We start from the raw sequence: 72,089 nt of genomic DNA, 5'->3' as shown, positions 1-72,089 counted from the left end.
AACTGGAGCCTCTGGACAATAGGAAGCCAGTGAAGGGCTTGGCAGAGAGGAGAGGCTGGGGAAAAACAGGGAGAAAGGTGGATTATTCAGACAGCAGAGTGTAGGATGGATTGGAGTGGTGTCAGAGTGCTAGAGGGGAGGCCAGAGAGTAGGAGGTTGCAGTAATCGAGGCGGGAGATGATAAGGGCATGCACTAGCGTTTTTGTGGTTTTATGGTCAAGGAATGCACGGATCCAGTAAATATTTTAGAGTTTGAGTCAGCAGGAGGAGGCAAGGGCTTGGATATGAGGCTTGAAAGAGATGGCAGAGTCAAGGATCACACTGAGGCACCGAGCATGAGGGACTGGGGAAAGTGAGCAGCCATTGACATTGATGGATAGGTCTCATGAGATGGGAGAAAAATGATGAATTCTGTTTTATTCCATGTTCAGTTTTAGAAAGCGAGCAGAAAAGAAAGCTGAAATAGCAGACAGACATTGTTCGATTTTGGTCAGTAAGGACTTGAGGTCGAGTTCAGATAGGTAGATCTGCGTGTCATCGGTGTAGAGATGATACTGCAAACTATGGAATTCTATGAGCTGTCCCAGGCTGAAGGTGTAGATGGAGAAGAGCAGGGGCCCTAGGACTGAGCCTTGGGGAACACCGACAGACAGGGGGCGAGGTGAGGAGGTGGTGTGGGAGAGGGAGGCACTGAATGTTCTGTCTGTTAGATATGATGAGATCCAGGATAGGGCCAAGTCTGTGATGCCAAGAGATGCGAGAATCTGTAGCAGGAGGGAATGGTCGACAATGTCGAAGGTAGAAGACAGGTCCAGGAGAAGGATGACAGAGTAGTGTCGCTTGCTCTTGATGGTTAGTAGGTCATTGGTGACTTTAGTTAGGGCAGTTTCAGTTCAGTGATGTGGTCAGAAGCCAGATTGTAAGCGGTCAAAGAGGGAGCAGGAGGAAAGGTAGGAGGACAGTTCAAGATGGACATGCTGTTCCAGTAGTTTTGAGGCATGAGGGAGAAGAGATATTTAGTGATAGCTAGACACAAAGGCTGGGTCGAGGGAGGGCTTTGATCTGAGGATTGGTTTGATCTTGGCATGCTTTAAGGATGAGGGGAAGACACCATTTGTGAGTGAAAGGTTGAAGAGGTGTACTAAGGTTGGGATGAAGACTGTGGTGAGGTTAGGGATGAGGTGGGATGGGAGCGGGTCAAGCGTGCAAGTGGTGAGATGTGATCTTGACAGGAGGGTGAAGAGCTGATCTTCTGTCATGGTGGAGAAGTTGGTTTTGGAGGAACAGGGTGGAGCAGCTAAGAGGGGCATTGGCGGCTGCGGGCCAAAGCTTTCTCTGATCGTATCAATTTTCTGCTTAAAGAAAGAAGCAAAGTCTTCAGCAAAAATGAGAGGAGAGTGGGGAGGTGCTGGGGGACGGAGTAGAGAATTGAAAGTGTTGAAAAGCTGTTTAGGGTTGTGAGACAGGGAGGATATGAGAGATGAGAAGTAAGTTTATTTTGCAGCAGTGAGTGTGGAATTGAAGCTGGTGAGGGACTGCTTGTATGCGATGAAGTGCTCAGTTGAGCGGGATCGCTTCCATCTCCGCTCAGCGAACCTGGAAGCCCGTCTCAGTTCTTTGGTCAGGCTTGTCAGCCAGGGCTGCCTGTTGATTGTATGAGTTTTGATATACGTCAGGGGGGAGGCCGAGTCAAGTGTTACTGTTATTGTGGTGTTATAAAAAGTGGCAGCAGAATCTGTGTGATGAAGGTTAGCTATGTCTGTAAGAGGGAGAAGGGACTCAGAGAGAGATTGTAAATTTTCAAACATTTTTGCCAAATTTGTTTTTTCTATAAATAAATGCAAGTTATATCAAAGAAATTTCACCACATGCAGTACAATATGTCATGAAAAAAACAATCTCAGAATCAGTAGGATACGTTGAAGCGATCCAGAGCTATAACTTCATAAAGTGACAGTGGTCAGAATTGTAAAAATTGGCTTGGTCATTAACGGGAACCTGTCAGCAGGATTGTGCTCAGTAACCTACACACAGTGTCAGATCAGTGCCGTTATTCTGATTAAAATGATACATTGTTGAGGTTGATGAAATTGTCTTATTGTTGTTCTTTAATCTTTATTTTCAGTTTTGTGTTAATGAGATTCTCATGCCCTAAGGTGGGGCTGGTGTATGTGGTGCTCTGATTAGATATTCATAATGCAGACAGCTGACAGGTCACTGATCCGTCAGTGACCCACCCACTATTTTGCATAATGAATATCTAACATACTGAAGAAAGAGACAAAAAACACTTTTACATGAAGGTGTCAGCCATGGCACATGCTCTGCAGCATAATCGCATGTTTAGTGTGGCAATAATACATTTTCTTGATGCTATCCAGCTACGGAAATTTAAAAAGAAAAACTATTTGAAAATGGTGCCCACCGCACCTGCGCAGTAGCAGCTATAAGAGTCTATAGCTATGATCTGATAGCTGTTACAGCGCATGCGCTGGTGGCGCCATCTTACTGGAGAAGAAAAAAATAATTCCTCCTCCAAGATAGTGCCGTCTGTGCCTGTGCAGTAGCAGAAATAGGTGTCTAGCTGTGATCCGATAGAGGAACAACTTAGAAGAACCCATGGTGCTGTTTTTTGACACAGTGTTAGAGGAGGCTGAGTTTTTATAAACTTGGACATTTGCATCAACTGGCATTTCCTAACGCTGATGGTGAACAAGCCATAGCCTTAACGGGTTAATTAAGGTCTGAAACCTTGGTCAAATTTATTTGAGAACACAAATCTCCAAAGGTGCTCAAACTTTTGCATCAGAACATTTTCTTTTTGTAATTTTTAAAATGTAAAAAATTACAATATATACAAATATATAATTTTTGTGGGGTCTAAAATACAAAGGAAACGTGTCATCTTTATTTTAGGTCTTTTAGAGATCACTTCATCTTCAACTTGCTTAACTGTTCACAATAACAATAATTTTGACCAGGGGTGCCCAAAATTTTACATACCACTGTAGCTCCTTAAAGTTTGATGAACCTACTATATGATCTCTTGTCCAAACCCCTTGGACTATTATTTGCTTTAGATAAGACCCCCTATCCCATGGGGGTCACATCCATGGCCACCACATGAGTAATCCTTTTTACACAAGGCTCTCCCTGACTAACTTCTTTAATTTTAGCCACCAACAGAAGAATGTGTGCTCTCTGGAGATAGTGTCATCTTACCTTCTAGATGACCTACCAGAGAGATCTCATTCCTCAGGACGTCCCGGTGATATATGACATGACCTTTTTTGTTTTGTCTTCCGGAAGACCACACTCATTAGTTTTTTGAGTCCAACATGAGCCCTAGAATCTCCTGTATATTTTTTAGCTCTAGCTTTGATTTCTTTAGATTTAAAAACCAGCCTAAGTCTCTTAAGGAAGTCATGACCCCTCCCAACTGAATCCTGCAGTGTTGGGATGAGTTGCCCACAGTCAAAAAAATCATCTAGATAAGGAACAATTAGTACACCTCTTTCCAGCAGGTGCACCATTATTTCTGTGTTCAGTTTGGTAAAAACTCAGGGGGCCATTGCTCGGCGGAGTGGAAAGACTCTATACTGAAAGTGCCTGACTACCCCTTTTATGTATATGGCTACAGTGAGGAACTTTTGGTGATCCTTGTGTATGGCAACATGATAACAGGCATCTATCAGGTCTAAGACTGGCATAAAACAATTTGTGAAGAGTATTTTATAGTTGAGTTTACTGACTCCATTTTGAAGGACTGAATCCTTAGGAATTTTTCAAGGTGAAAATAACGCTAAAAGTCCCATCCGGCTTCTCACCAAAAACAAAGGGGAATAGAATCTATCCCCTCTTTCCTGTATGGGGACCTCCAGGAGAACTGCCTTTCCCACTAAATCCAGAACTTCGGACTCTAAGGCCAGTTGTTCCTCTGGCAAGGACCGTAGGGGAGTCAGGGTGAATTTTGTTCAGGAACTGAGTTCAAGTTTTAAGCCTGTCTTTGTTAGGTTGAGCATGCAGTTGCTTCTGAAAATCTCTTCCCAGGCAGGAAAGAAGAGTGATAGTCTTTCCCCACCTGGGAATACACATCATTGGGAGGGTTTTTTACAGTCATGGGGGGAGCTTTAAACAGAAAGCCTCTACCCTCTTCTCCTCCTATTAAACCTTCTATTCTTAAAGGACTTTTTATAAGATGGGATAGACAGGTTGGGGAATCCTTTATTATTGTTGTCAGACTTCTTCAGCACATCATCCAAGGCAGGCCCTAATAAATATTCGCAATCATAAGGAATCGGGCTTAGTTTAGATTTCTTCTGAAGGTACCCCTGCCAGCATTTCAGCCAGAGAGCCCTAGAAAAAGAGAAAAAGGGAGTAGTCTCCAGCGTGAAATTGCATGTAGTTAAAATTCCAATTTTAATCACAACATTCTTAAAATAAAGTCTTATCTTGGTATATGATAGGAATGGGGTCCCTGGTTATTCAACCAACGCATTTTGACCATTTAGGTCTTAGTCATGGCATGACTAACCATTAGGGTTGAGCGAAACGGATCGGTCATTTTCATAAGTCGCCAACTTTTGGCAAAGTCGGGTTTCATGAAACCCGACCCGATCCCTGTGTGGGGTCGGCCACGCGGTCGGCGACTTTCACGCCAAAGTCGCGTTTCAATGACGTGAAAAGCACCATTTCTCAGCCAATGAAGGTGGACGCAGAGTGTGGGCAGCGTGATGACATAGGTCCTGGTCCCCACCATCTTAGAGAAGGGCATTGCAGTGATTGGCTTGCTTTCTGCGGCGTCACAGGGGCTATAAAGGGGTGTGCACGCCGACCGCCATCTTACTGCTGCCGATCTGAGTATAGGGAGAGGTTGCTGCCACTTCGTCAGAAGCAGGGATAGCGTTAGGCAGGGTACATTAACCCCCAAACCGCTTGTGCTGTAGCGATTTCCACTGTCCAACACCACCTTTTGTTTGCAGGGACAGTGGAGGCTACATTTTTTTCCTCAGCGCTGTAGCTCATTGGGCTGCCCTAGAAGGCTCCCTGATAGCTGCATTGCTGTTTGTACGCTGCTGTGCAAACCAACTGCTTTTTTCAAAGCACAAATCCTGTTGCTCCTCCCTTTCTGCACAGCTATTTTGTTTATTTGTCCGCACTTTTGACTTTTTTGTGCAGCAGTCCACTCCTTGTTATTGCTGCCTGCCATACTTTGCTGAGATTACTGCAGGGAGATAGTAATTGTAGTACAATCCCTTTTTTTTTTTCGTTATATCTCTTCAAGCCACTTTCTGCCACAGAAAATATACTCTAATACAGTGGCCCAGATTTATTCACTAGTCTCCCTGAAGAAAAAAAAAAAAAAAAAGGGTGCAGATTGAAATTGGCAAATCTGCATCAGTGGCAGTCCTGTGTGTGGCATCTGTGTCTCATTTTGTGCCACAGAAAATATACAGTCTAACAGTGGGCCTGATTTCTTGCCAATTCTCCCATAAATAAAAAAAAAATAGTGGGAGATTAAGATTGGCAATTCAGCCTCAGTGCCAGTGCTGTGTGTGGCATCTGTCTCTAATTTTGTGCCATAGAAAACCTAGTGTGTAATACTGGGCAAGATTTTTTTTAAATTCTCCCAGGAAAAAAAAATAGTGGGAGATTAAGATTGGCATTTCTGCCTCAGTGCCAGTCCTGTGTGTGCCAGCTGTCACTCATTTTGTGCCCCATAAAACCTAGTGTGTAACACTGGGCCAGATTTTTTGACAATTCTCCCAGAAAAAGAAAATAGTGGGAGATTAAGATTGGCCATTCTGCTTCTGTGCCAGTCCTGTGTGTGGCATCTGTCTCTCATTTTGTGCCACAGAAAACCTAGTGTGTAACACTGGGCCTGATTTCTTGGTAATTCTCCCACAATAAAGTTAAAAAAAGTGGGAGATTAAGATTGGCATTTCTGCCTCAGTGCCAGTCCTGTGTGTGGCATCTGTCTCTCATTTTGTGCCACAGAAAACATACAGTCTAACAGTGGGCCTGATTTCTTGCCAATTTCCCATAAATAAAAAAAAAATAGTGGGAGATTAAGATTTGCATTTCTGCCTCAGTGCCAGTCCTGTGTGTGCCATCTGTCTCTCATTTTGTGCCCCATTAAACCTAAACCTAGTGTGTAACACTGGGCCAGATTTTTTGACAATTCTCCCAGGAAAAAAAAATAGTGGGAGATTAAGATTGGCAATTCTGCCTCAGTGCCAGTCCTGTGTGTGCCATCTGTCTCTCATTTTGTTCCCCATAAAACCTAGTGTGTAACACTGGGCCAGATTTTTTGACAATTCTCCCAGGAAAAAAAAAATAGTGGGAGATTAAGATTGGCAATTCTGCCTCAGTGCCAGTCCTGTGTGTGGCATCTGTCTTTCATTTTATGCCACAGAACATATACTGTATAAGAGTGGGCCACATTTCTTCAATATTCTCCCAGAAAAAATAAAAAGGGGGAGATTTTTATTGGTAGTGTCTGCATCTGCGTCAGTCCTGTTAGTGGCATATCTGTCTGCCACAGAAGCTGTGTACTGCTATACATTGGGCCTGATTTTACCTGCAGTCTCACCCACCTATAAAGGGATATATAAATCCAACAGAAGTTTGAGTTCACCTTGCAACTGGTTTTACAGTAACAAATACCGTTAGTTTGGTTACGTTTTTCAAACAATGAGGAAGTCTGGTGGAAGAGGTCTTGGCCGTGGGTAGTGGTGGTGGAGCATCAGGTGGTCGTGAGAAAAGCAATATAGCACCTAAGTCTCGAGTTGTTGAGCCAGCTTCGTCGTCTGGCTACACAGGAAAACCTGTGTACCTAGGAAAATCGCTTTTAAAGCCGGAGCAGCAAGAACAAGTTTTGGCTTTCCTTGCTGACTCAGCCTCTAGCTCTTTCGCCTCCTTTTCTGAAACTGCTAAACGTAAGAGTAGTGCGTCGTTAGTGGATGTTCACGGTCAGGGACAATTCGCTTCCTTGTCTTCTTCACCAAGAACAACAGAGAAGGATGCGTCAGGCGACACAACGGGTTACTCCATGGAGCTCTTTACACATACCGTTCCTGGGTTAGAAAGTGAAATAGTTAACAGGCCATGCCCATTACAAGTTGAATCGGACATGGAGTGCACAGATGCACAGCCACAGCCAGATTACTATGCTGTTCCTTTGACTCAGACCAGAACATTGCCCTCGCAGTGTACTGATCCAGAATCAGACCCTGATAAGACTATGGTGCCCCGTCACGAACGCTATACCACCGGCTTACACGGTGACACAGACGAAGTTGCACACGAGATAGAAGAGGAGGTCATAGATGACCCAGTTGTTGACCCCGATTGGCAGCCATTGGGGGAACAGGGTGCAGGCGGCAGTAGCTCTAAAGCGGAGGAGGAGGAGCCGCAGCAGGCATCAACATCGCAACAGGTTCCATCTGCCAGGCCCGTATCTGGCCAAAAATGCGTGGCAAAACCAAAACCAGTTGTAGGACAGCGTGGCCATCCGGTTAAAGAAGCTCAGTCTGCAATGCCTGAAAAGGTATCCAATAGTAGAAAGAGTGCAGTCTGGCATTTTTTTAAACAACATCCAAATGATCAGCGCAAAGTCATCTGTCAAAAATGTTCAACTACCTTAAGCAGAGGTCAGAATCTTAAAAGTCTAAATACAAGTTGCATGCGTAGACATTTAACCACCATGCATTTGCAAGCCTGGACTAACTACCAAACGTCCCTTAAGGTTGTAGCACCCTCGGCCAATGAAGCTAATCAGCAACGCTACATCCCTTCCCTCACTGTAAGCCCACCATTTCCCACACCACCTGCAGTAAATGTGCAGGTTTCGTCGCCAGGCCAAAGCAGTCAGGGAATCACCAGGTTTGTAGTAGGAAACACTGCATGTAGGGCACCAGCAAGAATACCATCTCCAACCCTCTCTCAGTCTGCCATGTCCACCGGCACCCCCGCTAGTTCCACGATCTGCAGCTCTCCAGTCCAGCTCACCCTACATGAGACTCTCGTTAGGAAAAGGAAGTACTCATCCTCGCATCCGCGCACACAGGGTTTGAACGCCCACATTGCTAGACTAATCTCGTTAGAGATGATGCCCTACAGGTAAGTTGAAAGCGAAGCTTTCAAAACCATGATGGACTACGCTGTACCACACTACGAGCTACCCAGTCGACACTTCTTTTCGAGAAAAGCCATCCCAGCCCTCCACCAGCATGTAAAAGACCGCATCATCCATGCACTCAGGCAATCTGTGAGTACAAAGGTGCACCTGACAACAGATGCATGGACCAGTAGGCATGGCCAGGGACGTTACATGTCCATCACGGCACACTGGGTTAATGTGGTGGATGCAGGGTCCACAGGGAACAGCAATATTGGGACAGTTCTGCCTAGCCCACAGTCTAGGAAACAGTTGGCTGTAGGCGTTCGCCCCCCTCCTCCTCCTCCTCGTCCTCCTGCAGAAGCGAGAGATCGTCCACAGACCGCAGTCGCATGACCACTCCATCCGCAGCTGCCACTGTTGCACACGAGGTGTCCCATTATGGGACAGCTAGAGGCAAGTGTCAGCAGGCTGTATTGGCAATGAAATGTTTGGGCGACAACAGACACACCGCGGAAGTTCTGTCCGAGTTCTTGCAGAAAGAAACTCAGTCATGGCTGGGCACTGTACATCTTGAGGCAGGCAAGGTAGTGAGTGATAATGGAAGGAATTTTATGGCTGCCATAGCCCTTTCACAACTGAAACACATTCCTTGCCTGGCTCACACCTTAAACCTGGTGGTGCAGTGCTTCCTGAAAAGTTATCCGGGGTTACTCGACCTGCTCCTCAAAGTGCGCAGACTTTGCTCGCATATCCGCCGTTCGCCCGTACACTCCAGCCATATGCAGAACCATCAGCGGTCTTTGAACCTTCCCCAGCATCGCCTAATCATCGACGTTGCAACAAGGTGGAACTCCACACTGCACATGCTTCAGAGACTGTGCGAACAGAGGTGTGCTGTTATGTATTTGTGGGAGGATACACATACACGGGCAGGCAGTTGGATGGCAGACATGGAGTTGTCAGGTGTGCAGAGGTCGAAGGTACAAGACCTGTGTCAAGTCCTTCAGTGTTTTGAGGAATGCACACGGCTGGTTAGTGCAGACAACGCCATAATAAGCATGAGAATCCCCCTAATGCGTCTGCTGATGCAAAGTTTGACGCACATAAAGGAGCAGGCGTCTGCAGCCGAGGAAGAGGGAAGCCTTGATTACAGTCAGCCATTGTCTGGTCAGGGCAGTCTACAGGACGAGGTAGCGGGCGAAGAGGAGGAGGACGAGGAGGATGATGGGGATGAGTATTTTTTGAATGAGGAAGCTTCTCCGGGGCCAATAGAAACTGGTGGTGTTGCAAGGCAGGGTTCAGGCTTTTTGAGGGAGACAAGTGACGTAGATTTGCCTGAAACTACCCCTCAACCCAGCACAAGCACAGATTTGAGAACTGGAACTTTGGCCCACATGGCGGATTATGCCTTACGTACCCTCAAAAGGGACCCACGCATTATTAAAATGATGACCGATGACGATTACTGGTTGGCCTGCCTCCTAGATCCTCGCTATAAAGGCAAATTGCAAAATATCATGCCACATGAGAACCTCGAACAAATATTAGCAACCAAACAAGCAACTCTTGCAGACCGTTTGATTCAGCGCCGGTGATGGTTCTCACACGAGCTGCAAGGGGCAACAGGGCAGAGGTGTTAGAGGTGCACAAATCAGAAGTGGCGTTGGACAGAGGGGTTTTCTGACCAGGTTGTGGAGTGATTTCGCAATGACCGCAGACAGGACAGGTACTGCAGCATCAATTCAAAGTGACAGGAGACAACATTTGTCCAGTATGGTTACTAACTATTTTTCATCCCTTATCGATGTTCTCCCTCAACCGTCATTCCCATTTGATTACTGGGCAGCCAAAATAGACACCTGGCCTGAATTGGCAGAATATGCATTGCAGGAGCTTGCTTGCCCAGCAGCTAGTGTGCTATCAGAAAGAGTATTCAGTGCTGCTGGTTCAATATTGACCGAAAAAAGGACTCGTCTGGCTACCCAAAATGTTGATGATCTAACCTTCATTAAAATGAACCACTCATGGATTTCAAATTATTTTGCCCCACCTTTCCAGGCTGACACCTAGCTTTCCTATAAAAAGGTCTTGCTTGTGGACTGGTCTTACTGACTGTTCCAATCTCTTAATTTGCAGCAGCTGTTTGTCCAGCATATGACATGTTTACACCTCCCTAAATGGGCTAACTCCCCCCACGGGGCCGTGGTCTCGCCACTTGGCGCGTGAGAGTGCCGTTTTTCTGAAGAGGTGGGTGTGCCTGCTTTTGGTCGACGGCACTGCCACTGGGTCCCTCATAGTACAATAAAGTGTCTCTGGTGGTGGTGGCACGCACCCAACGTCAGACACACCGTTGTAACATGAGGGGCCCTGGGCCTGTACCGCCGGCCACAAGAGAGTTTCCCCCCCAGCTCAAACAGTGCTCTACCACTTGCAAAATTATCTCTCACAACTCCACCAATGTTTAGTCTATGCGCTGACATCCTTCAATGCCTGGCACTGACAATACCAATTTGTTGACATGTATGATGCTAGTTAAAATAGTCAGGGTCAGTGTCCTATATTGACACCAGTAAATACTTAGCGCAAAATTACTATGTCTGAAACTCAGCAGAGGAGCCCACCCCTGTGCCTAAGTATGCCACCCTTTGTTTTTTGGTTTTGTTGTTTTGCGAGACATTAACATCTATTTATTTTTTGGGAGTGCAAACTGTGTCAGACACTCCTTCCAATCGTCCTCCGCTGACCACACCAATGCTTCCTGTGTACCCCTGCCACATAATCGAAGGTGCTTTGAGCCTATTTTTTTTTTATTTTAGGCCTACTAAGTGTGTCTGCGGTCCCTCCTTCAAATTGTCCTCCGCTGACCGCACCAATGCTGCCTGTGTACCCCTGCAAGATAATTCAAACTGCATTGAGCCTAATTTTTTTTATTTTAGGCCTACTAAGTCTTTCTGCGGTCCCTCCTTCCATTTGTCCTCCGCTGAGCACACCAATGCCGACCGTGTACCCATGTACCTTTTTTTCAACCTGCAGTGAGCCAACTTTGTGGTGTAAGGCCTACTAGCAGTATCTGTCTGCGCCACTTAATATAGCTGTCCTCCTCTAAAAAAAAAAAAAAAAATTGTCTGGTTTTTAGCCTGTCAGAATTATAAAACTGCATTGGGGCCACAAGTTTCGTTGTGGTCTACAAACTGAGTCTTCCGCTCCAAGGTGTTCTCTATATTGCCTCTCCCTCACTTCTATCTTGAAGCTCTTGTTAAGTAGTTGTTGAAACAACACTGCATTAGGCCTACAAGTTGGGTCTGGGTTGTAGAGACGGTGTCTGCCGCTCCAAGGTGTTCTCCAGGTTGACTCTCCCTAGCTTCTATCTTCAAGCTCTCGTTAAATAGTTGTTGAAACAACACTGCATTAGGCCTACAAGTTGGGTCTGGGTTGTAGAGACGGTGTCTGCCACTCCAAGGTGTTCTCCAGGTTGCCTCTCCCTAGCTTCTATCTTCAAGCTCTCGTTAAGTAGTTGTTGAAACAACACTGCATTAAGCCTACAAGTTGTGTCTTGGTTGTAGAGACGGTATCTGCCGCTCCAAGGTGTTCTCCAGGATGCCTCTCCCTAGCTTCTATCTTCAAGTTCTCGTTAAGTAGTTGTTGAAACAACACTGCATTAGGCCTACAAGTTGGGTCTGGGTTGTAGAGACGGTGTCTGCTGCTCCAAGGTGTTCTCCAGGTTGCCTCTCCCTAGCTTCTATCTTCAAGCTCTCGTTAAATAGTTGTTGAAACAACACTGCATTAGGCCTACAAGTTGGGTCTGGGTTGTAGAGACGGTGTCTGCCACTCCAAGGTGTTCTCCAGGTTGCCTCTCCCTAGCTTCTATCTTCAAGCTCTCGTTAAGTAGTTGTTGAAACAACACTGCATTAGGCCTACAAGTTGTGTCTTGGTTGTAGTGACGGTGTCTGCCACTCCAAGGTGTTCTCCAGGTTGCCTCTCCCTAGCTTCTATCTTCAAGCTCTCGTTAAGTAGTTGTTGAAACAACACTGCATTAGGCCTACAAGTTGGGTCTGGGTTGTAGAGATGGTGTCTGCCGCTCCAAGGTGTTCTCCAGGTTGCCTCTCCCTAGCTTCTATCTTCAAGCTCTCGTTAAATAGTTGTTGAAACAACACTGTATTAGGCCTACAAGTTGGGTCTGGGTTGTAGAGACGGTGTCTGCTGCTCCAAAGTGTTCTCCAGGTTGCCTCTCCCTAGCTTCTATCTTCAAGTTCTCGTTAAGTAGTTGTTGAAACAACACTGCATTAGGCCTATAAGTTGGGTCTGGGTTGTAGAGACGGTGTCTGCCACTCCAAGGTGTTCTCCAGGTTGCCTCTCCCTAGCTTCTATCTTCAAGCTCTCGTTAAGTAGTTGTTGAAACAACACTGCATTAGGCCTACAAGTTGGGTCTTGGTTGTAGAGACGGTGTCTGCCGCTCCAAGGTGTTCTCCAGGTTGCCTCTCCCTAGCTTCTATCTTCAAGCTCTCGTTAAGTAGTTGTTGAAACAACACTGCATTAGGCCTACAAGTTGGGTCTGGGTTCTACAAACGGTGTCTTCCGCTCCAAGGTGTTCTCCAGGTTACCTTTCCCTAGCTTCTACCTTCAGGCTCTCGTTAAATTGTTTTTAATATAACACTGCATTTGGCCTACTTGTTTTGTTGGCCCAACTAACGGTGTCTGCCGCTCCTTGATGTTCTCCTACACTGAACAAACCAGTGCCGCCTGTTTACTTCTGTTACCAATTTTGAACTGCATTTAGCCTACTTACTGATTTGGGCCTACTCACTGTGTCAGCCTCTCATTACAGTTGTACTCCACTGAACAAAGCAATGCCCCCTGGTTATTCCTGTTACCAATTTTGAACTGCATTTAGCCCACTATATTATTTGGGCCTATATCTGTGTTTCCTCCTCATCCTCCTCATCCTGCCCATTGCCCAGCCAGTGATAGATGAGTCTGCTGATACATTGACCCAGAACGCTACATTCCCCATGCACGCTACAAAGCCAGAATGTGACCCTGCTGAAAGTCAGGTTCCCCTTCCCGCATACCATACCACCTTACACGGGGACAAAGAGGAAGGTGCAGATGAAAGTGCAGGTTCCTTCATCAGGTGGGGGGGGGGAATACTCGTTGGCGACATCACTGGCATAGGGCCCCTCATAGTACGCAAAAGTGTCGCTGCCGGTGGGAGGCGCCCCCACCGTGCAAATACACCGCTGTACTTTGAGGGGACCTGTGCCAGTGCCAATGCCAACGAGTGGGCCCCCCTGCTTGATCAGGATCACAGCACTTGCAAAGTTTAAATACTTACCTCTCCCTGCTCCACTGCCATGACGTGGTCCAGACTTCCTGGGCCCACTAAATACTTGAACCAGCCCTACCCCCCACAACTTTAGCCAAATCACCCCCAATTTCCAATGCCTTACTATTATTATAAGGTAAATTAAGATTGACAAGCTTCAGTAACAAGAATGGATGTTTTTGCCATTAAAATGGGCACTGTACGTGTTTTCCTGGCCTCCACTCACTGCCGACTATGCTTCCCCATTGACTTGCATTGGGTTTCGTGTTTCGGTCGATCCCCGACTTTTCGAGATAATCGGCCGACTTCACTCGACTCGACTTTTGAGATAGTCGGGTTTTGCGAAACCCGACTCGACCCTAAAAAACTAAAAGTCGCTCAACCCTACTAACCATGACTAACTATTGGAATTTTAACTGCATGCAGTTTCACTCGGAGGACACCCGAGCGTGCTCGGGAAATCTCGAGTAACGAGCATATTCGCTCATCACTAAGGCTGACATTTTCCTATTTCCCCTTTACCTTCCACATTTATCAAGGGAGTTTGGATCCATTTGCATTTTGGTCTTCAGTAATGGAAGCGTGGCCCGAGCTTGCAAGTCACGCCTTGGAGGTTTTGTCATGACCGGGCAGCCAGCGTTCTCTCAGAACGTGTCTTCAGCGCTGCTGGTGGTGTCCTGATGGATAAGCACATCCGGTTGTCCCCTGAAAGTGTATACTGCCTAACTTTCATCAAGATGAAAAAGTCATGGATTTCCAATGACTTTTGCACCCCAGTCGCCTACTGGGCAGGTATGTGATAGTGTAGTTTTCAGTGTGTGGCATTGATCTCGCGTTATTGCAGTCTGTCACACCTTTGTCATGGCTACTGTAGCTGCTTTTGCTACTGCTGCTGATGTTACTAACAAGTGCCTTGGTGGCGCAAGAATCAGAAAGTCTGTCCACCACTGTTACTTTTTGCTTACAGTTTGCCTTATTTTTTTAAAGCAGCTTGTATTCCTCCTATTCCTCCTCCTTTTGCTTCCACATGAGTGATGACAAGCCAAATTTTTGGTAAATAGAGACTCATATTCAGGTCTCCTTGTTGTGTGTTGCCTTTAGTGGCAGGGGTTTCAGAGCACCATTATACCATTTCTACTCTGGGGAAATTGATGCCACCTTAGTGTTGTGTGCCAATTATTTTTTTTGAAATGTGGAGACTCATCTCATGTCTCACACACCACATGGCCAGGTAAGGTAGCAAAATGTTAAAATTACCTTTCCTGGTGAATGTTTTCTTTCAACATTGAAAGCAATGCAAATGTGCAAAAATGCAGCAAAAACACTATGTATGAACACAGCCCAAAGTGTGAAGGAGCATGTGTTGACTTTGTCCTGCGTTTCTGTCCGGCTGACAAGGATATAAAGGCAGATGCACTTAGGTCTTTCTTACCCACTGACCAAGAGGAAGAAAACCAACTTATCTTCCAAGATGGTTACTGTGGCTCCGGTAAACTTTTGTTACATTCCTCCAGGGAAGACACTAGTGTCAGAATCTGATAAGAGACAGTTTCTGCTACAGTTTCTGCTACAGAGGCACTCCTCATGCTTGGCTGGGAATGTTTTCAGAAGCAAGTGCTGCCGTGTGTCCTAACTACACTCCCAGGAGACCTGAGTGATGAGCTCAGGTCCTGAGAGGAAACAGACTTCATGGGGACCGGAGCAGAGTTGGTGTGTGGGTGAGCATGTTGGCGTCTCTGCCGGAAGGAGGAAGAGGGATCGTTATTACAGTACCCCCCCTCTTATGCCCCCTCTTAAGTACATAAGGAATTTTTGTAGAAGTGGGGCATGAATGTTTTCATTTGGTTCCCAAGATATTTCTTCAGGACCAAATCCTTTCCAATCAATCATGAAAAAGGTCTTTCTTCTCACCTTCATAGCAAAGATACTTTTTACCTCAAAGGTATCCTCAGAGCTGATGAGAGAAGTTATAGCACTAGGATCCTTGAAGAAGGGGTTTAAGATGCCTGGCTTTAGGTGAGATATGTGGCAGGAATTGGGTACATGTAATGAGTCTTGCAGCTTTAATTTATAGGACAAAGCACCCTTCCCGACCTGTGACACAGCGTATGCGTCATGAAAGTGGGTGCCAATCCGACCTGTGATGCATATGCTGTCTCACAGAATGATCGCGTCCCTGCAGGTCGGGTGTTAACTGCAATTTCACCCAACCTACAGAAACAGGGGGAGTGGTACTTCAGCCCAGGGGGGCGGCATCGCCCCCCCGTGGCTACGATCGCTCTGATTGGCTGTTGAAAGTGACTGTTTCACTTTCACTTTCAATCAGAGCAATTGTAATATTTCACCAATGAAAATTGGTGAAATATTACAATCCAGCCATGGCTGATGCTGCTATATCATTGGCCATGGCTGGAGCCCACGATCTACCCCCGCCACCGCCACTGATCTCCTCCCCTTTGTCCTGTCCTGTGCTCTGCTCCCCTCCGTCCTCCTGTCCGCTCTCCCAGTGCTCCGATCCCACCCCCGTGCTCCAATCCCACCCCCCATACTTACCGAGCTCCGGTGTCCGTCCGTCTTCTCCATGGGCGCTGCTATCTTCCAAAATGGTGGGCGCATGTGCCTGCTGAATCTACCGGCCATTGCAGGTACATTTTGATCACTGTGATAAAAACTATCATAGTGATCAAAATAAAAAAAAAATCGTAAATGAACCCCCCCTTTATCACCCCCATAGGTAGGGACAATAATAAAATAGAAGAAAATATATTTATTTTTATTTTTCCACCAGGGTTAGGGTTAGGGTTAGAACTAGGGTTAGGGTTAGAACTAGGGCTAGCGTTGCAATTAGGGTTAGGGTTAGAACTAGGGTTAGGGTTAGAACTAGGGCTAGCGTTGCAATTAGGGTTAGGGTTAGAATTAGGGTTAGAGTTAGAATTAGGGTTAGGTTTAGAATTAGGGTTAGGGTTGCAATTAGGGTTTTAGGGCAATTAGGCTATGTGCACACGGTGCGGATTTGGCTGCGGATCCGCAGCGGATTGGCCGCTGCGGATTCGTAGCAGTTTTCCATCACGTTTACAGTACCATGTAAACCTATGGAAAACCAAATCCGCTGTGCCCATGGTGTGAAAATTACAGCATGGAAATGCTGCGTTGTATTTTCCGCAGCATGTCAATTCTTTGTGCGGATTCTGCTGCGTTTTACACCAGTTCCTCAATAGGAATCCGCAGGTGAAATCCGCTAAAAAAATACTGGAAATCCACGGTAAATCCGCAGGTAAAATGCAGTGCCTTTTACCTGCAGATTTTTCAAAAACGGTGCGGAAAAATCCTCACATCAATCCGCAACGCGGCCACATAGCCTTAGGGTTAGGGTTGGAAATAGGGTTAGGGTTGGAAATAGGGTTAAGATTAGGGTTAGGGGTGTGTTGGGGTTAGGGTTGTGGATACGGTTAGGGTTGGGATTAGGGTTAGGGTTGGGATTAGGGTTAGGGGTGTGTTAGGGTTGTGGTTAGGGGTGGGTTGGGGTTGGGTTGTGGTTAGGGTTGGGATTAGGATTAGGGTTGGGATTAGGATTAGGGGTGTGTTGGGGTTAGGGTTGTGGTTAGGGGTGTGTTGGGGTTAGGGTTGTGATTAGGGTTATGGCTAGAGTTGGGATTAGGGTTAGGGGTGTGTTGGGGTTAGTGTTGGAGTTAGAATTGAGGGGTTTCCACTGTTTAGGCACATCAGGGGTCTCCAAATGCAACATGGCGCTACCATTGATTCTAGCCAATCTTGCATTCAAAAAGTCAAATGGTGCTCCCTCCCTTCCGAGCCCCGACGTGCGCCCAAACAGTGGTTTACCCAAACATAAGGGGAATAAGCGTACTCAGGAAAAGTTGCACAATAACTGTGGGGGTCTAATTTCTCCTGTTACCCTTGAGAAAATAAAAAATGGGGGCTAAAAAATTATTTTTGTGGGAAAAAATTATTTTTTTATTTTTACACCTCAGCATTATAAACTTCTGTGAAGCACTTGGGGGTTCAAAGTGCTCACCACACATCTAGATAAGTTCCTTGGGGGTCTAGTTTCCAAAATGGGGTCACTTGTGGGGGGTTTCTACTGTTTAGGCACATCAGGGGCTTTGCAAACGTAACATGATGCTTGCAGACCATTCTATCAAAGTCTGCATTCCAAAACGTCACTACTTCCCTTCCGAGCCCCGACGTGTGCCCAAACAGTGGTTCCCCCCACATATGGGGTATCAGCATACTCAGGACAAACTGGACAACAACTTTTGGGGTCCAATTTCTCTTGTTATGCTTGTGAAAATAAAAAATTGCTTGCTAAAAAATAATTTTTGAGGAAAGAAAAATGATTTCTGCGTTGTAAACTTCTGTGAAGCACTTGGGGGTTCATGGTGAGGCTATGGGAAGGCAGTATACTGTCATGCAATATATGGGGAGGCTGTGTGGGCTCAATCAGTATATGGGGAGGTTGTGTGTGTCCTCATTCAGTATGTGAAGAGACTGTGGGGCTCATGCAGTTTTTGGGGAGGCTGTGTGGGGCTCATGCAGTTTATGGGGAGGCTGTGTGAGGCCTCATGCAGTATATGGGGAAACTGGGGCTCATTCAGTACATGGGGAGGCTGTGTGGGGATCATGCTGTACATGGGGAGGCTTTTTGGGGCTCATGCTGTACATGGGGAAACTGTGTGGGGCTCATGCCATATATAGGGAGGCTGTGTGGGGCTCATGCTTTATATAGGGAGGCTGTGTGGGGCTTATGCTGTATATAGGGAGTCTGTGTGGGGCTCATGCTGTATATAGGGAGGCTGTGTGTGGATCATGCCAAATACAGAGAGGCTGTGTGGAGCTCATGCCGTATATAGGAAGGCTGTGTGGGGCTCATGTCGTTTATAGGAAGGCTGTGTGGGGTTCATGCCGTATATAGAGAGGCTGTGTGGGGCTCATACAGTATATAGTGAGGCTGTGTGGGGTTCATGTTGTATATAGGGAGGCTGTGTGGGGCTCATGCCGCATATGTAGTAGGCTGTGTGAGGCTCGTGCTGTATATAAGGGGCTGTGGGAGGTTCAAAGATATATAGGGAGGTGTTAGCATACTTAACCCTGCTGTTCTGTTTAGATTTCACATACACTTGTACTGTTCCCGGTCATTTTTGACCGTCCTTATAAAATAATCATTTTTAGCTAATCTAAGTGGTTTTTTTTAAACAGTTTTTGCACTATTATATTGCTTGTGAAGATGGTTGTTCAAATACCAGAAAAAAAAATAAATACAAAGCTTGTTTTATATTTTTTTTATATCCAAAAGGGAACATGGTATTTTTTCGATTTTTGTAAAAATTAATTATTTTTGCAGATAAAAAAAAAATCTTGATCTAAATGTTAACTATAAGTAATAATATCAAACATTATGTAGATATACTTTTTTCAAAGGCAAAAAAAAAAAAAAAAAAGCTTTTTTCTCTATAAAATGGCAAAAAACGTTGTTTTTTTATACACTTATACTGTTCCCGGTCATTTTTGACCGGACCTAACATCCTCGTCTGTATCGGAGTCGTTTATAAACTCCTCCAATTCAGCTTGGGTGAAGTGTCTTCTTCTCATGCTGTAAGGCATCACTGTTGAATGAAAAAATAAAATATATCCATAAACAATGAATGAAAAAAAAAATCAAAACAATTTCGCAACAATACACACAATAACGTCCCGTCACACATTGAGATATGCCCTGTGATTATGGTGCTGGAGCGTCGCAAACAAAAATGAGGCATGCACTCATTCTATCACAGCAGTGAGAATATGTACTCATAAGCAGACATTGAGTCTACACAACCCTAATGCTAACCCCCTATCATCCATTCTATCACAGCAGTGAGAATATGTACTCATAAGCAGACATTGAGTCTACACAACCCTAATGCTAACCCCCTATCATCCATTTTATCACAGCAGTGAGAATATTGAATAATTTTAGAATAAAAGAATAATTTATCTGTAACATACCTGTAAAAATGGGACTTCAGAGCTCTGACGTCTGAACCTCTGCTCACTCTGTGTTGTCTCCAGCTGAACTGAAACTCTACACTGCTATGTTATCTGTCTACAGATAAGATCAGAGCAGACACCACCCTGCAGCAGGAAAAAGCTCACAGTACAACACTTTAGGTGAATTCTGCTTAGGACAGCATTGCACAGTGTAATACTGTACAACCAGCAAACACATGGAAAATCAGAAAATCATGATTTACAATATGAAATGTTGACAACTGAATGGAACTAGATCTATATGAACAGCAGGGTAAATAAAAACCAGTGAAATAAATTGCGCATAGCTATACTGGAAGCGAATCCGTCGGCTGTATCGCAACTTGAAAATGTTGGTATGTGTAAATCTTTTCTGACCAAAAGTAGTCAGATACATTGATAAATAGTAGTAGATGCAATATATAGTTCAAAATGAGGTGATAGCACCTTTATTTTTGTCAAAAATTGTCTGGAGAGCTGAATAAAGGCCTATCGGTCATTTTTGACCGAACAGTACAAGTGTAAAAAAAATTGTACCAAATAAAGTAAACAAAAATTAAAAAAAAAAAAAATTCCCACAGAGAGTACCCCCCTAATGACGAAAAGTCAGGGAGCCTCAAGTCTCAGAATCACACGCTGAATTTTTATAACATTATAGAATTTCAAAAACGGTCATTTTTGACCTAACAGAACAGCAGGGTTAATTATGCTCAATATTAAGTGATACAATTACCGTAATATTAATAAATTAATATTGAGTGGAATTAATTTCAAGCTATTAGTACGGCCCTCCACAAGAGTTATGGTCTCTCATGTGGCCCCTCGGGAAAAATAATTGCCCACCACTGACGTAGCAGCATCCAGGACTGTTATTTCATCAACCCTGTTGAGGAATATAATGGAACATTTTCCCATTATTAAGGAGTGGGTATCCTAGACTGGAAATGTGCATGGGTATACATATATATATATTAAAGAATGTTAAAGGTAGGCCTCTCAAAATTCTTAATGCAGGCATCCTAAACACCCTTTTAAAATTTATAACGAGGGTAGCATGATCATCCTGTTGATATGGTTGTGGAAGCGGAAGACGGCACAAAAAAGCTGAAATCCTGAAGCGTATATCCATGTTTGGTGCGAAGGTGTGCATGGAAATAGACCAGAAAAAAAGCAGTAGACTTGAGTTTATGTTTCGCTGCTGTCATCCAGTGATGTTGAGAAGTCTGGGCTAATCCAGCCCTTGTTCATTTTGGTAAGAGTAAGCCTGCCAGCATTTTCAGTTGACAAGAGGATGCGCCTATGGATTTTAATACATCTTTCAGAACTAAAAACCCTCTCTGACAAAACGCTAGCAGCAGGGTAGGCCAGGACTTCCAAAGCGTATAGAGACCGATCATGCCACATGTCTAGCTTGGATACACAATAGTTGTAAGGCACAGAGGAATCATGGAGGACGCTGGTACGATCGGCAAGGTACTCCTTCAGCATCTTCCAAAACTTTTCCCTCCTTGTCAGAGTAGCCCGCACATCAGGGCCTGGGCGATGGGAGGGTCAGAACAAAATGTCCCAGACCTTTTAGAGTGTTCCCCTGTCTCTGCTGCATCTGATTTGTGTCTCCCTCATCTCTACTCTTTATTTGTTCAAGGAACTGTGACCTCTGCTGCCCGGATTGTCAGATGGGAATTTTATCAATTATTCTGCAACTAGGGCCTTTTGGTATTGCAACATTTTATTAGACCTCTCCACCACGGGAAGGAGAGATGTAAAATTCTACTTGTTTCATAGATGTAGAAGGTTGACCAACCAGTAATTAGTATTGGCCAAAATGCGTACAACATGAGGGTCATGGGAAAGGCAGTGGAACATAAACTGAGCCAAGACTTCCCTGTCACCACCAAGAGGACGATTGTCCATCTTCTCCTCCTCATCATTCTCTCTCTCCTCCTCATCTGAACAGACGGGTTGAAGGTGCCGCACGGTGGCGCAGTGGTTATCAATGCAGCCTTGCAGCGCTGGGGTCCTGGGTTCTAATCCCACCCACGACAACATCTGCAAAGAGTTTGTATGTTCTCTCCGTGTTTTCGTGGGTTTCCTCCGGGCACTCTGGCTTCCTCCCACATTCCAAAGACATACTGATAGGGATTCTAGATTGTGAGCCCCATCGGGGACAGTGATGATAATGTGTGCAAAACTGTAAAGCGCTGTGGAATATGTTAGCGCAAATATAAAAGTAAAGATTATTATTATTAAGGTGGTGTGGGAAATACTGTCTGGAGTGCAGGCAACCAGATCATGTTCCTCCTCCTCCTCATTATCACCCAACTGGACAACATGGAAGACAGGGTGATGCTGGCAAAGAGACTGGAAGCATTATCTGCTATCCATCCAACAACCTTTTCACACTTGTCTGGCTTCAAGAGTGGTGTTTTTTCGCTTCTACAAAGTGGGACAGGATGCAAGATTGACATGATAAGTGTGTTTGTCGTGCTCTAACAGCAGGCACAGTTTCACCTTGCCCATGTCCTCGGTCTCTGCACTCACCATCAGCACCATGTCCACTTTCCAAACCCTTAGCACGTGCATTACCCATTTTAAATTACGTATGATATATCCCTGTTGAGAAAACTTTGCCGGATTAGTATCGCAGAAAAATGTGCCCACCCCAAATTTATTCGTTACAGTGCAGGAGCAATATAGCGATGCTATTGCTAACCAACAAAGACTGGCTGTATGCTTTAGAAGCACCACTGGTGTACTCTAAATGCCATATAATATTTCCTTGCTGAAAACAATTTTCAGGATTACTATGGCAGGACAATTTGCCCACCTGATATGGACTCGTTACAGTGCAGTAGCAATATAGTGATGCTATTTCTAACCAACGAACTCTGTTTTTTTATTTTGATACACATCTGGCACAGTATAAATGGGGTATAATATAATATTTCTCTACTGAAACAAATTTGCAGAAACATTAGCACACACAAATTTGCCCACTTTAGATGGACTTATTACAGTGCCGGAGCAATATAGCAATGCTATTTCCAACCAAGTCTGGATTTTTATTTTGCTGCACAACTGGCACAGTATAAATGGTGTATAGCCCCTTTACCCCAAAGGGTGGTTTGCACATTAATGACCTGGCCAATTTTAACAATTCTGACCACTGTCTGTTTATGAGGTTATAACTCTGGAACGCTTCAACGAATCCCAGTGATTCTGACAATGTTTTCTCGGGACATATTGTACTGCATGATAGTGGTAAAATCTCTTTGCTATTACCTGCGTTTATTTGTGTAAGAAATGGAAATTTGGCAACAAGTTTGAAAATTTCGCAATTTTCCAACTTTTAATTTTTCTACCGTTAAATCACAGAGATATGTCACATAAAATACTTAATAAGTAACATGTCCCACATGTCTACTTTACATCAGCACAATTTTGGAACCAAATTTTTTTTGTTAGAGAGTTATGAGGGTTAAAAGTTGACCAGCAATTTCTCATTTTTACAATACCATTTTTGTAGGGACTATATCACATTGAAGTCACTTTGAGGGGTCTATATGATAGAAAATACCCAAGTGTGACAACATTCAAAAAACTGCACCCCTCAAGGTGCTCAAAACCACATTCAAAAAGTTTAATAACCCTTCAGGTATTTCACAGGAATATTTGGAATGTTTAAAAAAAATTAACATTTAACTTTTTTTCACAAAAAATTTAATTCAGCTCCAATTTGTTTTATTTTACCAAGGGTAACAGGAAAAATTGGACAACAAAAGTTGTTGAACAATTTGTTCTGAGTATGCTGATACCCCATATGTGGGGGTAAACCACTGTTTGGGGGCATGGCAGAGCTCGGATGGGAAGGAGCGTCATTTGACTTTTCAATGCAAAATTGACTGGAATTGCGATAGGACGCCATGTCGCGTTTGGAGAACCCCTAATGTACCTAAACATTGAAACCCCCACAAATGACACCATTTTGGAAAGTAGACCCCCTAAGGAACTTATCTAGATGTGTGGTGAGCACTTTGACCCACCAAGTGCTCCACAGAAGTTTATAATGTAGAGCCGTAAAAATAAAAAATCATATTTTTCACAAAAATGATCTTTTCGCCCCCAATTTTTTATTTTCCCAAGGGTAAGAGAAGAAATTGGACCCCAAAAGTTGTTGTCCAATTGGTCCTGTGTACGTTGATACCCCATATGTGGGGGGGGGAACTACCGTTTAGGCGCATGGCAGAGCTTGGAAGGGAAGGAGCGCTGTTTGGAATGCAGACTTAGATGGAATGGACTGCAGGCGTCACATTGCATTTGCAGAGCCCCTGATGTACCTAAACAGTAGAAACCCCACACAAGTGACCCCATATTGGAAACTAGGCCCCCAAAGGAACTTATCCTAGATGTGTTGGGAGAATTTTGAACCCCCAAGTGTTTCACTACAGTTTATAACGCAGAGCCGTGAAAATAAAAAATTATTTTTTTCCCACAAAAATGATATTTAGCACCCCAAATTTTTATTTTCCCTAAGGTAACCAGAGAAATTGGACCCCAAAAGTTGTTGTCCAATTTGTCCTTAGTACGCCGATACCCCATATGTTGGGGTAAATCCCTGTTTTGGCACACGGGAGAGCTCAGAAGGGAAGGAGCACTGTTTTACTTTTTCAACGCAGAACTGGCTGGAATTGAGATTGGATGCCATATCGTGTTTGGAGAACTGCTGATATGCCTAAACAGTGGAAACCCCCCAATTCTAACTGAAACCCTAACCCAAACACACCCCTAACCCTAATCCCAACCCTATCCATAACCCTAACCACACCCCTAACCCGAACATGCCCCTAACCCTAATCCCAATGACACCCCTAACCCCAACACACCCCTAACCTTAATCCAAACCCTAACCACACCCCTAACTCCAACACACCCCTAACCCTAATCCCAACCATAACCCTAACCACATCCCTAACCCTGACACACCCCTAACCCTAGTCCCAACCCTAATCCCTAATCTAAATGTAATCCAGACCCTAACCCTAACTTTAGCCCCAACCCTAACTTTAGCCCAAACCCTAACCCTAACTTTAGCGCAAATCCTAACCCTAACTTTAGCCCCAACCCCAAGCCTAACTGTAGCCCCAACCCTAACTGTAGCCCAAACCCTAACCCTAACTTTAGCACCAACCCTAACCCTAACCTTAGTCCCAACCCTAACCCTAACTTTAGCCCTAACCCTAACTTTAACTTTAGCCCTATCCCTAATCCTAACTTTAGCCCCAACCCTAACCCTAACTTTAGCCCCAACCCTAACCGTAACCCTAACTTTAGCCCCAACCCTAACTGTAGCCCCAACCCTAACCCAAATGGAAAAATGGAAATAAATACATTTTTTTAATTTTATTATTTTTCCCTAACTAAGAGGGTGATGAAGGGGGTTTGATTTACTTTTATAGTGTTTTTTTGCGGATTTTTATGATTGGCAGCTGTCACACACTAAAAGTCGCTTTTTATTGCAAAAAATAGTTTTTGCTTCTCCACATTTTGAAAGCTATAATTCCATATTTTGGTCCACAGAGTCATGTGAGGTCTTGTTTTTTGATCGCTTTTTATTCCAATTTTTGTGAGGCAGAATATCCAAAAAACAGCTATTCTTGAATTTATTTTGGGGGGGCGTTTATACCGTTCCACATTTGATAAAATTGATAAAGCAGTTTTATTCTTCGGGTCAGTACGATTACAGCGATACCCTATTTATATCATTTTTTATGTTTTGGCGCTTTTATACGATAAAAACTATTTTATATAAAAAATAATTATTTTGCATTGCTTTATTCTGAGGACTATAACTTTTTTATTTTTCTGCTGATGATGCTGTATGGCGGCTCGTTGTCTCAGGGACGCGGCGATACTAAATATGTGTACCTTTATTGTTTTTTTATTTAGATAAAGAGATGTATTTATTGGAACAATATTTTTTTTTCATTATTTATGATTTTTTTTTTTTTTACACATGTACATTTTTTTTAAACTTTTTTACTTTGTCCCAGGGTGGGACATCACTATATATTGTCAGATCGCTGATCTGACACTTTGCAAAGCACTGTGTCAGATCAGCGATCTGACAGTGCTCCAGGCTTGCTGGCGCTTGCAAGCCACCTCCCTGCAGGACCTGGAAGGAGCCTCGTGGCCATTTTGGATCCAGGGCCTGCAGTGAGGAGGATGTAGGAGACCATCTGAACAATGCGATCATCTTGCGTTATTCCGAGAGTCTCAGGGAAGCACGCAGGGAGCCCCCTCCCTGTGCGATGCTTCCCTATGCAGACATTTTTGTTCGCAGTGTCCTGGGGGTTAGTGTGCCAGGAGCGGTCTGTGACCGCTCCTGGCACATAGTGCCGGATGTCAGCTGTGATAATCAGCTGTCACTCGGCTGTGATCGGCCGCGCTCCCCCCGTGAGCACGGCTGATCGCATATGACGTACTATCCCGTTGAGGGTCAGATAGGCCCAGGTCACCTTGACGGGATAGTACGCCTAAGGTCAGAGAGGGCATAATATCTCCCTACTAAAAAAAATTGCATAATTAACATTGCAGGAAAATGTGCCACCTTAGATGCACTTCTTACAGTGCTATAGCAAAATAGTGATGCTATTTCTAACCAACCAAGTCTGACTTTTTTATTTTGATGCACAACTGGTACAGTATAAATGCCGTATTATATTTAGCTGCTGAAAAATAGTTTGCAGGAATACTAGCACATGAAAATTTGTCCACCTCACATGGACTTGTTACAGTTTGAGAACAACATAGCGATGCTATTTCTAACCAACCAAGTCTGCCTTTTTTATGCACAACTGCTGAAGTATAAATAGAGTATAATATTTCCCTATTTAAAAATGTTTTCAGGAATACTAGTGCAGGAAAATTTGCCCACCTGAGATGGACTTGTTACAGTGCTGGAGCAATATAGCGATTCTATCCAACCAAGTATGGCTTTTTTATTTTGATGCACAACTGGTGCAGTATAAATGGTGTATAATATTTCCCTGCTTAAAAAATTCACTATTAGTATCACAGGAAAATTTACCCACCTCAGATGGACGTGTTACAGGGCTGAAGCAATATAGCGATGCCATTTCTAACCAACTAAGTCTAGCTTTTTTATTTTGATGCACAACTGGCACAGTATAAATAGCACATATTTCCTTGCTGGAAAACATTTGCAGGAATATCAGCATGTGAAAGTTTGCCCACCTCAGATGGACTTACTACATTGCAGTATCAATGTAGCGATGTTGTTTCTAACCAACCAAGTCTGTTTTTCTATTTTGAATCACAACTTCCACAATATAAATGGCTCATAATATTTTCCTGTTTAAAAAAATTGCAGGAATGCCAGTGCAGGAAAATTTTCCCACCACAGATGGACTTGTTACAGTGCTGGAGCAATATACCGATGCTATTTCTACCAAACCAAGTTTGGCTTTTTTATTTTGATGCACAACTGGCACAATATAAATGATGTATTATATTTCTCTGTTGAAAATTTTTTGCAAGAATACTAGCACACAAAAAATTGCCCACCTCAGATGGACTTGTTACAGTGATGGAGCAATATAGCAATGCTATTTCTAACCAAGTCTGGTTTTCTTATTTTGATGCACAACTGGCGCAGTATAAATGCAGTATTATAATTCTCTGAAGAAAAAAATTGCAGGAATACTAGCACACAAAAATTTCCCCACCTCAAATGAAGTTGTTACAGCGCCGGAGCAATATAGAGATGCTATTTCTAACCAATCAAATCTGGCTTTTTAATTCATAACTGCTGCAGTATCAATGCCATATAATATTTCCCTGTTGAAAAATGTTTGCAGGAATTAGTATTGCAGGTAAATTTGCCCACCTCGGATGGACTGGTTACACTGCGGAATCAATATAGCGATGGGATTAAGTTATGGAGACTGGCTAGGCCAATCCATGACCTTAATGTGCTTCTTTTAGCACCACTCCTTTTTTGCTTTGGTTGTACAGTACAGACCAAAAGTTTGGACACACCTTCTCATTTAAAGATTTTTCTGTATTTTCATGACTATGAAAATTGTAAATTCACACTGAAGGCATCAAAACTATGAATTAACACATGTGGAATTATATACTTAACAAAAAAATGTGAAACAACTGAAAATATGTCTTATATTCTAGGTTCTTCATAGTAGCCACCTTTTGCTTTGATGACTGCTTTGCACACTCTTGGCATTCTCTTGATGAGCTTCTAGAGGTAGTCACCGGAAATGGTTTTCACTTCACAGGTGTGCCCTGTCAGATTTAATCAGTGGGATTTCTTGTCTTATAAATGGGGTTGGGACTATCAGTTGTGTTGTGCAGAAGTCTGGTGGATACACAGATATGTTATGAAAGGCAATTCAGTACCACAATGGACATAGCGGTCAGAGCACATACAGTGATCTGACAATAACCCAAAATCATAGAACGAGCTCTGAGACGTGGGAACTCTGCAGACTGCAATCCCTAATCCTCTCCAAACAACACTAGAGGCAGCCGTGGATTGCGCCTAACTCTGCCTATGCAACTCGGCACAGCCTGAGAAAGTAACTAGCCTGAAGATAGAAAATAAGCCTACCTTGCCTCAGAGAAATACCCCAAAGGAAAAGGCAGCCCCCCACATATAATGACTGTGAGTTAAGATGAAAAGACAAACGTAGAGATGAAATAGATTCAGCAAAGTGAGGCCCGACTTTCTTAACAGAGCGAGGATAGAAAAGGCAACTTTGCGGTCTACACAAAACCCTAAAGAAAACCATGCAAAGGGGGCAAAAAGACTCTCCGTACCGAACTAACGGCACGGAGGTACACCCTTTGCGTCCCAGAGCTTCCAGCAACAAATTAGACAAGCTGGACAGAAAAAATAGCAAACAAATAGCAAAGAAGAACTTAGCTATGCAGAGCAGCAGGCCACAGGAATGATCCAGGGAAAAGCAAGTCCAACACTGGAACATTGACAGGAAGCCAGGATCAAAGCATTAGGTGGAGTTAAGTAGAGAAGCACTTAACAACCTCACCAGATCACCTGAGGGAGGAAACTCAGAAGCCGCAGTACCACTTCCCTCCACCAACAGAAGTTCACAGAGAGAATCAGCCGAAGTACCACTTGTGACCACAGGAGGGAGCTCTGCCACAGAATTCACAACAGTACCCCCCCTTGAGGAGGGGTCACCGAACCCTCACCAGAGCCCCCAGGCCGACCAGGATGAGCCACATGAAAGGCACGAACAAGATCGGGAGCATGGACATCAGAGGCAAAAACCCAGGAATTATCTTCCTGAGCATAACCCTTCCATTTAACCAGATACTGGAGTTTCCGTCTAGAAACACGAGAATCCAAAATCTTCTCCACAATATACTCGAATTCCCCCTCCACCAAAACCGGGGCAGGAGGATCAACAGATGGAACCATAGGTGCCACGTATCTCCGCAACAATGACCTATGGAATACGTTATGTATGGAAAAAGAATCTGGAAGGGTCAGACGAAAAGACACAGGATTAAGAACCTCAGAAATCCTATACGGACCAATGAAACGAGGTTTAAACTTAGGAGAGGAAACCTTCATAGGAATATGACGAGAAGATAACCAAACCAGATCCCCAACACGAAGTCGGGGACCCACACGGCGTCTGCGATTAGCGAAACGTTGAGCCTTCTCCTGGGACAAGGTCAAATTGTCCACTACATGAGTCCAAATCTGCTGCAACCTGTCCACCACAGTATCCACACCAGGACAGTCCGAAGACTCAACCTGTCCTGAAGAGAAACGAGGATGGAACCCAGAATTGCAGAAAAATGGCGAAACCAAGGTAGCCGAGCTGGCCCGATTATTAAGGGCGAACTCAGCCAAAGGCAAAAAGGACACCCAGTCAACCTGATCGGCAGAAACATAGCATCTCAGATATGTTTCCAAGGTCTGATTGGTTCGTTCGGTCTGGCCATTAGTCTGAGGATGGAAAGCCGAGGAAAAAGACAAGTCAATGCCCATCCTACCACAAAAGGCTCGCCAAAACCTTGAAACAAACTGGGAACCTCTGTCAGAAACGATATTCTCTGGAATGCCATGTAAACGAACCACATGCTGGAAGAACAATGGCACCAAATCAGAGGAGGAAGGCAATTTAGACAAGGGTACCAGATGGACCATCTTAGAAAAGCGATCACAGACCACCCAAATGACTGACATCTTTTGAGAAATGGGAAGATCAGAAATAAAATCCATAGAGATATGTGTCCAAGGCCTCTTCGGGACCGGCAAGGGCAAAAGCAACCCACTGGCACGAGAACAGCAGGGCATAGCCCGAGCACAAATCCCACAGGACTGCACAAAAGCATGCACATCCCGCGACAGAGACGGCCACCAAAAGGATCTAGCCACTAACTCTCTGGTACCAAAGATTCCAGGATGACCAGCCAACACCGAACAATGAACCTCAGAGATAACTTTATTGGTCCACCTATCAGGGACAAACAATCTCTCCGCTGGACAACGATCAGGTTTATTAGCCTGAAATTTTTGCAGCACCTGCCGCAAATCAGGGGAGATGGCAGACACAATTACTCCTTCCTTGAGGATACCCGCCGGCTCAGACAAACCCGGAGAGTCGGGCACAAAACTCCTAGACAGAGCATCCGCCTTCACATTTTTAGAGCCCGGAAGGTACGAAATCACAAAGTCAAAACGGGCAAAAAACAGCGACCAACGAGCCTGTCTAGGATTCAACCGCTTAGCAGACTCAAGATAAGTCAAGTTCTTATGATCAGTCAATACCACCACGCGATGCTTAGCTCCTTCAAGCCAATGACGCCACTCCTCGAATGCCCACTTCATGGCCAGCAACTCTCGGTTGCCCACATCATAATTTCGCTCAGCAGGCGAAAACTTCCTGGAAAAAAAAGCGCATGGTTTCATCACTGAGCAATCAGAAGCTCTCTGCGACAAAACAGCCCCTGCTCCAATCTCAGAAGCATCAACCTCGACCTGGAACGGAAGAGAAACATCTGGTTGACACAACACAGGGGCAGAAGAAAAACGACGCTTCAACTCCTGAAAAGCCTCCACAGCAGCAGAAGACCAATTGACCAAATCAGCACCCTTCTTGGTCAAATCGGTCAATGGTTTGGCAATACTAGAAAAATTGCAGATGAAGCGACGATAAAAATTAGCAAAGCCCAGGAACTTTTGCAGACTTTTCAGAGATGTCGGCTGAGTCCAATCATGGATGGCTTGGACCTTAACAGGATCCATCTCGATAGTAGAAGGGGAAAAGATGAACCCCAAAAATGAAACCTTCTGCACACCAAAGAGACACTTTGATCCCTTCACAAACAAAGAATTAGCATGCAGGACCTGAAAAACTGTTCTGACCTGCTTCACATGAGACTCCCAATCATCCGAGAAGATCAAAATGTCATCCAAGTAGACAATCAGGAATTTATCCAGGTACTCTCGGAAGATGTCATGCATAAAGGACTGAAACACTGATGGAGCATTGGCAAGTCCGAATGGCATCACTAGATACTCAAAATGACCCTCGGGCGTATTAAATGCAGTTTTCCATTCATCTCCTCGCCTGATTCGCACCAGATTATACGCACCACGAAGATCTATCTTGGTGAACCAACTAGCCCCCTTAATCCGAGCAAACAAATCAGATAACAATGGCAAGGGGTACTGAAATTTAACCGTGATCTTATTTAGAAGGCGGTAATCTATACAAGGTCTCAGCGAACCATCCTTCTTGGCTACAAAAAAGAACCCTGCTCCTAATGGTGACAATGACGGGCAAATATGCCCCTTCTTCAGGGATTCCTTCACATAACTGCGCATAGCGGCGTGCTCAGGCACGGATAAATTAAACAGTCGACCTTTTGGGAATTTACTACCAGGAATCAAATTGATAGCACAATCACAATCCCTATGCGGAGGTAGGGCATCGGACTTGGGCTCATCAAATACATCCCGGTAATCAGACAAGAACTCTGGAACCTCAGAAGGGGTGGATGACGAAATTGACAGAAATAGAACATCACCATGTACCCCCTGACAACCCCAGCTGGACACCGATATGGATTTCCAATCTAATACTGGATTATGGGCTTGTAGCCATGGCAACCCCAACACGACCACATCATTCAGATTATGCAACACCAGAAAGCGAATAACCTCCTGATGTGCAGGAGCCATGCACATGGTCAGCTGGGTCCAGTATTGAGGCTTATTCTTGGCCAAAGGCGTGGCATCAATTCCTCTCAATGGAATAGGACACTGCAAGGGCTCTAAGAGAAACCCACAACGCTTAGCATACTCCAAGTCCATCAAATTCAGGGCAGCGCCTGAATCCACAAGTGCCATGACAGAATACGATGACAAAGAACAGATCAAGGTAACGGACAGAAGAAATTTTGACTGTACAGTACCAATGGTGGCAGACCTAGCGAACCGCTTAGTGCGCTTAGGACAAGCAGAGATAGCATGAGTGGAATCACCACAGTAGAAACACAGCCCATTCAGACGTCTGTGTTCTTGCCGTTCAACTCTGGTCAAAGTCCTATCGCACTGCATAGGCTCAGGTTTAAGCTCAGGTAATACCGCCAAATGGTGCACAGATTTATGCTCACGCAAGCGTCGACCGATCTGAATGGCCAAAGACATAGACTCATTCAAACCAGCAGGCATAGGAAATCTCACCATGACATCCTTAAGGGCTTCAGAGAGACCCTTTCTGAACATAGCTGCCAGCGCAGAGTGAGCACGGACCACTTTCTAAATTTCTGACAATATACCTCTATCTCATCCTGACCCTGACAAAGAGCCAGCAAATTTTTCTCTGCCTGATCCACTGAATTAGGTTCATCGTACAGCAATCCGAGCGCCAGGAAAAACGCATCGATATTACTCAATGCAGGATCTCCTGGCGCAAGAGAAAACGCCCAGTCCTGAGGGTCGCCGCGCAAAAAAGAAATAACAATCAAAACCTGTTGAACAGGATCACCAGAGGAGCGAGGTTTCAAGGCCAGAAACAATTTACAATTATTTTTGAAACTCAGAAACTTAGTTCTATCTCCAAAAAACAAATCAGGAATAGGAATTCTTGGTTCTAACATAGATTTCTGATCAATAGTGTCTTGAATCTTTTGAACACTTGCCGAGAGCTGATCCACAAATGAAGACAGACTTCTAATGTCCATCACCACACCTGTGTACTGAACCACCCAAATGTCTAGGGTAAAAAAAAGGCAAAACACAGTGCAAAGAAAAAAAATGGTCTCAGAACTTCTTTTTTCCCTCTATTGAGAATCATTAGTACTTTTGGCTTCCTGTACTGTTATGAAAGGCAATTCAGTACCACAATGGACATAGCGGTCAGAGCACATACAGTGATCTGACAATAACCCAAAATCATAGAACGAGCTCTGAGACGTGGGAACTCTGCAGACCGCAATCCCTAATCCTCTCCAAACAACACTAGAGGCAGCCGTGGATTGCGCCTAACTCTGCCTATGCAACTCGGCACAGCCTGAGAAACTAACTAGCCTGAAGATAGAAAATAAGCCTACCTTGCCTCAGAGAAATACCCCAAAGGAAAAGGCAGCCCCCCCACATATAATGACTGTGAGTTAAGATGAAAAGACAAACGTAGAGATGAAATAGATTCAGCAAAGTGAGGCCCGACTTTCTTAACAGAGCGAGGATAGAAAAGGCAACTTTGCGGTCTACACAAAACCCTAAAGAAAACCACGCAAAGGGGGCAAAAAGACCCTCCGTACCGAACTAACGGCACGGAGGTACACCCTTTGCGTCCCAGAGCTTCCAGCAACAAATTAGACAAGCTGGACAGAAAAAATAGCAAACAAATAGCAAAGAAGAACTTAGCTATGCAGAGCAGCAGGCCACAGGAATGATCCAGGGAAAAGCAAGTCCAACACTGGAACATTGACAGGAAGCCAGGATCAAAGCATTAGGTGGAGTTAAGTAGAGAAGCACCTAACGACCTCACCAGATCACCTGAGGGAGGAAACTCAGAAGCCGCAGTACCACTTCCCTCCACCAACAGAAGCTCACAGAGAGAATCAGCCGAAGTACCACTTGTGACCACAGGAGGGAGCTCTGCCACAGAATTCACAACACAGATAGTCCTACAGAATAGACTGTAAGAATTTGTATTATGGCAAGAAAAAAGCAGCTAAGTAAAGAAAAATGAGTGGCCATTATTACTTTAAGAAATGAAGGTCAGTGAATCCGAAAAATTGAGAAAGAAACTGGCTCACATGAGGCCCGCCCCAGGAAAGGAAGACCAAGAGTCACGTCGGCTTCTGAGGATAAGTTTATCCGAGTCACCAGCCTCAGAAATCGCAAATTAACAGCAGCTAGATTAGAGACCAAGTCAATGCCACACAGAGTTCTAGTAGCAGACACATCTCTACAACAACTGTTAAGAGGAGACTTTGTGCAGCAGGCCTTCATGGTAAAATAGCTGCTAGGAAACAAAACCACTGCTAAGGACAGGCAACAAGCAGAAGAGACTTGTTTGGGCTAAAGAACACAAGGAATGGACATTAGACCAGTGAAAATCTGTGCTTTGGTCTGATAAGTAAAAATTTGAGATCTTTGGTTCCAACCACCGTGTCTTTGTGCGACGCAGAAAAGGTGAATGGATGGACTTTACATGCCTGGTTCCCACCGTGAAGCATGGAGGATGAGGTGTGATGGTGTGGGGGTGCTTTGCTGGTGTCACTGTTGGGGATTTATTCAAAATTGAAGGCATACTGAACCAGCATGGCTACCACAGCATCTTGCAGCTATTCTATCCGGTTTGCATTTAGTTGGACCTTCATTTATTTTTCAACAGGACAATGACCCCAAACACACCTACATGCTGTGTAAGGGCTATTTGACCAAGAAGGAGAGTGATGGGGTGCTACGCTAGATGAACTGGCCTCCACAGTCACCAGACCTGAACCCAATCGAAATGATTTGGGGTGATCTGGACCGCAGAGTGAAGGCAAAAGTGCCAACAAGGGCTAAGCATCTCTGGGAACTCCTTCAAGATTGTTGGAAGACCATTTCCGGTAACTACCTCTTGAAGCTCATCAAGAGAATGCCAAGAGTGTGCAAAGCAGTCATCAAAGCAAAAGGTGGCTACTTTGAAGAACCTAGATCATAAGAAGTCTCTGAGCTCAGAGGTCACCTATCAGCGTATCAAAGCATAAACAAGGCCATATTGAAAGATATGGAGGTGTTCAGAGAGGCCCAAGAGAAGCATCAGCAGGAACTTTTCCAGAGAGAGGATGAGCGTCGCCGCCTGGTAGAGGAGCTCAAGATAAAGGAGACTAATCACCTGCTCCAGAAATCCACGGATGACCAGGAAATTGAACTGTTGCGCTCTCCTGATCTGATTGCAATGAAGGAGAGTGAGCTGAAGAGGCTGACCAAAGAAGGGGCCTCCATGGAGGAAGAAATTCAGCAGGGGAAGTGCCACACAGATGGCCGTACAAAGGACGTCGAGGTCTTGGAAAACTGCGCTGACGCTAAGGACGAGGAGGTCCAACAATATGGCCAAGAAGGTGAAACTTCGGTTTTCAAGTGCGTAATAGACGTACCCGAAGACATGCAAGAAGCGTGCACCAGTGAGGAGGTGCATGAGGCTTTTAAAAAGGCGGTCGAAGCATGTAGGGTGCACTGGGCGCCTGAAACTCAACTGGTCATACTGTCGACTAGGGAAGTCACAGTGAAGCGGGTGGCTGTCCTGAGAGAGATACATTTACAATGCCTCCGCACAAAACAAATGATCATATTGAAGAATGAGGAAGCCGCTCGACGTCTGGAGCTAGCGAGAGAAGCTCAAAATCGGCTCGGCTTGGTGGAAGACATCATTCTGGTACCCAGAAATTTGGTAAGAAAAGTCATCGGAAGGCTTGGGCGAGTGATGCAGGAGATTGTAAATAGATCCGGTGTGAAGAGACTGAGGGTTCTGGGTGACGACAAGGCCCAGGTCGTGGGGAAGATGGGATGGTTCCATTCCTTGTTGTCAGATCCATGGAGAGTCTTGAGAATATCCGGATGCTCCTGGAGTATCGCGTGGGTTACCTAAAAGAAGTTGAGCAGCTAAGACGTGAGAGGGAGCAGATCAATATAGAACTGCAGGAAATGGCAAACAGATTGCAGCAACCTTCAACTCACGGTATAGAGAGGCGAAGAGGTTCGCATAAGACTGGAAGTCCTCAAGCTGAAGCTAACAGAGGACATAGAGAAAAATGGATGGATTGCTCTCCAGGCAATAAAGACCATGGAAGAAGTGGCCAGCAGAGACATAACAGAAGGTGGCCTGATGGAACAGGTAGAAGCAGTGATGCCTCAGTTAGCTCAGGGCTGAGTGACTTAAGCGGGAGACCCTGTAGCGGACAAAATGACAAAGAGTCAGACCAGACAGGACATATGGGTACAAAGGGATCATGCCTACGAACTGACCGATGGAGGCGGGGAAGGCCTAATAGATTGTTGACGCTGAAACATGAGGCGACAAAGTCTGATAGCACATTGTTCACAGACAGGGATGTGGTGACAGTGACGGACTATGTCTCAGGAGCTGATGCTCAAAACCAATTGGGAAGGCCCTCTCGATGGGTAGAGCAAGGTTATGTGGGTGCCCTGTCTCGAGGCCCTCAGATTAGGATAAGTGTTCAACCCCACAGGTTTGAACACAGGGGGGAATATGTGGTGTTACTGGTGGTCGCGTGGTTAATGGGAGGTATGTGTCACAGGGATGGATGCTCCCTGCGATACAACCCAGAGTATTTTGTCTGTAGTACACGTGAGCACTAAAGATATCATTTAGTGCACCTGGGTCCGGGTTGCGGGTAGCTATGAGAGATGGGAGGGTCTGGCTACCCACATACCTCACTCTGAGTGGGGGTGCTCACTGTACCCTTTTCCCTGCAGGAGTTTGAGGACCTGCAGTGATGTCATAATCACGTGACAGTGCATGTGATGTTACCTCACCTGTGGGTGTGGTTTCAGGCTACCTAATGGAGGTGTGTTTGGCACATGTTAGTGAGTGTTTTGGAGTCTGCCAGTGTGGATAGACTTCCATGTGTCCAGGCTTGACACTTCAGAGTGGTCTGTGGAAGGGAGAAGCCCTTCTCTGTCTGTGGCTTCAGAGAGAGCCTGAGTGCTGGACATTGCACAGCCTGTGTGCCTTCTGGCCTGAGAGAGCAGAGCTCTTCTATGGACATTAATGCTGTGTCGGCCTGATGTATGGACTGTTTATCTTTTTGTTGCTGCCTTGGTGGTTTATGGAGCAAATAAACCCACATGGACATTGAAGAGAATGTGCCTACTGTTTCCTCCTACGCATCTGAGTACAATCCTTACACAACTTATACCAAAACCCCTTCTCAGGACTAATAATATTCTTTTTGCTCTTAATCCTGCAAATTGTTCCTAGCAGGGAAATATTTTACGCCATTTATACTGCGGCAGGTGTGTGTCAAAAGCATACAATGAGATGTTTTTGGTTATCGATAGCACTGCTGTATTGCTCATGCAGTGTAACCGGCCCATCTGAGAGGGACAGTTTTTCCTGCGATAGCAATCCTGCCCTTAGCAGAGAAACACCCCAAAAACATCAAAACATAATGTTTCCACCTCCATTCTTGACAGTGGGGACGGTGTTCTTTGGGTCATAGGCAGCTTTTCTCTTCCTCCAAACATGGTGAGTTGAGTTAATGCCAAAGACTTCAATTTTTGTCTTATCTGACCACAACACCTTCTCCCAATCACTCACAGAATCATCCAGGTGTTCATTGGAAAACTTCAGATGGGCCTGCACATGTACCTTCTTGAGCAGGGGGACCTTGCGGGCACTGCAGGATTTTAAAGCTTTACGGCGTAATGTGTTACCAATGGTTTTCTTGGTGACTGTGGTCCCAGCTGCCTTGAGATCATTAACAAGTTCCCCCCGTGTAGTTTTAGGCTGATCTCTCACCTTCCTCATGATCAAGGATACCCCACGAGGTGAGATTTTGCATGGTGCCCCAGATCGATGTTGATTGACAGTCATTTTGCATTTCTTCCATTTTCTTACTATTACACTAACAGTTGTCTCCATCTCACCCAGAGTCTTACTTATGGTTTTGTAGCCCGTTCCAGCTTTGTGCAGATCTATGATCTTGTCCCTGACATCCTTATAAAGCTCTTTGGTCTTGCCCATGTTGTAGAGGTTAGAGTCTGACTGATTGACTCTGTGGACAGGAGTCTTTCATAAAGGTGACTATGTAAGACAGCTGTCTTTAATGCAGGTAACGAGTTGATTAAGAGCATCTAACTGGTAAGAGCCAGAGCTCTTAATGGTTGGTAGGGGATCAAATACTTATTTCTCACTGTAAAATGCAAATAATTTTATATAATTTAGACAGTGTGATTTTCTGGATTTTATTTTTGATATTCTATCGCTCAATGTTAAAATTAACCGACCCTTAAAATTATAGACTGTTCATGTCAGTGGGCAAACTTACAAAATCATCAAGAGATCAAATACTTATTTCCTTCACTGTATATGATACTAATATTCTCATAAAAGAAATATAATTAACCTGACCTGTAATTTATATGGTTTTATATATTAGTATTTAAATAGTCTACAACCCAGAGTAGTCATGTAGTAGGATATGCTGCCATGCCATTGTAAATATCATCCACTTCAATTAGCCATATCTGTCACGCTAACAGAGAAGGTTGTAGAAGATGTAAAATGATCATAAATGTGTGACCTTTTGGAAGCCTTCATACACAGCAAGCATGGCATGCCCGTACAGAATAATATCCAAGATGAAACGACAAATAATAGATTGAAGGTCGAGGATAGAAATGCCATTTTAATAAAAGCCATGTACAATCTCTGACATGCTGCCTTTTTATTTTTGATTAGTGTCATAACAGAGCTCCAAAACTGCAGACAAATCAACTGCAAAACTTGTATTTATTTTTTTGGCGAATGCTTCATTTATGCCTTTATTTTATATACTGTACGTGCTAGATAGAAACATTCTAGGACATGTCACCACTTTGTGATCATTGGGGGCCCGATCTCCAGAACCCTCACCAATCCTACATATGAAGAAGACCCAGCACTGTCATAGTTTCTCGTTCCCAGTTTTTTGATGCACTGTATCATTCTAACCACATGCAGTGCAGGGAAATGCAGTCAACTCTATTTAAAGGGTTATTTCCAAAAAATAAGTCATCCCCTAAGCAAAAGATAATGGATAAGTTGCTTTTCAGTAGGGAGACTCCTGGGATCCACTGTGATAGAGGCTCTAGAACCCTAAGAATTGGGACTCTGCAGCTGTGTCTTGCATGGAGCAAAGTTACGCATGCTCAACCTCTGTTCCATTCATTATCGACGGGACTGCTGGAAATAACTGATTTTCCGTGCGGGCACCGCACACCTCAAATCGCCGCATGGGGACACATCCCCATGCAACGCATGTCCCTGCATACCCAATGTTAAAGATAGGTACGCAGGGAAATACTGGACGCAGCCGGCAGTAGGCAGAGCTTCACGGAGGAAGCAAGGAGGAAGTACGCTGCCATCCGCAGCGCACAGGAACGCAAGTCTGAAACCAGCCTTAATGATATGCTCTTTTTGAGGTAGGAAAATTCCGTTAATCTTCAATAAGGTTCTGTATAGTTCGATATTACATTTTAGGTGGTAGGGCAAAGTGCTTGCAGAAACTTCAGCTTTGAGACTATTTCAATCTTTTTATTTCTGCTTCTATGTAAAATTTTGCCTAAATATATTCTCAGATTTTGGAATTTACGTTTCTTTAATATGATCCCACGGCCTGGATCACTCCTTTTGCAAGCAATAGCAATCTGCAGGTAATAATGGAAAAAATCTAAATCCTTTCCAGGGTCCTCATTTCATGCTTTTCGGGGATGAGGGGTGATCCTCATGGTTGACAATTTGGGTCATCAGCACGGTTGCACCTCTGGTTGAAACTGAGCACTCTATAAAGCTGCAACAAGCGGTAGCTTTACTTCTGCAACATCAGAGAATTACAGGGAACTGAAGCTGGCTGGAATCAAGAGCATGCAGTTTTAGTGATCTGTCCTGCTGGGAGCTTACAAGTCCTGGCTTCTTGCAATGTAGACACCTTCATAAAGATTAGTGAGGATTATGTTACACAAATTTTGATGAATTACAAGAGATGCTGAATTAATTAAGATTAATGAGTGGTTTGCACCTCCATGCTCTGTGCCAAATGTGCTACTCCATTCAGGGACTGATTCAAACTGGTCTGAATATGGCAAGTGTTTGATCATTTCAATTCCAAGTTGGGAAAAAAAATTGCGACTTTTCAAAACTGTCACACCACTTTTGTGCAATAAAAGCTTCGAAGAATTGGCCTTCTTGAGTTTATTTTTATGGCATGTGTTTTTCTCTGCTTTGCACGTAGTTGGTAGCACTTGATGGGCATCTTTGATAAGTCACTTATCATCTTATAAGTGTATGAGTGCCTAATACTCATTTGCCAAAAGAATTCGAAAACAGAATAACATTTGACAACCACAACCTCAAGTTTTGCTTAAGATTTTATTGTCCTTGCTATTATCACATGACATAAAACATTATACTTACTGTACTGAGGACCATTATTCTTTGGACACCAAGCATAGGGAGTGCATAAAACATGTGCAATGTACTACAGAAAGCTGACAGCTCATGGCAGCTCTTCAGACATATAGGTTATAGCTTCATAAATACAGTATGAACGTATGAAAGCCCCACATAAGAACCTTTTTGCCTTGAGCACCCTTTCCAAGAAACCAATACAAAAGATATCGCTTTCACTGAGGAAAATATCACTCTAAAAAAAGGAATGGATATTAAAGTTTTCACTGGTGCAAATCAGTGGCCAGGCTTTCCATCACACATAGACAGCGTTTTAATCCTGAGGTACTATAGTGTGTTACGATTAAACACAGCACAACTTATGGATCCTACAAGGTGTTTCTGGAACAGTATGGCTTCAGTGTTGTCAGGCAGAAGGCAGGACCTTGTACAGATGTCTCCAGTCATGAGCTCACGTAGGACTCTGTCCAGGCAGGGGAACTTTCATCATTCATCTGGTAAGGTGCTTTTCTGCAGACTTTCTTTAGTCGGAATAGTCTGCAGGCAGCTGCACGATATTTTTTTGACATGATATTGTACAAAATAGGGTTAATGGCAGCGCTCAGGTAAAAAAGCACAAAAGATACCAAGTTACAATACTGGCTGATCAGAGCTATTTCCCAGGATCCTGCTTCAAAGGATTTAGAGAACAGGTAGCGTGCCACGTGGAATGGTAGCCAGCACAGGATGAAGGCAAACACCACGACAGCTGAAAAAGAGAGAGAAAGGCATTAAATACAATGGTGATTACAATCCAACTTCATAGTGTTCAGTGTGTCGGTCTACATGTGGTAGAGAACTCCCACCTTTATCCTCCTCTGCTCTTTTCTAAAAGGTTCCTGCTATAACTGCGTATGGCCCATCACATCACTCTACTATGGGCTCTTGTATGGCTCCCATATACTGTTTTTGGTGCACAATGTAAAATAAACTGAAGATAAATAATGGTTATATACAGCATACATGTACAGTGGGGAAAATAAGTATTTGATACACTACCCATTTTGCACGTTTTCCCACCGACAAAGAATTGAGAGGTCTGTAATTTTTATCGTAGGTACACTTCAACTGTGAGAGACAGAATCTAAAAATAAAAACCAGAAAATCACATTGCATGATTGTTACATAATTAATTTGCATTTTATTGCATGAAATAAGTATTTGATACAATAGAAAAACAGAACTTAATATTTTGTACAGAAAACTTTGTAATTACAGAGGTCAGATGCTTCCTGTAGTTTTTGATCAAGCTTGCACACACTGCAGAAGTTATTTTGACCCACACCTCCATACAGATCTTCTCCAGATCTTTTAGGTAACGGGGCTGTGCTGGGCAAAATAGTTTAAATTGCCTCCAAAAATTTTCTATTGGGTTGAAGTCTGAAGACTGGCTAGGCCACTCCAGGACCTTGAAATGCTTCATACGGAGCCATTCCTTAGTTGTTCTGGCTGTGTTTCTGGTCATTGTCATGCTGGAAGACCCAGCAATGACCCATCTTCAATGCACTTACTGAGGGAAGTAGGTCGTCGGCCAAAATCTCACGATGCATGACCCCATCCATCCTCCCTTCAATACAGTGCAGTTGTCCTGTCCTTTGCATAAAAGCACCCCCAATGTATGATGTTTCCCCCACCATGCTTCATGGTTGAGACGGTGTTCTCAAGATTATACTTATCCTTCTTCTTCCTCCAAACATGGCAAGTAGAGTTGATACCAAAAAAGTTCTATTTTGGTCTCATCTGACCACATGACCTTCTCCCATGCTTCCTCTGGATCATCCAGATGATCATTGGCAAACTTTAAACAGGCCTGGACATGTGCTAGTGTGAGCAGAACCTTGCGTGCCCTGCAGAATTTTAATCCACGATGGCGTAGTGTGTTACTAACAGTAATATTTGACACTGTAGTTCCACATCTCTTGAGGTCATTGACTAGATCCTCCCATGAAGTTCTCTGCTGATTCCTGACCTTTCTCAGAATCGTTATCCCACAAAACGAAATTTTGCATGGAGCCTCAGACCGATGAATATTGACAGCCATCTTGTGCTTCTTCTATTTTCTAATAATTGCACCAACAGTTGTTGCCTTCTTACCAAGCAGTTTGCCTATTGTCCTGTAGCCCATCCCAGCCTTGAGCAGGTCTACATCTTTGTCCCTGGTGTCCTTAAACAGCTATTTGGTCTTAGCCATAGTGGAGAGGTTGGAGTGTGATTGATTGTGTGGACAGGTATCTTTTACACAGGTAACAAGGTCAAACAGATGCAATTAATACAGGCAATGAGTGCAGCAGAGGAGGGCTTCTTAACGAAAAACTAACAGGTCTGTGAGAGCCAGAATACTTGCTGGTCAGTAGGTGATCAAATACTTATTTCATGCAATAAAAAGCAAATTAATTATGTAAAATTCATACAATGTGATTTTCTGGATTTTTTTTTTGTGCACGATAAAGTGTACGATAAAAATTACAGACCTCTCCATTCTTTGTAGGTGAGAAAACTTGCAAAATCGGCAGTGTATCAATCACTTATTTTCCCTACTGTAGGTGAGTATATATACACTGCTCAAAAAAATAAAGGGAACGCTAAAATATCACATCCTAGATATCACCGAATGAAATCTTTCAATTGCAAATCTTTATTCACTACATAGTGGAATGCGTTGAGAACAATAAAACATAAAAATTATCAATGTAAATCAAAATTAATATGCAATGGAGGTATGAATGTGGAATGAAATTATTATTATTATTATTATTATTATTATTATTAATAATATTTATTTGATATGCAAAATCAAAATGGAAAATCAAATTACAGTCTTATCCAACTTCAGTGTAATTGCCTAAAGACAAGGAAATAATGCTCAGTTGTGTAAATGCTCTCACCCCTAGAGGTAAGGTAGCATGAAGCCAGCACAGTGTCCACAGCATGAAGCAGATACCAGGCAACAGGCCAGTACACCAGGAAACGTGGAGGGGGCCATAGAAGGGCAACAATCAAGCAGCAGGACTGCTACCTCCTCCTTTGTGCAAGATGGAACAGGAGGAGCAGTGCCAGAGCCCTCCAAAATGACCTCCAGCAGGCCACTAACATCAACATCCATGTGTCTGCTCAAAATATCAGAAACATACTCCATTAGGGTGGTATGAGGGCTTGATGTGCACAAGTGGGTGTTGAGCTTGCAGCCCACACCAAGAATGGCAGATTCGACATTGGCGCCCACGGATGAGAGCAGTTTCACACTTTGCACACATCCTCCAGCATGACCGATTTGGCAGTGGGTCAGTTATGGTGGGGAATTATTTCTTTGGAGGGCCGCAAAGCCCTTAATGTGCTAGCCAGAGGTACCCTGATGGCTATTAGGTAAAGGGATGAGATCCTCAGACCAATTCTGAGACTATATGCAGGTGCAGTGGGCCCTGGATTCCTTCTGATGCATATTAATGCTAGGCCTCATGTGGCTGAAGTGTGTCAGCAGTTAATGCATGATGAAGGAATTGATGCTATGGACTGACCTGTTTATTGGGCTCTCCATGCATGTGTTGTGACTGTCACACAGGCTAGTCACATGCAGCTGCAGAGCCGAACAGCTGATCAGCCGAAGTGATCCAAGTATCTGAGTTCACTCTGCAGCTTATTCGGTAAGTGCTATAGCTTGTGGAGTGCCTTCTAGCACCTTGGGGTACTCGGGCCGGGTGCGGTGGTTGTTAAAGGGGTGGTCACGGTGGCAGTGACCCGGTCCGTGGCCCTGGGTGTTCAAGTTAAAGGGAAGGTCTTTAAAGGGGTTGTTTTGAATAAAGAATGTTCGTGATGCAACCTGTGGTACTCGGTCAGGGGTGACCGACGCTGCTTAAAGGGGTACACTAGGGATGATTGCACTGCAGCAGGGATGATATGGCTTACCACAGGTGAAGCTTGATCCCACAACCACAACATATTAGACTCTCACCTACCATCAAAACCTTCAAAAAGAACCTGAAGACCTACCTCTTCCGGCAAGCCTACAACCTGCAGAAACCACTGATCGACCAAACCACTGCATGACCAGCTGTATCCTCACCTACTGTATCCTCACCCATCCCTTGTAGATTGTGAGCCCTTGCAGGCAGGGTCCTCTCTCCTCCTGTACCAGTTGCGACTTTTAGGGTATGTGCACACGTATAATGGTCCTCTGCAGATTTTTCTGCAGCGGATTTGATAAATCTGCAAGGCAAAAACGCTGTATTTTTGCTGCAGATTTATCGCGGATTTACCGTGGTTTTTGTGCGGATTTCACTGTGGTTTTCTATTGGAGCAGTTGTAAAACCACTGCGGAATCCGCATAAAGAAGTGACATGGTGCGGAATGTAAACAGCTGCGTTTCCGAGCGTTTTTTTCTGCAGCATGGGCACAGCGTTTTCTGTTTACCATAGGTTTACATTGTAATGTAAACTCATGGGAAACTGCTGCGGACCCGCAGCTGCGGGTCCGCAGCAAAATTCGCATCGTGTGCACATAGCCTTATTGTTCAAGGTTATTGTACCTGTTTTTATTAAGTATACCCCTCCTCACATGTAAAGCGCCATGGAATAAATGGCGCTATAATAATAAATAATAATAATAATCCCCAGGGCTCCCGGTGTAGTGGGTATAGATGACAGACGATGTAGTGCTGGAAAGAATTGGAGGACACAAGGTTGCAGTCTCTTTACCTTTTAGTGGTGGTATACAGCCACAGTCCAGGGTACGGATCACAGGTGATGCAGAGGTCTGGGCAGCCTGGAAGCGAATTGGAGCCCCTTTAACCAGGTGGGGTTGGGAGCCTTCCTTACTGCGCTGTAGTGTGCGTCCATTGCTGCCTGAGGCTTCTCACAAGATCCTCTCTCTCTCTGACCTAGGACAGTACCCTCATGGCAGGCAACGCAAGCCTTTTACAGGTGTCCCTAGTTGCGGCAACTCTGGGCTCTATATGCTGCTGTGCCTTCAGGTGTAGTTGTGGACAGGCAACTTGAAATCTCCTGCCCTCCGGTTTCTGCTGTAGGGCATACAGTCCCACACAGCCTCCTGGTGTCCGGTTCTTGCGCTTCAGCGTGGAGGGAGCTCAGTCACAGCTCCCCTCCTGCTCCTCACTTCTCCTGTGCTCCTTCTCCCTCACACTCTCTACAGATTGATCTGACAGGAGTTGCAGAACCTCATGTCTGCATGGCTCCAGCTCTCTTGCTGACTGACTACCTCACTCCTCCTCCAGCCAGAATATATAGGGAAGCCACCCACATACTGGATCAGAGCTCCTCCTTCTGGCCTGGAGTCAGAACAGTGTTGTGTGTATGTGTCACCTGTTAAAGGGATCCTTCCTTGCTTCCAGGCATGGCATCACACTCCCCGTGAGGAAGGCAATACCACCATAACTCCCAACTTTTGAAGAAGGGACAAAGGTAGTGGCGCGCGCAGTGCGCTGCAGCAAATTTTAGGCCATGCCCCTGACCACACCCATTTCACAACTAGTCACACCCATATCCATGTCTCAACCACACCCATTTAGCAGTGCAGATCACACTGTTTCATAAACAATAGTTATAAACATTAAAAAATATGGCCACACAGTGCTCCATACTGTATAATGCCCACACAGTGTTCCATACTATATAATGGCCCCACATGATGCTCAATACTGTGTAATGACCACACAGTGCTGCATACTGTATTATGGCTCCACATGATGCTGCATACAGTATAATTGTCACACATGATGCTCCATACTGTATAATGACCACACAGTGCTCCATACTGTATAATGACCACACATGATTCTCCATACTGTATAATGACCACACATGATGCTCCATACTGTATAATGGCCACACATGACAATGCCAGTGTACAGTCGGGGCTGTGTTATGATAAGGTAATTCAGTACCACAATGGACATAGAAGTCAGAGCACATACAGTGACCTGACAATAACCCAAAAACATAGAACGAGCTCTGAGACGTGGGAACTCTGCTGACCGCAATCCCTAATCCTCTCCAACCACACTAGAGGCAGCCGTGGATTGCGCCTAACGCTCCCTATGCAACTCGGCACAGCCTGAGAAACTAGCTAGCCTGAAGATAGAAAATAAGCCTACCTTGCCTCAGAGAAATACCCCAAAGGAAAAGGCAGCCCCCACATATAATGACTGTGAGTTAAGATGAAAAGACAAACGTAGAGATGAAATAGATTTAGCAAAGTGAGGCCCGACTTTCTGAACAGAGCGAGGATAGGAAAGGTAACTTTGCGGTCAACACAAAACCCTACAAACAACCACGCAAAGGGGGCAAAAAGACCCTCCGTACCGACTAACGGCACGGAGGTACACCCTCTGCGTCCCAGAGCTACCAGCAAGCAAGAAAAACCAAATAAGCAAGCTGGACAGAAAAAAACAGCAAACAAAATAACAAAAGCGGAACTTAGCTATGCAGAGCAGCAGGCCACAGGAACGATCCAGGAGGAAGCAAGTCCTATACTAGAACATTGACTGGAGGCCAGGATCAAAGCACTAGGTGGAGTTAAATAGAGCAGCACCTAACGACTTCCCCACCTCACCTGAGGAAGGAAACTCAGAAGCCGCAGTACCACTCTTCTCCACCAACGGAAGCTCATAGAGAGAATCAGCCGAAGTACCACTTGTGACCACAGGAGGGAGCTCTGCCACAGAATTCACAACAGGGCTGTAGATGTGTCCCAGCAGCTCTGCTTACAATACAGGCAAAGATTTCACCACCTGCCGCTGTCCACACTGCTGCCTCACAGATCCTGCACATTGCAATGTATTCCAGCTCTGCGAACTCTGCATGCACGCAGACAACACCCCATCTACTGGTCCACTCCATAACTTCTGTAGTATATAAAGGATATATATATATATATATATATATATATATATATATATGCTGTGCCTATGACTAACAGGCTGCACTAGATTGCTCTAACTGCTGCCACTACTCCTGGTTATAATGACTTTTACTGTAAGCACAGCAGGGCCAGCTGCATGTATGTGTGCAGTACACACACACACACACACACACACACACACACACGCACACACATACATACCTCAGAATGTCCTCTCTCCCTCTCTGAACCACTGCATGGGAAGAATATACAGAGGGGGCGTGGCCTATTACAAAGGCGTGTTGGCTGATTCTCATGTTGGCTGTGCAGGAGAAGTAGAGTCAGTTCCGCAGTATGAGGAACGGTTGGGAGCTATGATTCAGGGCTTGATGAGGTGTGCTGGAGTGAGAGGCGCTGGACTCATTATGCTTCTTATGCATACTGGACAAGTTTGTATACACACACACACACTACAGATACCACACAAACTACAGATACCACAGACACACTACAGATACCCAGATACCTCACACACAAGTAACACACATAAACACTACAGAAACTTCACACACAAGTAACAAACACACACTACAGATACCACACACACACACACACACTACAGATACCCCACACACACACACACACTTCAGATACCTCACACACACTCCAGACCTCCCAACCGTCCCAGGTCCAGCGGGACAGTCCCAATTTTGAGACTCAGTCCCACTGTCACGGCCAGGATCTTACTTTTCCCGCTCTGCACTATGATCCATTAGCTACAGACTGGTTGCTAAGAGACATCTGGAAACTTCCTCTGCAGCTTTCATACAACAGATCTGGATGGCTGCTCTGTGCGCCAGGACTTGTGATGAGGTCACAGGAGGGGAGGAGTCAGGGGTCACATGATCAGGGGCCTCCGTGTATGCAGGACTCTGCTGTGCTGGTGGTTATGGTGCTAGATGAGGGTAAGTTTATGTGTGGGGTCAGGAGGGGTTTACAGTGTGGATGTAGCAGAGCCGTGTGTGTATGAGGTTTATGGAGCGGAGCCATGTGTGTACAATATGTACGGATTGGAGCCGTGTGTGTATGAGGTGTATGGAGATGAGCCGCGTGTGTACGAGGTGCATGGAATGGAGCTGCATGTGTATGATGTGTACCGAGTGGAGCTGCGTGTGTACAAAGTGTATGGAGCGGAGCCGCGTGTGTACGATGTGTACAGAGTGGAGCCATGTGTGTGTGTACAGAGCGGAGTCGCATGTGCATAACTTCCAACCATCCCGGATCCAGCGGGACAGTCCCGATTTTGAGACTGTATCCCGCTGTCCCGGCCGGGATCCTTCTTTACCCACATGGCCTCTGACCAAATGTATTGCTGCTTTAAACTGCTAGCGTGATCGCTAGCTGTGTCGGATCAGAGCAGATATTTCTCCTCGCTCTGACACTGATTGGCACAGGAGACACGGAGAGGTCGTTATAAGTGGTGTACCTGAGCTGCAGCAATGTGAGCAGTCAGTGGCATGGCTGGATGACATCATTCAGCATTGAGAGAAGGCTGCTGGCTGTGGCCAGGGAGCACGGTGAGAGGTGTGTGTGTAGGTGTGTGTGTGTGTGGTGATGGAGAAGGCAATGATGGGGGTTGGGGAGAAGGCAATGATGGGGGTGGGGTAACTATGTGTGGCCATTATACTGTACGCAGCATCATGTGGGGCCATTATACTGTACCCAGCATCATGTGGGGCCATTATACTGTACCCAGGCATCAAGTGGAGCCATTATACAGTATGCAGCATCATGTGGGCCCATTATACTGTATGGAGCATCATGTGGGGCCACTATACTGTACACAGCATCTTGTAGGGCCATTATACTGTACGCAACATCATTTGTGGCCATTACACAGTATGGAGCACTGTGTGGCCATTATACAGTATTGAACATTATGTGGGGCCATTATACTGTATGGTGCATCATGATGGCCCATTATACTGTATGGAGCATCACAAGGAGCCATTACACTGTACGCAGCATCATGTATGGCCATTATACTGTACACAGCATCATGTGGGGCCGTTATACAGTATGAAGCACTGTGTGTCCATTATACAGTATTGAGCATCATGTGGGGCCACTATACTGTACACAGCATCATGTAGGGCCATTATACAGTATGGAGCACTGTGTGGCCATTATACCGTAATAAGCATCATGTGGGGCCATTATACTGTACGCAGCATTATTTTGGGCCATTATACAGTATGAGCACTGTGTGGCCATTATACAGTATTGAGCATCATGTGGGGCCATTATACAGTATGGAGCATCATATGGGGCCATTATACAGTATGGAGCAGTGTGGCCATTATACTGTATGCAGCATCATGTGGGGCCATTATACAGTATGGAGCACTGTGTGGCCATTATACAGTATTGAGCATCATGTGGAGCCATTATACTGTATGAAGCATCATGTGGGCCCATTATACTGCATGGAGCATCATGTGTGGCCACTATACAGTATGAAGCATCATGTGTGCCCATTATACAGTATGGAGCATCATGTGGGCCCATTATACAGTATGGAGCATCATGTGTGGCCATTATACAGTATGCAGCATCATGTGGGCCTGTTATACTGTATGGAGCACCATGTGGGGCCATTATACTGTACGCAGCATCATGTGGGGTCATTATAAATTATGGAGCACTGTGTGTGTCCATTATACAGTATTGAGTATCATGCAGGGCCATTATACTGTTTGCAGCATCATGTGGGGCCATTATACAGTATGGAGCACTGTGTGGCCATTATACAGTATTGAGCATCATGTGGGGCCATTATTCAGCATGGAGCATCATGTGTGGCCATTATACAGTATGGAGCACTGTGTGGCCATATTTTTTTCTGTTTATAATTATTGTTTATGAAACAGTGGGATTAGTAGTGCTAAATGGGTGTGGTTGGAGCATGTATATGGGTGTGACTAGTTGTGAAATGGGTGTGGTCAGAGGCATGGCCTAACATTTGCCATGGCGCGCTGCACGTGCCGCAAACTTTGTCCCTCTTTGCCTTCTTCAAAAGTTAGGAGGAATGCACTACAAACTACAGGTAACACACACACACACTACAGATACTACACACACAACACACACACTCCTCTATGCTGCAGGAGAGGCCGATATACATGCGCAGCTCCTTCTGCTCACAGCAAGCTCTTTCACATAACCTCCCCCACTCTCTCCTTCTCTGTCAGGTCTGTGGACAAGAGCAGGAGAAGATGTGACCATGAGGAATTTAGCTGCTTCTCTTTCTGTTCCTGGGAGCACACACAGGTAGATATAGCTGACCTTGCAACTTGGTTGCAGGTTCTCTCCCTCAGAGGCGCGCAGTGCAGGAGGACAGGAACACTGGCCAATCAGCTCTTCTATCAATCTGATGCTCATTGGCCAGTGTTCTTCTCCTGCACGGCACACCCCTTTTTTGAAAGGCTGAACCCAGCATGGTAAAAAAAATTTCAGTGTATAGAAAATTATTTGCACCCTCACCCAACCATTGGCATCGTGCATCGGCGGCTAACCATCCTCCGTCCCTGTCCGCGATTACACAGAAACGTACTGCTGCAGTCTCCCTATGTTCTGTCACTGCCATCAGAGACATCTTCAATGCTTTGTAAATACTTTCATGCCCTGCCACCGCACTAGACAGGATGAAGTGGGCAGTCTGATGTCCGGATCACAAGCTGCGGTGGGAGGCATGGCCAGAACAGCACAGCGCGGTCCCCATCCTGTTTCCAAGTTACCTCACTGCAGCGCTAGTGATCAGGACATCAGACTGCCCACTTCCTCCTTTCTAGTGCGGCGCGATCAAGTGCGCAAGGCAAGCAAATGCTGCCTGGCGTGCTGGCTGCTGAAGTGAGCTCTGGAATGCCCTCTGAGGGGGCGATATATCAAGCGGTCCATTACAACGATCGGCCCTTCTGGCATTTGCCAGAAATGCCCAATGGCCAGTCCGGCCCTGCTCTATAGCAATCTATGCACCAGTTCTCACGAGTGATTCTCCACACAAAAATCAGGGCAAGCACAAGTCTGATTCACTTAACGACCAGTGTTTCTGTAAACAGCAAGCATCTCCCTGTGAACTCCTATTACCTATCTGATGGCACCGAGAGCATGAGAAAGTTCTCCTGCTCACGGTGCCATCTGACAGGTCCTGCAAGTTCACAGCCAATGAACTCATTTCACCTTTGTGACGTCAATGTGAGCGACGTGAGAAAATTTCCCAGTAAAGACTAAGTATACATTTGTGAGCAGATATTAATAGACTGGGAAGCTCCATGGGTATTACCCCTTCCCAGGCTATAAACATCGGCACACAGCTGTTGGCTTTCCCTCTGCTGGTTACAAAAATTGTGCGGGAGCCCATGTAATTTTTTTCTGAAAAATAATCTTTTATTAATTAAATACATGTACAGTAATTTGCACACGCACTGCACTAATTGTATTTGTCACTGACATCTACGGTTTATATCTATCTATTCTATAGGTATTTACTGTATGTAATCCATCTCTTCTATCCTGTCGGCTCCTGCAGTGATTTTACAGTACATGGCAGATGAATTGCCGGCTTTTCTTCTATGTTATATATACATACATGTGTGTGTCACTGACATCTATATATCTATGTATTATATGTGTATATACAGTTGTTCTCAAAAGTTTACATACCCCGGCAGAATTTTTGCTTTCTTGGCCTTTTTTCAGAGAATATGAATAACACCAAAACTTTAACTCCACTCATGGCTAGTGGTTGGGTGAAGCCATTTATTGGCAAACTACTATGTTTTCATAATGACAACCCAAAACATCGAAATTACCCTGATCAAATACAACAATCCCTTGATATCTGCGATCTGATGTCTTATTCCAGAAAAATCCATGTTTTTCTTATAAGTAAATGACCTCTTCCAGGCTCTGGGGAGGAAGCTGCCTGGAAAATAATTCTGTTTCTATAAAAAGACCAGTAGCGCTTCAACCCTTAAGAAACTCGGCAGCAAGTAATGATACAATTCCACCTTTTTGTATCGTAATCTATATACAAAAATAAAAAACAAGTAACACCTGCGCTGAGTAACAAAAAAATCCTCCAAACCACACAATTTATGTTGTCAAAGAGAAAGAATTTCTATAGGTTACCATACCAAAATAACCAGAGTATACCCGTGGTATGGATAAGTGTCCTATTTCATAGGATACCAGGAGCGTTTTGGTTATCAAATGGGTAAATAAATTGTTACCTTTGAATAATCAGTGGAATTAACCGGCCCCTTGTGATGGTCTTACTGAATCATGTCCATTGCATCCGTAGTATGAAAGAAACTGGCAGGCTTCCTGCAATTGTCCTATTAGGCTATGTCCACTGCGGTTTATGTCTTCAGATAAAGCCACTCTGGGTTGAGTCCGCTGCGTCCGTCGTTCCGGTGTGTGTCTTCAGGTGGAGCCGCTCTGTGCGCTGCCCCGGCCGGCGGCAGAATGCTCAAAGCACGCTCCCCGCTTGGGATTATTGAGCGCTGGAGTAGCCGCTGGGTCCTCTGCCGAAGCAGGACCTTCCGTGACGTCACGGTCACGTGAGTAAACACGTGACTAGGCTAAGGAGAGCAGCGAGGACCAAATCCTACGCGTTTCGGAACTACCGTGTTCCTTCTTCAGGTCCCTGATTATTCAAAGGTAACAATTTATTTACCCATTTGATAACCAAAACGCTCCTGGTATCCTATGAAATAGGACACTTATCCATACCACGGGTATACTCTGGTTATTTTGGTATGGTAACCTATAGAAATTCTTTCTCTTTGACAACATAAATTGTGTGGTTTGGAGGATTTTTTTGTTACTCAGCGCAGGTATTACTTGTTTTTTATTTTTGGAAAATAATTCTGCCTCAGAAAATTATTTTAAATAAAAGGGGGAGTTACCCGCGTGAGACAAATAACTAACACAGAACAGGAAAACTTTGTCATCTTGCAAAAACATTTTTGGTGGGTCTCTGATATCTGCTGTATTGTAACAATATTGCAACCATGTCTGCCTATGAGATGGAAGCTGAGAGGAACCTGCAGATGTGTCAGGTACAATTACACACAGCTCTGCAGTGAGATCAGGTGAACAGAGAGCGGCCATTACACATCATACGGGTAACTCCTTTCATGTAAAATAATCTCCAGAGACAGCGTCCTCCCCAGAGCCTGGAAGAGGTCATTCACATAAAGATGATTTCTCAACAAAAAGCATTAGATATGAGATACACAGGTAGGACTTTTTTTTCCCTTTAAAGTGAATCTGTCACCAGGTTTTTGCTACCTCATCAGACAGCAGCTTGATGTAGGAAAAAAATGCTTATTCCAATGATATATTGCTTAGTTTATTGTGTGCAGCTGTTGGGGGTATGCACACAATCAGGAGCTGAACCAGTCCACATCACAGCTTTTTTGTACACTGTCTATTGACAGTAAGCTGCTTATCAGTGTAGGGGGCGTGGTCAGACTATTTGGCACGAGGGAGCTGGTCTGAACAAAGATAATCTCTTGGTGATAAAACCTTAACTGTATGAAAACAACAACACATGGCCTAAAAAGTGACACATCTCTGAAATCAGTTTCTCAGCCCCTACCTCATGCTAGCCTCAGATTATGTAGTAAAAAACGGATGGCAGATTCCCTTTAAGTTTATTTACCCTATTTCATAGTTGGCCATATAGCTTCATAAGGTGGCCTGTCATGATATATTCACCAAAGCAGTAATGGTGATGCAGGAATCATGCACTTTTTTACCATGAAGATTTTGATGAGATTGCAATTGTAGTTTCATTTAAAAAATATAAACAACAAGTGTGCAAACATATTCCTGGAGCTGTGGAAAACTGCATGGTACCATATGTAAAATATTGTTTTAAGGGCTGTGATTTTCCTCATCAAAATGACTAGGGCTTATTACAGTGTCATAAAGCAGTGTGTCGTAGACACCATGTTGTAAATCACATTAACTACAGTTCAGCATTAGGCCTCTGTGCTCAAGTACAGCTGTCTGTGAATATGACCTTAGAGTAATAATATTCCTGATACAATAAAAGAAAACTCACGTACGACAACAGTTCATTGAATGCGGTGGCAATTTCAACAGAACAGGAATAAGTGGCAACGATACACTATGTGTTGCTTATCTCCAGGGGAAGCAAAGGGAGAAGAATGAAACAATTAAGGCTGGTTTCACATTTGCGTTTAAAGCCACAGCGTTTTAAACGCATCTGCAAGTGGTGGAAAAAACACATATAAACGCGTACAAACGCAGCATTTTTTAGACGCCGCGTTTGTATGCGTTTACATGCGTTTTTTCCTGCATTTGCGCTTTTGGTACGCATGATGAGAAATTTCACAAGCTGGTTTTTGTTCATTCTGCTTCACAAAAATTGGAATAAAATGCAATCAAAAATGTCACGTGCCCGAAAATGTTACCAATAAAATAAAAATGACTCTGTGGACCAAAATATGGAAAAATGTGGTAACGCAAAAAATATTTTTTGGGAATAAAAAGCGTCTTTCAGTGTGTGACAGCTGCCAATCATAAAAATCCACTAGAAAAACCCCTTATAAATAGAAATCAAACCCCCTTCATCAACTTTAGTTAGGGAAAAATTAAAAAATTAAAAAAATGTATTTATTTCCATTTTCTCATTAGGGTTAGGGTTAGCGTTAGGGTTAGGGTTAGGGTTAAGTTTAGATTTAGGGTTAGGGTTAGGGTTAGGTTTAGAGTTAGGGTTAGTGCTAGGGTTAGGGCTAGGGTTAGGGTTAGGGTTAGGGCTAGGGCTAGGGCTAAGGTTAGGGTTAGGGCTAGGGTTAGTGTTAGGGTTAGGGCTAGGGTTAGGGTTTGGATCCCTTTATCATCTTGATTGTGGGGGTGGCTTATCAGTGTATAGACTTGTTTTTCTCTATTGAAACTCATGCATTCAAAAACGCAACCAAACGCATGTGCTTAAAAACGCATGCGTTTACATAGACAGCAATACGTTTTTTTGATGCAATCGAACGCATGCTTTTTTTGCGGCAAAAAAAAGCCTCTAGAAATTCCTACATGTTGCATTTCCGCACCAAAACGCAAGCATCGAAACGACGCATGCGTCGACAAACGCGGCCAAACGCGTACAAAAAAAACGCATGCGTTTTTAATGTTAAATATAGGAAAACAAGACGTATGCGTTTATATGCGTTAAAACGCAGCGGCAAAAAACGCAAATGTGAAACCAGCCTAATCCTGTATAATCGATTTTCACTGAAGTCAGCAAAGATCTCAGGGGTCAGTGCCTCGGGGATAGCTGATTTATATACAATTTTACAGGTTTATCTTTTTAAAATGATCAGTTTAAAATCAATATTTAATATCAAGCGTGAAAACTTTCAAAAAAGGAGTATGCATCTATATTCTGATATGGACATATAAAGTAAGTACACCAGGTACATCAGGTCTAACAAATCTCTTTAATAATGTATTGCAGGGTGAAGTATGTTGACAGGCTTATCTTAAAAACAGATTGTTTCAGACATGTCAAGATAAACTACTGAGAACAGTTGTTTTCAAGTGCAAAGATTATAATTAGGGACTTCTTCAAATACAATTTATAACCATAGTCCCTGCTGTTTGCTAAAAAGCAACTTAAATATAGAGATAACGTGTCTTGCTGTGTCATTCACATTAGCAGCAGGTGCTGGTGGCAGTATACATGTTCAGCTCTCCCAGGCCACTAAGGGACTGAAGGCCAGACCGCTGCTCTGAGTAGTAACCGCTGTTTAAATTTCTATTTCATAAATAATATTCAGGAAAATAAGCAACTTTGTAATATATCTTATTAGAGACATTTGCTTCTCTTACCTCCTGGATTGATTTTTTTTTAGTCTCAATTCATATGTAAAATCTGTAAAATCTGTATTCAGCGAAGACAGATTTCCTCAATAATGAGATACGAGATGACAGTTAGGCCGGCGTCACACTCAGCGTAGGGAACTACGGTCCATATTTTACAGGTTTAATACGCAGAAATGATCCCAAAATAGTGATCCGTATGTCATACGTAGGCAGGGTGTGTCAGCGTATTTTGCGCATAGCATCCTCCGTATGTAATCCGTATGGCATCCGTATGGTGAGATTTTCTCTCCGGCTTGCAAAATGGACATAGAATGGATCCATGGGCTCAAATATTCGTGAAAACATATATACCGTATATACTCGAGTATAAGCCGAGATTTTCAGCCCAAATTTTTGGGCTGAAAGTGCCCCCCTCGGCTTATACTCGAGTCACGGTAGTGGTGGGGTCGGCGGGTGAGGGGGTGAGGGCGCTGAGGTATACTTACCTAGTCCCAGCGATCCTCGCGCTGTCCCTGCCTTCCTCCCCGTCTTCTGTGCTGCAGCGTCTTCCCCTCTTCAGCGGTCACGTGGGACCGCTCATTAGAGATATGAATAAGCGGCTCCACCTCCCATAGGGGCGGAGCCGCCTATTCATTTCTCTAATCAGCGGTGCCGGTGACCGCTGACAGGAAGATGCTGCAGCACAGAAGACGGGGAGGAAGGCAGGGACAGCGCGAGGATCGCTGGGACTAGGTAAGTATGTTATATTCACCTGTCCGCGTTCCAGCCGCCGGGTGTCGCTCCATCTTCCCGGCGCCTCCATCTTCCCGGCGTCTGCGCTCTCACTGTTCAGGCAGAGGGCGCGATGACGCATATAGTGTGTGCGGCGCCCTCTGCCTGATCAGTCAGAGCAGAGACGCCGGGAAGATGGAGGCGCCGGGACCGGACGATGGGAGCTGCAATCAAGGGAGGTGAGTATGTGGTTTTTTTTTTTCATTGCAGCAGCAGCAGCAGCACAGATTTATGTGCAGCATCTATGGGGGCAGTATGAACGGCACACAGCACTATATGGGGGCAGTATGAACGGCACACAGCACTATATGGGGGCAGTATGAACGGCACACAGCACTATATGGGGGCAGTATGAACGGCACACAGCACTATATGGGGGCAGTATGAACGGCACACAGCACTATATGGGGGCAGTATGAACGGCACACAGCACTATATGGGGGCAGTATGAACGGCACACAGCACTATATGGGGGCAGTATGAACGGCACACAGCACTATATGGGGGCAGTATGAACGGCACACAGCACTATATGGGGGCAGTATGAACGGCACACAGCACTATATGGGGGCAGTATGAACGGCACACAGCACTATATGAGGCATCTGTGCAGCATCTATGGGGGCAGTATGAACGGCACACAGCACTATATGGGGGCAGTATGAACGGCACACAGCACTATATGGGGCATCTGTGCAGCATCTATGGGGGCAGTATGAACGGCACACAGCACTATATGGGGCATCTGTGCAGCATCTATGGGGCAATATGAACGGTGCAGAGCACTATATGGCACAGCTATGGGGAAATAATGATCTATTTTTATTTTTGAAATTCACCGGTAAATGCTACATTTCCACCCTAGGCTTATACTCGAGTCAATAAGTTTTCCCAGTTTTTTGTGGCAAAATTAGGGGGGTCGGCTTATACTCGGGTCGGCTTATACTCGAGTATATACGGTATATATATATATATATATATATATATATACATATACATATACATATATATATATATATATATTCATATTACATACAGAGCAAGATAGCAAAAGCCGGCAATTGAATTACCGGCTTTTCTGCTATCTCCTTCCCAAACCCGACATGATATGAGACATGGTTTACATACAGTAAACCATCTCCTATCCCTTATATTTTTGCATATTCCTCACTACTAATGTTAGTAGAGTCTGTGAGCAAAATTTGGGGGCCATAGCTGTTAAAATAAAGGGTTAAATTGCGGAAAAAACTGGCGTGGGTTCCTCCGCCATTTTCTCCACCAGAGTGGGAAAGCCAGTGACTGAGAGCAGATATTAATAGCCTAGAGAGGGACCATGGTTATTGCCCCCTTCCCCCGGCTAAAAATATCTGCCCCCAGCCACCCCAGAAATGGCACATCTGTAAGATGCGCCTATTCTGGCACTTAGCCTCTCTCTTCCCACTCCCTTGTAGAGGTGGGATATGGGTTATTAAAGGGTTAATGCCACCTTGCTATTGTAAGGTGACATTAAGCCTGGTTAATAATGGAGAGGTGTCAATAAGACACCTATCCATTATTAATCCAATAGTAGTAAATGGTTAATAAAACACACACACATTAAGAAAAAAAGTATTTTATTGAAATAAATACACAGGGTGTTGTAATAGTTTATTATACTCTTAATCCAAATGATGACCCTTGTTCTGTAAAAGACAAAAAAGAAAAAAGCAACAATATCCAATACCTTTCCGGTGCTCAGTCACGTCCCACGCTGTAAATCCATCTGAAGGGGTTAAAAAATTTTACAGCCAGGAGCCTGCTAATGCAGCTGTGCTCCTGACTGTAAAATCTGGGGAATGAATTGAAATCAGGGGAACGTAGCATCATAGACTTACGGTGCTGCGCCCCCTGCTGGTATAAACTCATATGAACTCTAGCGTGAGAAAATATTCAGAAAAATTCCCACGCTCAAGTTCATATGAGTTTATACCAGCAGGGGGCGCAGCACCACAAGTCTACGAAGCTACGTTCCCCTGATTTCAATTCATTTCCCAGATTTTATAGCCAGGAGTACAGCTGCATTAGCAGGCTCCTGGCTGTAAAAATTTTTAACGCCTTCAGATGGATGTACAGCGTGGGCCGTGACTGAGCGCCTGAAAGGTATTGGATATTGTTGCTTTTTTCTTTTTTGTCTTTTACAGAACGAGGGTCGCCATTTGGATTAAGAGTATAATAAACTATTACAACACCTTGTGTATTTATTTCAATAAATTACTTTTTTCCTAAAGTGTGTGTGTTTTATTAACCATTTACTACTATTGGATTAATAATGGATAGGTGTCTTATTGACACCTCTCCATTTTTAACCAGGCTTAATGTCACCTTACAATAGCAAGGTGGAATTAACCCTTTATTATCCCATATCCCACCACTACAGGGGAGTGGGAAGAGAGAGGCTAAGTGTCAGAATAGGTGCATCTTCCAGATGTGCCTTTTCTGGGGTGGCTGGGGGCAGATGTTTTTAGTCGGGGGGGGGGGGGGGCAATAACCTCTCTAGGCTATTAATATCTGCCCTCAGTCACTGGCTTTCCCACTCTGGCGCCAGTTTTTTCCATGATTTAACCCTTTATTTTAACAGCTAGAGCCCCTAAATTTTGCACACAGACTCTACTAACAGTAGTGAGGAATATGCAAAACTATAAGGGATATGAAATGGTTTACTGTATGTAAACCATGTCTCATATCCTGTCGGGTTTGATAAGGAGATAGCAAAAGCCGGCAATTGAATTACCAGCTTTTATGCTATCTAGCGCTGTATTAAATATAAATACCGTATATACTCGAATATAAGCCTAGATTTTCAGCCCAAAATTTTGGGCTGAAAGTGCCCCTCTTGGCTTATACTCGAGTCACGGTGGGCGGCAGGGTCGGCGGGTGAGGGGGAGAGGGCGCTGAGGCATACTTACCTAGTCCCGGCGATCCTGGCGCTCCCCCTGCCAGTCCCACGGTCTTCGGTGCTGCAGTTCTTCTCCTCTTCAGTGGTCACGTGGGACCGCTCATTAGAGAAATGAATACGCGGCTCCACCTCCCATAGGGGTGGAGCCGCATATTCATTTCTCTAATTAGCGGTGTCGGTGACCACTGATAGAGGAAGAGGCTGCGGCACCGAAGACCATGTGACAGGCAGAGGGAGCGGGACGCCGGGAGCAGGTAAGTATGTAATATTCACCTGTCCCCGTTCCACACGCCAGGCGCCGCTCCATCTCCCCAACGTCTCTCCGCTCTGACTGTGCAGGTCAGAGGGCGCGATGACGCATATAGTGTGAGTGGCGCCCTCTGCCTGATCAGTCAGTGCGGAGAGACGCCGGGACCGGACGCTGGGAGCTGCAAGCAAGAGAGGTGAGTATGGCGTTTTTTTTTTATTGCAGCAGCAGCAATGGCACAGCTTTCTATGGGGCAATAATGAACGGTGCAGAGCACTATATGGCAGCTATGGGGCAATACTGAACGGCGCAGAGCACTATATGGCAGCTATGGGGCAATAATGAACGGCGCAGAGCACTATATGGCAGCTATGGGGCAATACTGAACGGCGCAGAGCACTATATGGCAGCTATGGGGCAATACTGAATGGCGCAGAGCATTATATGGCAGCTATGGGGCAATACTGAACGGCGCAGAGCACTATATGGCAGCTATGGGGCAATAATAAACGGTGCAGAGCACTATATGGCAGCTATGGGGCAATACTGAATGGCGCAGAGCACTATATGGCAGCTATGGGGCAATAATGAACGGCGCAGAGCACTATATGGCAGCTATGGGGCAATACTGAACGGCGCAGAGCACTATGTGGCAGCCATGGGGCAATAATCAACGGCGCAGAGCACTATATGGCAGCTATGGGGCAATACTGAACGGCGCAGAGCACTATATGGCAGCTATGGGGCAATACTGAACGGCGCAGAGCACTATATGGCAGCTATGGGGCAATACTGAACGGCGCAGAGCACTATATGGCAGCTATGGGGCAATACTGAACGGCGCAGAGCACTATATGGCAGCTATGGGGCAATACTGAACGGCGCAGAGCACTATATGGCACAGCTATGTGGCAATAATGAACGGTGCAGAGCACTATATGGCACAGCTCTGGGGCAATACTGAATGGTGCAGAGCACTATATGGCACAGCTATGGGGCAATAATGAACGGTGCAGAGCACTATATGGCAGCTATGGGGCAATAATGAACAGTGCAGAGCACTATATGGCACAGCTATTGGGCAGTAATGAACGGTGCAGAGCACTATATGGCACAGCTATGGGACAAAAATGAACGGTGCAGAGCACTATATGGCACAGCTTTATATGGCACATCTATGGGGCAATAATGAACGGTGCAGAGCACTATATGGCACAGCTTTATATGGCACATCTATGGGGCAATAATGAACAGTATGGAGCATTATATGTGGCACAGCTTTATATGGAGCATCTTATGGGGCAATAATGAACGGTATGGAGCATCTATTTTTATTTTTGAAATTCATCGGTAAATGCTGCGTTTCCTACCCTAGGCTTATACTCGAGGCAATAAGTTTTCCCAGTTTTTTGTGGCAAAATTAGGGGGGCCGGCTTATACTCGGGTCTGCTTATACTCGAGTATATACGGTATATATAAATATATATATATGTGTCTCACTGACTATATATATATATATATATATATATATATATATATATATATATATATCCTATGTGTAGACATTTACTCTATCTATTCTGTTCTAACCTGTCAGTGTGATTTTACTCTACACCGCACTGAATTGCCGGCTTTTCTCTAGAACACTGCTGCGTATTTCTCGCAAGTGACACTGATGGTCTGTGTGTAATCCGTAATTTTCTTGCCCTCATAGACTTTCATTGGTGGATTTTTGGTGCAATACGCTGACAAACGTAGCATGCTGCAATTTTCTCACCCCGTAAAAAACGGCTGAGAAATATACAGCAGATAGGAGCTGCACCATAGAGAATCATTGGTCCGTGTGCAATGCGTAGTTTTTGCGCCTCTCATACGTCCATAAAACTCTCTAGTGTGACGCCGGCCTTAGAGTAAGGCTGCCGTCACACGATCAGTATTTGGTCAGTATTTTACCTCAGTACCTGTAAGCCAAAACCAGGAGTGGGTGATAAATCCAGAAGTGGTGCATATGTTTCTATTATACTTTTCCTCTAATTGTTCCACTCCTGGTTTTGGCTACAAATACTGATGTAAAATACTGACCACATACTGCTAGTGTGACAGCAGCCTTAAACATAGATATTCTGCTGCAAGTTCTCCTGAAAACTTCTCCATAGAACGTTGTAAGCACCAACTGTCATCTCCTAGGTTTTTATCTGTGAAAGGAGAATTCTGAGAATGAACGTTCAGTCCAAGAGGAGAAAGACGCAGATTTCTCTTCTAAGATATATTACAAAGTTGCTAATTGCTGATTTATCGAAAAAAGAAAATCGATGGATACTCTTTTAAGCCATGTGGCAATGATAACGATCTTATCAGGTCGGAATAGTCCATGTGACTTCGGACTAAAAGGGAAGCGTGTGTTTAACGTGACATTCATAAGTCTCCATATGTTTAATGATGGAGTCCAACCCATTATTTACGTGCCCATACTCCTGCGATGTACTCGGTCAGTGTTCACTGCTCTTTGGGCTTTATATTCATGAAGAAAGAAGACTAAGATGAACGGGACTACAAATGATCTTCAGAATTAGGTGAGGAGAAATGGAGCATTCAAAAGTGTTGATTATCATTCCGCAGTGCGTTATCTGGGGGTCCCAGACCACCGTGTGAGGAGGCAATGTGTGACTGTGCTCTTCCAATACACTCCATGTATGACTTCCCTGCACTCTGTTTAGAGCAGCAATGAATTGTGCATTCTCATCAGCATTCAGTTTTATACTGGCTTTCCGCCATCTCTGTAAACACACAAAATAAGTTTACACAGTTGTAAACACTTGTAGCGCAATTTAAGCTATTTCTCCCATAGGAGCCAATGCATTCTAATATATATGCAAGCACAAATATTTATGAGCGGAGGACAATTCTTCTATTCTTGGTATAGCCATAATAATCAACGTCCTAAGGAAAGATTATTTTCTTTGAGGAGTCACAAACTACTAATAAGACGAAGAGTCACTGAATGGTGGGGAGCCCAATTACTGCTCCCCATGGAGACCACAGCGAAACATTTTATTCTCATTTTGACAATAGAATGAATCGTATGGCTGCTTTTGGCTGGTTTCACATACAGAATTTAGCTGATTTTGCAAGGAGGCCTGATAAAAATCCATAGTAAAATGTTGTAAAATCTGCATATATAATGTTTTGGTTTGCTATGTTTTTTTGTGGTGTTTATCGCAAAATGCAGAGCGCTGTAGATTTATCGTACCGGACTGCCCCCCCCATGGGTGAGTATAATATAACTTATTTTTCTTCACTTGCAGGTCGGACCAGGGGCTTATCTACAGCATTATAGAATGCTGTAGATAAGCCCTGAAAGGCAGTGGCCGCATCTTATAGCGGCAAAATCTGCTGACAGGTTCCCTTTAAGGCATTTTTCACTACACAACTATATAAAAAGATTTGCAAGTACAACTAAAAAAATGACCAAAATGTATGTAAAAAGATCATAAAATACCATTTAAACTGCAAATGGTATTTTCATGCGTGTTTAAATGCTAGAAAAAAATTTGCAAAGATGTTTTTGTCATTGTGCCAACAGATGGTTAACCCCTCCACGCCACAGCCCTTTTTCATTTTTGCGTTTCTGTTTTTCGCTCCCCTTTCTTCCCAGAGCTATTTTTTTTAATTTTTCAGTCAATATGGCCATGTGAGGCTTGCTTTTTGCGCGATGAGTTGTACTTTTGAACAACACCGTTGGTTTTACCATATTGTGTACTGGAAAACAGGAAAATAATTCCAAGTGCCATAAAATTGCAAAAAAGTGCAATTCCACAACTGTTTTTTGGATTTTTTTTACCATGTTCAACAAATGCTAAAACTGACCTGCAATTATGAGTCTACAGGTCATTACTAGTGATGAGCGAATATACTCGTTACTTGAGATTTCTCGAGCACACTCGGGTGTCCTCCGAGTATTTTTTAGTGCTTGGAGATTTAGTTTTTCTTGTCGCAGCTGAATGATTTACATCTGTTAGCCAGCATAAGTACCGTACATGTGGGGGTTGCCTGGTTGCTAGGGAATCTCCACATGTAATCAAGCTGGCTATCAGATGTAAATCATTCAGCTGCGGCAAGAAAAACTAAAACTCCGAGCACTAAAAAATACTCAGAGGACACCCGAGCATGCACGAGAAATCTCGAGTAACGAGTATATTCGCTCATCACTAGTCATTGCAAGTACATAGACACCAAACATGTCTAGATTCTTTTTTATTCAAGTGGTAAAAAAAAATCCAAATTGTGGTTAAAAAAAAAATTGCGTCATTTTCCGAGACCAGTAACGTTTCCATTTTTCATGATCTCGGGTTCGGTTAGGGCTTATATTTTGCGTGCTGAGCTGACATTTTTAATGAAACCATTTTTATGTGGATACGATCATTTGATCGCATTTGATTATTGCATTTTAATGCAATGTTTTGGTGACCAAAAAATCGTAATTCTGGCATTTTGACTTTTTTTCTCGCTACGCCATTTACCGATCAGATTGATACTTTTTATATCTTGATAGATTGGACGATTCTGAGCGTGGCAATGCCATACACGTGTATTTTTTTAGTTTTTTTATTATTTTATTTTTAATAGGGCGAAAGGGGGGTGATTTAAACTTTTAACTTTTTTAACTATTTTTAAAAACTTTTTTTTACTTTTCACTTGCTTTAAGAGTCTCCATGGGAGACTAGAAGCTGTGATAATCCAAAGGTCTCTGCTACACACAGGTGATGATCAGATCGCTTGAGATCAGATTGCTATGAGTGCTGACAACCGTAGAGGTCTGCTGGAGACATTTGATTGTCATACTGACCCATCAGTGACCCGCGACCACGTGGGCAGGATTTCCTACTCGCTTCTGGTAAGTGCAAGTTAAATGCCTCTGTCAGAGATTGACAGTGGCATTTAACAGGTTAACAGCCATGGGTGGATTGCGATTCCACCTGCAGCTGTTAGAGGCACATGTCTGCTGTTCAAAACAGCTGACGTGTGTCGGGAAAGATGTGGGCTCAGAGCCGGAGTCCACATCAAATGGAAGGACATGACATGCGCAGTACATGCATGGTGCATGTCATGTAGGGGTTAAAGGCCAATTAGTAACCAAATGCAATACAAAAAAGCTATAAATACTAGACATGGAAAGAAAAAAAGATTCAATGGTGGCTCAGTGATTAGCACTGCAGCCTTGCAGCACTCGGGTCCTGGGTTCCAATGCCACCAAGGACAACACCTGCAAACAGTTTGTATGTTCTCCCAGTGTTTGTGTGGGTTTCCTGTGGGTTCTTGGGTTTCCTTCCACACATACTGAAAGGGAATTTAGATTGTGAGCCCCATTGGGGACAGTGAGGATTATGTCTGTAAGTTACTGACGCTATACAAGTATGATAAATACAGTAAATAGATGATGGAGAGAGAACTAGATGATAATGATAGATTTTTAGTCACTGGTAGTAAACATAAAAAAGTGAGCTAAAGATGATGTTATAGACACTGATAAATGTTCTGATATTATCAGAATATATCAACAAACCATCAAATTCTCAAAAGATACATACAATCAATATAATCGGTTCTATTTGTCCCCACAGTGAATAATGTGCACAGCTTTAGTAATTGTATATTTAGGGTTTAGGTGAGCATAAGATTTCTCATAGTGACAGTCTAAATTAATATAATGAAAAGTTATAAAGCACAAGACATAAATATCACAAATGGCTTTCCTACCTAGCATTTTGACAGTCTGTTTGTTATTCTTGTCCCTGTGAGTGACACTGGGTCCTAGAGAGTCCATCTTCCTTCTCCACAATTTCCTTCCAATAAGGCTGTACAGAACAGTGAGGCAGAAGACAGGCAAGAAGAAGAAGACACTTGATGTCCACACCATGATGGTGAGGAGTCCAGACTTGACTGCATACTCTGTTGCTTTGCATTCATTTGTTTCTAGAGGATTGGTCCCATTCTCATGTTCAACCCCGACCAAGACAAAGATAGGTCCAGCACTAACAAAAGATACTGCCCAAAGAACAAATATGACCAGTTTCACTCTGCCTTTGGTGATGACCACCTTAGCTTTCAGAGGAAAACAGATGGCAAAATATCTCTCCACACTTAGAGCAGTGATATTCAGAATTGTGGAGTAAGTGCAACTTTCACTGATGAATTGGAACAGCTTGCAAAGAAGGCTTCCAAAATTCCAAGGTCTATATTGCCAGAGCTTGTACAAGTCAAGTGGCATGCAGAGAAAGATGAGAAGGTCTGAGAATGCCATGCTAGAGAGATAAAGGTTAGTTGTAGTCCTCATATCCTTGTACTTAGACACCACTAACATTGTCATGATATTACCAAATATCCCAATAATAAACAGGAGAACACAAACCACAGTTATTCCAGTAAGGACTGGAATTGGGAAAAGATAAATGGGGTCTTCTGGCCAGGTAGAATTATAGTAAAAACCCTTAGTTATATTGTCTGAATATATTTCACTGGACATGGTTCTCACCTGGCCATAAATAAAGTTGGGGGATATTCTCACCATGAAGATTCCAAAAAAGCATATGAGATTTCTTCATTTCCACTAGAGAATTATATGTTGACCTTTAGAGAAATTCAGCTATTGAACATATCAGGGCACAGGTGCAAGCTTGAAGAATCTGGTCTACAAATCATCACCTTTTATAGAGTGATCTAATGTGCCCCAAATAATAGGCAATGAGGACTGCAGTGTAGGCTTCACCCAAGAAAAAAATAAGGTCTGAATTCCATTTTATGGTAGAGCTGGAAAAAAAGGAAATAGATGTTCTCTTGAATTTCTGGTCCACATAACATATTTTCTTGGGCATTCTTCATTAAGGGTCTAGTCCTATAAATTCTCTTCAGAGATGATGTGGAAACTTGGAGAGCAATAGAAGAGTTCTTTGTGGTCAAGTCTCATCTTTCCTTTTCTGGGTAATAGAAGAGTTCTCCGTATCCCAGCAGCTAGACTTGTATGAAGAAGCTGGAGAAGGGATCACAGACAGGATCCTCAGCACGCCCCTGCTCCCTCCCATATACTAGAATGCTGTGTGCCTGCTTACAGGTTACAGAGCTCTAGGAACTCTCAGCCTGTGCAGGATGCTGAAGAAGCTTCACACAAGACAGATCTGCTATGTTATTAGCTGGGGTTTATTTTTTCTAGATAAATGTATTCTATTCCATACACGTGCGTTCATATTTATTTTATTTATTGCATGTGTGGAGTGGATGTTAGAACCACAATATTGCCAATGTGAAGATAGATATGAGAACTATGCATTCATTATACTGTAGAGAGAAAAGAAATTTATTTTAGACAGGGACATACAAAAAGTCATCAATCTCTCTATTAATGCCAAATTAGAAGTTTATCAGGTACATCCTGGTCCCTTTTCAGGTGCATGTTCTAAGTTGAAGGGGTGTTAATATAAATGCACAGGTGCATAACTCCGAAATTCTAGAATTTTTCAGTATGACATCTGGACACTGTATCCTGTTGATATTCTCCAAACCAGTCCATTTTTTCTATATTATTGCTTTAAAGGGAACCTGTCAGTCGATTAATGTTGTCCACACAACAGGATGAACCAAAGTCTTGCTGGCCAATTGCAGGGAAGGAGAAAAAATGGTAATCAGCTCACCTTGCAGTGAGGACAATTAAGTGTGAACTTAAAACTACTTGAATTCACATAGGAACCATGGTAGACCTTGTTTGGACAGGATATGGGGCAGGTATTGCAGGAACATGCCAGGATGGTATCCAGGTCAGCTTACATGTTTCAGGTTTGCTACTCTTATTCACTTTGCTGAGTTTGTTCAGTTTTGTAAAGAGGTTTTTATTTCCTGAAGAGATCTTGAATCATGTCGGGTGAGAAAAATAAATTGCATGCCACTCCTTTGAAGGGCAGTCCCACACGTCCAGATAATTCCGGTACCGGAAAAAATCAGTACCGGAATTATCCGTGTCCGTGTGCCCCTGCGTTTATGTGGCACATCAGTGTGGCACACGTGCGGCACACGTGTGCCGCCCGTGTGCCCACTGGGTACCACATGGAGCGTGCAGGAAACAGCGCTAAAGTTTTAGCGCTGTCCCCTGCATGGTGCTGAAACCGCGATTCATATCTTCTGTGCAGCAGCGTTTGCTGCAGAGAAGATATGAATAATCCTTTTTTTTTAAGTTTATCGTGTATAAAATAAAGGTCCATGTCCCCACCCCCTGTGCGCCCCCCCCGCTGTTCTGAAAATACTCACCCAGCTCCCTCATTGGCTGTCGCTGCTACCTCTCCTGGCCGCACCTTCTACTGTATGCGGTCACGTAGGGCCGCTCATTTACAGTCATGAATATGCGGCTCCACCCCTATGGGAGGTGGAGCCGCATATTCATGACTGTAATCGGCGGCCCCACGTGACCGCATACAGTAGAAGGTGCGGCCAGGAGAGGAAGCAGCGACAGCCAACGAGGGAGCTGGGTGAGTATTTTCAGAACAGCGGGGGGGGGGGGGGGTGCACAGGGGGTGGGGATATGGACCTTTATTTTATACACGATAAACTTAAAAAAAAAGGATTATTCATATCTTCTCTGCAGCAAACGCTGCTGCACAGAAGATATGAATCGCGGTTTCAGCACCATGTGGGGGGGACAGCGCTTACTGGAGCGCTGTCTCCTGCACGGCACACGGACTGCACACGGACAATGTCCGTGTGCGGTACGTGTTTTACACGGATCCATTGACTTTAATGGGTCCGTGTAATACGTGCGCTCCCACGAACACTGACATGTCTCCGTGTTTGGCACACGGAGACACGGTCCGCAAAAAATCAATGACATCTGCACAGATGCATTGATTTTAATGCGTCTACGTGAGTCAGTGACTCCGGTACGTGAGGAAACTGTCACGTCACATACCGGAGCCACTGACGTGTGAAACCGGCTGAAGTGAGTATGGATGAAATCAGGCTAGGTGCTGTCAAATCAAAAGGCTAAAAAAAACTTCAGGAAAGGAGCTTTTCAAAAACTCTACGAAACTGCTCAAGAAAATTAAAAAAAAAATCCTCTTACAACTCCTTCATAAAGCTCCACGCAAAAAAATGGTTTACGTAAGCATTTTTTCTGTTGAAAAACTCATTTGTTGAATACCTAAATAAAAACACCTTGCAAACATAGCCTTAAAGTTCAACATCAGGGCATGACACAGAAATTTCTCTGATGTCTGAAAGACACACATTTGCGGCACCCCAGGGTCCTGGTCGTCGCAGTGGTATTGCTTTCCTATCAGGGAGAGTGCTGCTGCGTTTGGAGGCAAGAAAGGATAACTGCATCCAGGTATCATAAACATGCAACACATTCACACTCCAGGCCACCAGGGGGAGCTTCTGCTCCTATTTATTAGGTCGCTCCCCATATATATATATATATATATATAAAGACAAAAATGGAACAGCACAATTCTCACCGGTGGGTGCCCGGCCTCCTGGGTCAAGTGGTCCACTATCCCCAAATGTATACAAACAGGCAAAGGAAGGCAGCACTCCAAATGTCATAAAGTGAAAAGTAGTGAGGTTTATTCAGCCCACATCCTCATGCAGCGACGTTTCGGCTCACACTGAGCCTTTTTCAAGGCTTGAAAAAGGCTCAGTGTGAGCCGAAACGTCGCTGCATGAGGATGTGGGCTGAATAAACCTCACTACTTTTCACTTTATGACATTTGGAGTGCTGCCTTCCTTTGCCTGTTTGTATATATATATATATATATATATTTAACTGGTGGTTTGAAGTTAACGTTCCAGACAGTAGTCTGAGGAGGACAGAGGGTCAACGGAGCTGTACATGCCCTCAGAGCTGCAGCTCCCAGAAAGAGACATTGAAAGGCAGAATTCTATTGCAGCGAGCGTGAAGGAAGTCGAAGCAAAGGAGAGGATTCCAGAAGGGGACCAGCCCCGAACAGGCTGCCTCCTTCTGAGGCGCAGAATCCCGGTAGCCAGAACACCGAGGGAGTAAGGACCTCTACACCTTATTCCAGAGACTGGAAGGACAGCTAATTGCAAGTTACCTGTCCGCACCTACACCCAGGAGGCACGGTGGCACCCACAGAGTCGGGTTATCTAAGAGACCCTATAAACAGGCTCAAGTCACCAGTCATATGGGTTTTGTCCTATCCTATATGGGGGACAAAGAGAGCAAAACATCGCATCTGTGAGACCCTTATGTGAAGTCATAGGCAGTAAGGGACTACACCACCACAATGCAAGGGAAGGCTACTGATTTCCACCTGGACAAGGGGACTCTGGACTTGCCTCCAAACCGACTGGACTCTGCCTCCCCTGTGGTCTGGTGTCCTGGATTGTGGATGCTGAAGTCTTCAGTAAAGGTAAAGAGACTGCAACCTTGTGTCCTCGTTCTTCTCTGCGCCTCTCACCATCCACCATCTACACACCGGGGGAAGCCCTGGGGACATACTTCACCTGTGGGAAGGTATACCATCTAGCTGCCATAACATCACCCCAGCGGACCCCTTAAAGCAGCATCGGTCACCCTGACCGAATACCACAGGTGGGGTCATGAACATAAACCTTATCCCTTTAAAGACCTTTCCCTTTTACATGGGCGCCCAGGACCAAGGACTGGGTCACAGCCACTATGACATCCCCCTGTGAACCATAGGACCCGGTACTGAGTACCCCACGGCCCTGGCAGGCGACTCACATTCATAAAGACAAAGTCCAACACCTTGTAGAAATACCTCTTGAAAGAATGGATTTTTGGTCAGGTAATATATTTTGCAAAACGAGCCAGTTTTTGTCAGGTTAGTCTATTGAAACCTAGCTAAATAGGATGTGATGGAATTCCTTTTTGCCTACAGGATAGTATGTATGCTATGTATGCTTGAATGCATGCTATCAATCCTTCTTGCCAATGCAATGTTGGAAATTTCACCAGTTACTTTTAACTAGTAAAATACAAGAATTTTTCCTTGTTTTTTTTAAAAATTCCATCTACATGTAACAGAAAATATGTGCACAAAAATTAGAACATACTTGAGAATTTCAATCTGCAGCATCTAATTCCTTTCTGGATTTTCACTGCTGTTTTCACAGTAATAAAATGCTTTGTAATACAGTAAAGGAGAATCCAGGGCCAAAGCTGTGAAAAAGTATGCGCTGCAGCCAGATCCATGAAGAACATTTTCTGTTCATTGTAAACACAACTTTTAAACCAGAATTCAGGCATAAAAAGTTTTGGAAAGTCATAAAGTTTTCTTGTAACGCAAGGCTGTGCTAATTTAGCGAAAGTTGGCGTTCTCACGCAATTTTTGCTCAGTTCTGACAAAGTGGTTGAAGCTGGGGAAAGACAAGGGCATGGAAATTCTTGCTACGTGTTTGCTATGCCACAAATCTTACTCCAGCATGTCCATGGAAATTCATGGTACGGCTCAATACAACTGTAAAGGCTTGCTTCCACTTGCGATTAAATCTTACAAATACAATCCGATGAAAAAACAGATTGCATTCATACCAATTTAATCCTATGGTTCTGCTTTCAGTGGCGTTTTTACTTCCTGCTCTGATTGGATTGCGACTGAACAGGAAAATAATGTTGCAGCGTGCTGCGGTTGCATGCCAAATTTGGACCGCACACCCATATAAGTCTATGGGTGTGTGAGAAACATCGCACTGCACTCGGATATCACTCAAGTGCAATGCGATATCCAAGGACGCCGGCAATGGAGGAGATGGAGAAATTGCTTTCTCTGTCTCCTCCGCACCTGTGCTGCAATTCTCTCATGCGGGAGGAGCGGAGCACAGAGCACTAGCACTCGGCTCCCACCCTAGCTACTGGCACCTCAGTCTAAATTTTTAACACTTTGTATTTTGGCTGCCCAAAAAATTCAGAATCTTACCATTTTATCAAAGTGGATAGAATTTATAGACATATCATGTCCATTGTGCTTTTTTTTTTTACAATGCACAAAGTGATCTGGAGTGTGTGTCAATTTCTTCTGCACGTACTCTGAGTTTTATGTGCTGATTTTCCCCGTAGAATTGATATAGAAGTGGAAAAAAAGGTAAAAAAAACACATGTAATTCGCTCATGACTGTATCCGTAAAGCTTTAGC

The 72,089-nt window shown here is 44.2% G+C and overlaps 1 protein-coding gene and 1 long non-coding RNA gene across 2 annotated transcripts; both read right to left on the bottom strand.

Annotated features, from left to right (window-relative positions):
- Positions 1-19,035: 19,035 nt before the first annotated feature.
- On the bottom strand, positions 19,036-19,654 carry LOC138680816 (uncharacterized). Its single transcript, XR_011321784.1, has 2 exons — positions 19,452-19,654; positions 19,036-19,066 (listed from the first exon to the last, which is right to left on the bottom strand). It is a non-coding gene; the product is annotated as an uncharacterized lncRNA (long non-coding RNA).
- A 20,474-nt stretch (positions 19,655-40,128) lies between these two features.
- On the bottom strand, positions 40,129-66,926 carry GHSR (growth hormone secretagogue receptor). The gene is made up of 2 exons (XM_069768061.1): positions 65,689-66,926; positions 40,129-40,925 (listed from the first exon to the last, which is right to left on the bottom strand). The coding sequence occupies exons 1-2, from the start codon at positions 66,497-66,499 to the stop codon at positions 40,621-40,623; spliced, it is 1,116 nt and encodes a 371-aa protein (XP_069624162.1). The 5' UTR covers positions 66,500-66,926; the 3' UTR covers positions 40,129-40,620.
- Positions 66,927-72,089: the final 5,163 nt, after the last annotated feature.

The sequence above is a fragment of the Ranitomeya imitator genome, chromosome 5 (assembly GCF_032444005.1).
Source record: "Ranitomeya imitator isolate aRanImi1 chromosome 5, aRanImi1.pri, whole genome shotgun sequence".
NCBI classification, from domain to species: domain Eukaryota; kingdom Metazoa; phylum Chordata; class Amphibia; order Anura; family Dendrobatidae; genus Ranitomeya; species Ranitomeya imitator.
This window is presented reverse-complemented; position numbering and strand designations above follow the sequence as displayed.

What these genes read in the sequence shown, in the direction of transcription:
- GHSR (XM_069768061.1), bottom strand. Translation starts at nt 66,499, where the DNA reads ATGGTGAGAATATCCCCCAACTTTATTTATGGCCAGGTGAGAACCATG. An exon ending in ACAGACTGTCAAAATGCTAG is followed by an intron (nt 40,926 to 65,688) that starts GTAGGAAAGCCA and finishes TCTCTTTTTCAG; the next exon opens with CTGTCGTGGTGTTTGCCTTC.